This window comes from Enhydra lutris, unplaced genomic scaffold (assembly GCF_002288905.1).
Source record: "Enhydra lutris kenyoni isolate GAN:26980312 unplaced genomic scaffold, ASM228890v2 scaffoldscaffold97, whole genome shotgun sequence".
Taxonomy (NCBI): Eukaryota; Metazoa; Chordata; class Mammalia; order Carnivora; family Mustelidae; genus Enhydra; species Enhydra lutris.
The window spans coordinates 91825-152772 of NW_019154181.1; the positions used below are offsets into that span (position 1 = coordinate 91825).

Consider the following 60948-nt stretch of genomic DNA (forward strand, 5'->3'; position numbering starts at 1 on the left):
TGCGGGGCTCGATCCCAGAACCCTGGGATCACGACCCGAGCCGAAGGCAGAGGCTTTAACCCACTGAGCCACCCAGGCGCCCCTGAGCAGCACGTTTTAAGCTGGGTAGTTTGATGGAAGATTACTTTTATCGCAACAAAAGGGTGCGGGGGTGTGGGACCACTAGGGACACAGCGGGACCGTGGCAGGACCAGTGGCTGACACTGCCCACCTGCCGGCTGTGTGACCTTGGGTACATCTCTTGACCTCCCTAAACTCGAGTTTCTGGATCTGCAGGGTGGGCATGAGAGCAGTGTCCATTCTGAGACTGCTGGGAGGACTGAGAGTGTGAATGTGGGAGAGCAGCAGACGGGCCCTGGCCAAAGCTTCGCGCATTATCCTTCTTGCCTTGAACACCCAGAGCCGCCACCAGTGGGGGCCACGACGTCGGCAAGCGGTCTAAGTGACAAGCCTGGCTGCCCAGGGTGGGTGAGGCTCCGGGGTTGTGCCTGGCTGTGTCAGGGGCCACACACCCACTCCCAGTGGGCAGGAGCAGAGCCAGAGCAGGCCCCTGTCTGTGTCCGTGGCCAGCTCACGTCTCCTCCCTGGGCCTCGCCTACAGATCTGGGAGGGAGATAGGCATCAGTGTTCTAGGAAGCTTCTAGCTGTAGAATCTCCAGGGGAAAGCTATAATCTACGTGGAGAGAGACCGGAGGTTAAGGGGTGGCTGCTGGTACCCCCTGCCTGGGGTTCAGTTTCCAGGCCTGCGGCTCTCCAGCTATGGGACTCTGCTTCCCCTCAGATGGAGAGGGAGGCAGGCTCATGCGCTGGGTCCGAGGCGGTGATGAAGGGGCAGGCAAGGGTTTGGATCTCCACTCTGCCACGTTGCAGCCTCCACCCTCAGGCCCTGGTTGTCTCAGCCAGCCAGCCTCTCTGTGCCTCAGTCTCCCCATCTATGAAATTCAAACAATCATCACAGCTCTTTTGTGGGGTGTTGTGACTGAATGAGTCCATTAGAGCAGTGCCTGGCCCTGCTGTGTCTGCTTCTTACAACAACCCATTCCTCAGGTGAGGAAACAGAAGGGCTGGCTGGAATGTGGAAGGGGGCGGGGGTGGATAGCACAGACTCTAGGCCAACTGAGCTCAGCCCGGGGTCCCCCAGGAGTGGGAAGTCAGGCCAACAGGGCCAGGAGGGATGGGGGCTGAGGGAGCGAGCCGGGGAGGGAGCTGCCCTCCCACCACACAGGAAGACAGGAGAGGGGAGTGGGGAGTGGGGCAGGGGGGCCTGCGCCGAGCGCAGATTCAGCCTACCAGCCACACTTTATAAATTTTGCATCATCTGGGCTATGAATAGCTTCCTCCACAGCAAGACAGACAGTTCAAAGGGAAAAGAAGGGCTTGAGGCGGGGTGGGGGAGGGGTAAGAGGCACCCCAAATCCGTAACTCCAGTTCCGGAGACCTGGTGGATAGGAAGGTCCAGACAAGGGTGTCAGAGGATGGGCAAGGTCTCCCACCAATCCCACAGGGGTCAGGTGAGTTTCCAAGTGCAGCAGCTGAGGCCACCCACAGGTCCCCCTGGAGCCCTGGCAGCCTCTTGAAGGCTTCCAAGTCTGGGCCCAGGAGGATTCGGCAGGGGGCAGGGAGGAGGCCCAGAGCCTGAAGGGGTACCTGAGTCCACCTCGAGATTTCCCCAGCCTCCTCCAGTCCTGTGAGGCTGCAAGGCCATTTCTCAGAAAGGTGCCCCAAGGCCGGAGGAGGTCACCCTCCACCAAAGGTCACACACATTGGCCTGGGCCTGAGGTGAATTCGAGAAGTGGTCAGCGGAACTGAGAGGGAGGGATAAGTAGACCAACTAGAGGGGCACGGGCTGGGCCCCAGGCAGTGAGGGCCAGTGGGGTGCAGAGAGGGGACTTGGGGAGACCATGGCGAGGCTGAGGGTGTCATGGCGACTTCAACAGCCTCTGTGGCCAGAGAGCCCAGGTTCACATGTCAGCATCAGCCCTTCCTGGCTGGGTGGCCTTGTGTAAGACACACCCCCCCCCACACTGCTCTGTGCCTGCTTCCCCAATAATAAATGTATAATAAAACAATAGAGGGGGCGCCTGGGTGGCTCAGATGGTTAAGCGTCTGCCTTTGGCTCAGGTCATGATCCCAGGGTCCTGGGATCGAGTCCTGCATCGGGCTTCCTGCTCAGCGGGGAGCCTGCTTCTCCCTCTCCCTCTACCTGGGCTCTCCCTGCTTGTGCTCCCTCTCTCTTTCTCCCTCTCAAGTGAATAAATAAAATCTTAAAAAAAAAAAAAAAAATAGAAGAACCCGCCTCATAGCCTAGGGGTTTAAGATGTGGCCTCTGAGCCCCTCTGCATGAGTTCAAGGCCGAACCCTGCTGCTGACCAGCTGTGGAAATTTGTCTCCCAGGTCAGTTTTCCCATCTGCAGAATGGGCTGATGCTGGCCCCTTCCCTGTGCGGTTGGGAGAGCGCTGGGTGAGTGTACACAGCACTTAGAACAAGCCTGATACAGCCCAAGGGCCATGCAAGACTTCATCCACATTGTGAAGTTTTGGTCAGTGAAACAGGGAAGATCCCTCACCCACAAAGAGAAAATCACTACAGGGCAGTCTCCACTTGCCACCAGGGGGCACCCCAAAGAGTCCAAGGCACAAGTGCAGTCCCCGCCAGGTTGCTAGGAAAGGACATTCCCCTGCTGGTACCGGCCCCAGTGGGTGAGCACCAGGCACTCGGTCTTGGCTGCCCCCTCTGACATGGGGGAGGGAGGCCGACTATGTCACGTCCTCCTGGGGCTGGCGGGGCTGGGGGGAGCTCGGGCCACCTCTTTAACCCTGTGCCTGGGTGCTGGTCTGTGAACCGAAGAGAGTGGAGAAGAGCCTAGCAGGCGTGTCATTGGGCTGTAGCAAGAACGCATCCCTGACAGTTACGACTGCAGTCGTGACAGTCAGCTTTACCGAGCCCTGACCATGTGCTGGGACATACCGTTCTAAATACTTTACCTGTGTTCACTCAGTCCTCAATGTCATCCTCGGAGGCCGGTGCATCCCATTTTAGACAGGAAAACTGAGGCCTGGGGAGGTGAAGGAACTTGCTCAAGATGTGGGGCCTCATCCTTGTCTCTCCATCATCATCAGCACCTGGAGTTTTGGTCCTGTCTCTTCCACTCAAGCACCAAGAGACAAGGGTGAGACCTCGCTTCTTCTCAGGCCTCAGTTTCCCCAGCAATAACGGGCCTGAGGTAAAGAGAACAAGGTCCTCATGAGATCCCCGGCCAGCCCCTAGCTACCTGGGGAGGTGAGTCCTTGACATGCTCTGCCTCTGTTCTCTTGTCAGTAAAATGGGAGCGGAGGCCGGTCATGCCCTCCGGGCTCAGGGAGGCCCACGGCACCCGGCTCTCAGCACAGCAGCGGGCACTCGGGACGTGCTTGGGACATGACCGGCATGCTATTAGTTTTGGGTCGTGGCTATGACAAGGGGTCTCTAAGACCCCTCCTTGCCTGGAGACCCCAGACAAGAGGACAGGGGGGTTCCAGGCAGATGGGGCCCCTCGGAGTAGACAGGAGACTGTATGTCTGCCTCCTGTCTGCCAGGACCCTACCTCATGCGAGCTTTTCTCTTCCCTGCCACTAGGTCAGAGGGGACCCCAGGGAAGCAAAAATTAAGGAGCAAATTTTCCCCAAAGGGAATGGTGGCCTCACCAGTCCCTTGGTGCTCTGCTCCCCGAGAAGCAGCTGGCCCTGTGCCCTGAAGCCTGGGGTGCTCCTAGTGCGGGGCTCCTGTCCAGGACTCCGAGGGCCACCTGCTCTGGACTGATGCCTGGCTCTGCCACTTCATAGCTGTGTGACCTTGGGCCGGTCGCTGCCCCCATGTCAGAGCTGGCTTTGGAAGCCCAGGGCCGTGACACACACAGAGCCGCTGGCTGGGACCCCCTGGGCCCAACGTCCCGGCTCCTGCAGCCGGTCAGCTTCATGGGAATGAGCCCGGGCCCTGGAGCTGGATGTTCCCCAGTCCCCACCTTGACTTACTCTGTGACCTTGGGCAAACCACTTCTTCTCTCTGTGCCTTGCTTTCCTCATCCGCAAAACACATTTCATGACACTTAGCCGGGATGTTGTCAAGAGAACGAGATGAGGTCAGCCCAAGACAGCACTCAGCAGACAATGCTCGTGACTAATATTGCTGCCGCTGTCACCGTCCCCACTGTCCACTGCCCAGCAGACACCGGCAGCCCATCCAAGCCTCTCTCTGGGGTAGGCCCCAGCCTGAGCCACACAGGACCTTGGAGTTCTCCTCAGAGGGAAGCTTCCTCCCCAGGTGAAAAGGAGCAACGCATCATCGCTGCCGCCTATGCCCCTGGGCACGTGACAAACACATCAGAAAGGGAAGGAGGGTCGTGAGACAAACAGAGAGCTTAGTGGTAAAATGGGGCAGAGCAGGGGTGAGGGATCAGGTAGTTCCAAAGCAGGGCCTGCCTGGGGCCCCAGGGTGTGACTCCTGGATGCTCTCTCCCTGTCCAGACTCTACGTCCAAATCCCCAGCCTCCTGCCTCCGGCCATACCTGCATCCACACCAGCCTTGCTGGCTTACCCGGGAATGTCTCAGCCACCGAATCACTGGGTCAAACAAAGCCAGTTGGGCTGGGACAAGTGCAAAAAGCCAGGCACACTTCGATTCCGATCCCAGACCAACCTCGGCCTATGTGACCTCACTTGCTGTGGGCCTCAGCAGTAACGCAATGTCAAACAACCCAGAGGTCCCCAGAGCATCCCTGATAAATCAAAGCAAAACCAATGGCAGCTCTCGTCCCCACACCACAGGGCGCTGCGTAGCTGCCAGAAGCCATCAGAGTCCATTCCCCACGTCCCACCTCCATGATCTCATTTCTGTGTTAGGCTAAACCTTCCACTGACTTCTAGCACCTTGGATGCCCCCCACACACACACAATCTGACTATGTAGACTTCCGACAAACCAGAGGCAGCTGCAGAACAGAAACTGAGTCCGGTTTCTTTTTGTGGCTCCAGTGACACCCACCATAAGCTCCCATCTTAACTGATCGAATGCCTGACTCCTGCTTGCCGGTATAAATCGCACACATGGCTCCAAATTATTTGCAGCCACTTCTGTGGAGAGAAAGAATCCATCTCCTGTCCCTTGCATCATGGGAGCTGCAGTGCCAGTAAGGTAAGGCAGACTTGAGGCCAGACCTGGTCTTGGCCTGGGTCTCGGGAAGCCCTGCAGCTACCACGCAGGACTGGAGACCCTTCCGCCAGGAGGGCGAGGCGAGGCGGGGCCGGCCAGCTGGAGGCTGGGACCTTTTGGGGAGGAAGGCCTAGCTGTCCCAGGTGAGGTTGCATGCAGTGAGCAAACCCAGTGGAGCACAATGGAGCCCAACCCGACCTCCAATCCACAGAATTGTCAGCTAAATAAAATGATGGTTGTTCTGCACCTGTGAGTGTAAGAGGCGTTTGTCAGGGTGTCCCAGCTGGTGGGGACACTCCTCAGCCCCGCTTTATCGTGGTCTACTGGGCCACAGCTGCAGGCCTGCCCTCTGTCTGCAAAGGGACGCACTGCCCACTCTCCTCTGGAGAGGGAATCAGGGAGGCAGCAGGAGTGGATGAGAAGGCACGCCCAGGGGACAGGCGGCCACGACCGCTCCTGCCAGCCGTTTGGGTCGCATCATTAAAAGCATCATTAATAAAGATGCATTGTGGAAGATAAAGCTCGTGCCTTCTAATTGCTCCTGACAATTTTGCACCGGCTGCTCACTGACTGAGTGGGTAGCGGCCCCTGCCAGAGAGAATAAAAGAGCTAGCATCAGCCTCCTCCCTATTGACTTGGGGGCCACAAGGAGGGGGCTTCTCCTCTGGGAAGTCAGCTGTGCTCTGAATGGTGGCAGAGGGGAGGAGAGGAGAAGGACTCGGGAACAGCATGGCTCCCCACTGGCTGGCAGGGACTGCCCCACGTGCCGGCAGCCCGGGGACACGGTCAGCAGTGGCTGCACCCAGCACATCTTTGCAACTGCCCTTCCTTCTGCCTGGCACGCCCTTTCCTCTTTCCTTGCTAGAACGTGGCCAACTCGTGTGCAATCCTCAAGGCCCAGACACGTGCATTTCTGTCTGGGCCCTGTTCACCAGCCTGTGGTTTCTGGTAGGATCCACCTCTCTGTGACCCCTTGGTCCCCAGCGCTGACCTAAAACCATCAGTCCAGCACCATCTCTCCTGCCACTGTGGGAGTCTCTGGAGGGCAGAACCCGTGCTCCTTGACCACAGCTAGATTTACCTGGACCCAAATTAAAGTCGATCACCAGGAAATCAAACTCAGGCACCATCTCTCATGGCACTCATCCCCGAAAACATGTTTCTGAGGCACAGTGTCTCTTCCCACCCTCTCAAACCCCACTGTGGGTGGGAGTCACTGGTTGAGTCCAGGGGGATGGGAGTCGTAAAAACTCCTGGACCGTGGGCCCCACCTCGAACCTCAAATCCACCTCCACCGGGATGGGGCTCTGGAATGTGTACTGTAAGAAGCCTTGCCCTCTCCCCACGCCCGTGACACCCAAACGAGGCCAGGGCTGGGACTGGCTGGGCTGGAACAAGGGTGGCCTGTCTCACTCAGCCACACTCGTCTCTCTCCAGGCTTCCAGGAGACCCTGCTTGTACCTCACCTCCCTGCAGGCTGGTGCCCACGGCCCTGCCAGGATCACGGGCCCCGTGCTCGTCGCGTGCCCCACTCCTTCTCATTCCTGAAGCTCGGATCCAGTGTCACCTCCTCTGAGAGACCTCCTGCACAGCTCGGCTGCAGGCTGGAGAGCTGCCCCTACCCTCTTCCCACCCCACGTGCACGTCTGTAGGGCTGTGTCCTGATGACTATTTATGTCTTCGATGTCTGTCCACTACCCGGGGCAGGCGGGGCTCAGTGCCGTGTCCACGGTCTGTTCTCAGCAGGGCCGGAGGGGATGCGCCAAAGAGGTAAGTGAATCAGTGACGGGACGGCCGAACTGAGAAGCCCCCGAGATTGCAAGCAGGAGTGGAGGCCTCGGAGCCGAGGCTGAGACCAGTGAGATTTGGGGGGGGGGGGGGAAGCGCTCAGCGGGAGCTGGGAGCCAGGCCCGAGGGAAACAGCAGTGCCAGGAGAGTTGCTCTAGAACCAGCCTGACCTGAAGGGTCATGGTTAGGAGCTCGGGTAGTGATGCAAAACTGCCCGGGCTTGGATCTTTACCCCGTGCCATCCTGGCGTGGGAGGCATCAGACCAGGGTCTCGCCTCCCGACAGCGGCAGCCTGGGCTGTGGTTCTGGAACTGCGGCCATCTGTGGAGGGCGCTCAGCACACATCTGGCCGCACACAGGTCACAGTGGGTGTGAGTGGCGGCCACACGCAGCGGCAAGCTCGCCCCCACCCCCAGACATAGGGCTATGGCACCATTTTGGAGATGAGGAGACTGAGGCACCAAGAAGTAAAGTAACTGGTCAGACTCCCATCTCGGGCCAGAAGTGGAACCCGAGCGCTTTCCCGCCATAAGGCAGGAGGGCACTGGAGTCTGGTGGATATTCAGCTCGCAGCTCTGCCCCGCGCACACGCACTCCCACACACGCACCATGGGACCTTGGCCATGTCATACCTTCCAAGCCTCGATTTTCCATCATCAAGTCATGGCTCTCTGCCCTGCACTGACTCCCTGGGAAGGCCTGGTCAGCCAGCGGCCTCTGCCCACCACCTCGCCCATTTATCCTCCCTGATGTCATGGGGCAGCGCCGTCCTCTCTGCTCACAGCCAGCGAGGTTAAAAATACACCCAAACGATGCTTCCATCGACTTTCCCCTGAGTTATGGGCTGAGGCCTGTGGCTGCCTCTGGCTCTGACTGACTCCAGAGGCCACAGAGGAGACTGTGCACAGCCTGAGTGAGCCCGACCAGCCCATGGGGACGACCTCACCTTTTCTACCTGTGGAATGGGCTGGCGACGCCCCTCCCCGAAGGCGGCTCACGTCTGCGTGTCTCTGGATGACGCATCTGCAGTTGGCTCCTCCGGTCCTGTCTGGTCCACCAGGCAAAGGCAAGTTACGAAGTGTGACTCGGGACAGGATAAAGGACGTTAGGAATTCTGCCGCTGTGTCACTTCCTCGATACTCTTCAGGGCTTCAGCCGGAGAGACCCGAAGAAGAGCTGCAACATTTAGTAGAAACAGTAAAACACAGCCAGAGGGTCCTCAGAGACGCTGGAGAGGAAATTGTGCCTTCTATAGTGCCCGGGCGGGGCTGAAGCTCTTGGAAATGTGAGGCCAGCGCGCCTGCCAACACGTGAGGTAGGTGTCCCCCTCACTCCCATCCTGAGAAAATAATCGGGAGTGTGTGAGGCCACACCAGCCTCCATAATGCCTCTACCCCGCCTCCCCCAACACACATCCCCCCTCGGTGACCCTCTCATCAGCTGCCTCCCTCCTCCCCGGATAAACCAACCCAGACCTTATTCAGCCAAGGGCAAAGTGCCCAGACTCCAGGGCTCTGCTGTCCTAATATTACGATAGCCATTTACATTTCAATTAACTGAAATTGAATTTAATAAAAATGCAGTTCCTCAGTCTCCCTAGCTGCATGCAGTTCCGGTGCTGGGGATCCACGCGTGCCTAGCGACTCCCATCTTGGACGGCAGGGCTCTCTAGAGGACGAATCGTGATTGGCCTGAACCGGCCACGGAATCCCGCTCCCTGTCGCCAGCGGTTGGGCTGTGGCTGTCACGTAACTTCTCAACAGTGAGGTGTGTGGGCAGCCTGGGCAAGATGGGCCTCCGAGTACAAAGGGAGAGACCTGGGAGGAGCAGACTCTTCAGATGGTCGCCACCCGCTTGCCTCCAGCCTTTGCAGGCTAGTGTGAAAGGCTGCGGTGGCCAAAGCCAAGGTGACCGTCTTGCAGCTCTCAGACAATAAGCCTGAGAACACAAGCCAGCACACTGACCGGGGCCAAACTGAGGGATGGAAAGACATGCGGCTCCACTGAGCTCTCGAACCAGCTGCCTCTGAACTTTCCTTTATATGAACATTCGAGCCACTGTCGTTGGGGATTCCTGTCACCTGCCACTAAACGCTTTCTGAGTGACAAAGTAGGAAATGATAGTTGCATTATATTTTCAGGCCTCTGGCTAAGTTGTTCCCTCTATGCCTCTCTTCACATCCATCATGAAGCTGGAAGTGACCACTCTCTCCTCTGATCCCACACTCATCCCTCTTTGCCAGCCCTTGGCACCAGGCACTGGCAGAGTGAGGGCAGGGTCTATAGCCGTCTTCACGGAGTGGTACCCCCTGGCCCTACAAGAGTACCTTGCAAGTAGCAGGTACTTGATTCATACGTGATGAATAAAAGAACAGATGCTTTATTTTAGCATCCCTACATGGTGAAGTTTACACTAAAGACTTGCAAAATGAAGGAGTGCATTTCTCAAAGTTCTCAGAACTCGAGAAATTCAGAGCAGGCTGCCTACCCCTACCTCACACCATACACCCAAACACATTCCTAGTAAATGATAGCCAAATGCAGAAGCAAAGAGTTGACATTTGTATTTATTTCTTTACAATTCTACGTGGAGTCCATTGACGGATGAATGGATAAATAAAATGTGGTGTATTCATACGATAGAATATTATTTCACCTTAGAAGGGAAGCAACTTCTGATGCAGCATCCTTCTGATGCTACAACATGGGTAAACCTTGAGGACTTATTATACTAAATGGAATAAGCCAGTCAGGAAAAGACAAATTATATGATTCCACTTATATAAAGCACCTAGAGTAGTCAAAGTCATAGAGACAGAAAATAGAATGGCTGTTGCCAGGGGCTGGGGGGAGGTGGGGGTGGGGAGTTGTCTAATGGGGACAGAGTTTCAGTTTTGCAGGATGAAAAGAGTTCTGGAGATCGGTTGCACAACAGTGTGAACATACCTAACTCTACAGAACTGTATACTTAAATTTTTGGTAAATTGTTCCACGATTAAAAAATGTTTAAATGACATGGAATATATACCCGAAGGGGTATATAAAATGACTGTGTCCAGTTTAAACCAGAATGCTAAGATGAACCAGTGGGAGCACTAGCCATCTGAAGAAACAGCACCTGAGACCTCTGACGCCCTGGGTGTCCCTGCCTGGTGTCACCCCGCCCTCCCCTGTAGAAGAAATGGCCCTTTAGAACGCTGTTCATTTCCTTGCTTCCTCTTATGGTTTTGCTTAAACAAGTTTGCTCAATTTTAACGCTACATAAATGAAACAAAAAAGCAAATGCTCTATCTCTTCTGTCACTTCCTCTTCTCCCCGAATATTTTTGGGGTGAGGATTTTTACTGTTACGATTTGTTAAGCTTGCATATGTGTCACAGACTCTTTGGTACGCCTCATAAATTTCACAGTTACAAAATACAAACACAAAGCGCTAAATGTAAAGATTGAAGTTCTTTAAAAAATAAAGAAATCTAGGTGACTATTTTTGTCATCTTCAGATGAGGAAGGCCTTTCCAAGCATAACACCAAAGACAGAAATCACAAAAGAATCAGCTGATATGTTGGATGACAAAACAGTTTAAAACGTCTGTGGATAAGAACGCCCCGAGCAGAGTTACAAAGGCAAAACACAAACTGTGAACACTTATTAACAATACGGAAGACACAGAAAAGACCAATATCCCCATCGTATGAAGGGGTCTTTCCGATTACATAAGAAAGGACTGAACACGCTCCCGCAACGCTGGTCCAAATAGTGAGCGGGTTGTTGAGCGGGCGACATATGGCAGTATGTACCCAAAGTCTGAAGACGAGTGTGTACCCTTTACCCTGGAGTAGCCGCTGTAGGAGTTTCACCGGAGGGAACAGGCAGAGACGTACAGTACAATTCATGTACGAGATGTCCTTCACAATCATTTCTACAATCAGGAGAAAATGCAAGTGACCTAAATGTCAAACAACAGGGAATGGTTTGAACGATCAAAACCACTGAAGTCCTGTCTCGGAAAAATGTCTCCCTTCAGCAGGGCGATACCAGTTGAGATAAAAAGCAGGTTATACTCTGATAGACGGATGACTGGAACGCAAAATGGGACACCCAAGTGGGAACACAGTGGACGGTGTCTTCTATCCAACACGGAAATTATACTCTTAGACATTTACCCAAGAGAAATGAAAACATGACCACAAAAGCTTGGGTACACGTGTTCATGAGTTTTATTTTCAACAGTCAAAAACTGGAACTAACCCAAATGTCCATCACGTGATGCGCAGATAAATGCAGTGTACCCATACAATGGAGTACTGGTGCACAGTAACGAGGAACAGACTTTTGGCTGAATCTCAGAGACATCACGTTAAATGAATGAGTCAAGACACCAAAGGCTAGCTACGGTATAATTGCATCTCTACGGCAGACTGGGACAGGCACATCTATACTGACGGAAAACAAATCGGTGTTTGTCAGGAGCTGGGGGTGAGCATGGAGGTCAATTGCAAATTAGTAAGAGCAAATTGGGGGGATGAAGGAAGTGTCCTACATCTTGATTGTGGTGGTGGTTTATCAAACTCATCAAAATGTCACTTAAGGGGTGCCTGGGTGGCTCAGTGGGTTAAGCCGCTGCCTTCGGCTCAGGTCATGATCCCAGGTCCTGGGTTCAAGCTCCACATCGGGCTTTCTGCTCAGCAGGGAGCCTGCTTCCTCCTCTCTCTCTGCCTGCCTCTCTGCCTACTTGTGATTTCTCTCTGTCAAATAAATAAATAAAATATTTTTTAAAAATGTCACTTAAAATTGGTGGATTTTATTGTCTATAAACTATTATATTTAGAGACAAATATTTTATTGTCTATAAGTTATACCTCAACAAAGCTGATGTTTACCGGTTTTTCTGAATGTGTTGTTAATAACATGGTTGGTAGGGTTTCAGTTTTGTGTAAAAAAATAGTACGCTTCTCCTAGTCTCAGGAGAGACTAAGATACGCTGTGGTAAGAGCTCCCCACAATCGTAACCAAACTGAGGTTTGTCTCATTCTCCCATCCCAGTGTCCCATACATTGGAGGACTATGCAAGGCGGGTCTCCTCCACATGGTGCACCCAGCATCCAGCCAGCCGCCATCTTGTGGCTCCATCATCGGGACACGTGACTTCCACAATTACTATCAACAGGGGAAAGAGGTAGAAAGAGAGCTGCAGTTCTTACCTGTGTCACCCTGAAATTAACCCAGATCACATCTGCTAGTAGTCTGAGGCCAGACCAGTCACATGATCCCACCACAATGGCAAGGAAGACTGGAAATGTGGATCTTCAGTGAGTGCTATTTGTTTCTGCCCTAATATTCCAATTACCCCTTTTTCTCTCCTCCCTACACAGAACACACACCCCTTCCTTAAGGGAAAACACCAATGTCCCGCCCCACCATTGCCTCCAGCGGACACCGTAGGATCTGTGGGCAGCATGCACTTGTCATCCTCTGTGTGGGGCTCCTCTTTGTCCAGAGCCTTTTGAACTAAAACCACAAGTCATATACCCCTTTCCACATATACCCAGTATCCTCCCAGTGCAATAGGGATCAGATAATTAAAATAAGCATTCCCATTTGGAGTTCATCAAGGCATTTCAAAATTCATCTAGAATTTCTAAGAAAAAAAACTTTGAGAATTTCAGAAAGCATGACAACCTTGAGAACCTGCCAGGCACACTGTGCAGCCCCTACCTTGAGGGTGAGAAGATTCTCGACTTAAGCCCTGAGTCCTCTCTCTGACAAAATCTCCATGTCCAGGTTCCTCCACAGCCCCTCACTGTACCTTTTGGGGCTCTTTGTCCCCCCACCCCCCTCACTCTACTTGATCTTCCTTCTTGGCCATATCTGGAGTGAGCTTTCTCACTTTCTTGTCTGCTTCCTTTCTCCTAGAAGGGGTGAAAACTCAAACGTTATTTCATTCCATCTGAAGTGTCAGATCATCAAAGGCTTTTGTAGGCCAGGCCTGGGATTTCATTGGAATTATATTCCCTTTAAAAGCCTAGCAGGTGGGGCACACCTGGGTGGGTGACTCAGTTGGTTAAGCATCTGAATCTTGATTTCGGCTCAGGTCATGATCCCAAGGTCCTGGGACCAAGCCCACATCGGGATCCATGCTGGGCACGGAGCCTGCTTGAGACTCTCTCTCTTCCCCTCCCCTCCCTCGCTTGTGCATATGTGTGCACGCACGTTCTCTCTCCTCCTCTAAAAACTTATTTCTTGGGGCACCTGGGTGGCTCAGTTGGTTAAGCATCTGCCTTCAGCTCAGGTTATGATTTTAGGGTCCTGGGATCGAGCCCCATATTGTGTTCCCTATACAGTGGGGACCCTGCTTTTCTCTGTGTGTGTGCCTTCCGTGCCCCCTGCTTGTGCTCTCTCTGTCTCTGTCTGGCAAATGAATAAACAATCTCTTTTTTTTAAAAAATTAATTCTTAAAATTAATTAATTAATTAAAACCCGAGCAGGCATCTGCTCTATCTGCCCCAGGTGTGTTCTATGTGCTGAACTTCTTGACAAGAAATAATTCTCACCTATATGCCTTTGCTTTATCACCTCTGGCCTTATTTCTCTCAGTGGGATGGTTGACTCTCTCAGACACAAGAGGTGGGAAGGCCACGTCCTACTGTAATATTGCCCCTCAGTCGCCTTAAGCAAAGGAGAGGTGTTGCGGGTTTTCGGGTCCAAAGCCTTTAAACACCACCTCTGGTTATTGGGCCTGGAGAAGCACCCAGAGTGTTACATCAGCCCGACTCTGTCCTGAACTTCAGATTTATCCTGATTCCTGTCCATTCCTCTTGAGCTGATCTCTTCCTCGTAATCCTTGCCAAATGCAGCCAACAATAGCAAAGAAACGTTACCTGCATCTTCTGTTCCAACCTCTTCCCCTAGAACCATAAATCCAGGAGTTCCTTGTCCGTTCCAAATTGTCATTGGAGACAGGTTTGTGAAATACTTAACACAGATCTCCATCTTTCCAGTCTCCCATATCAGACTCCTTACTCACTGCCCCCCCCACCAGAGCCCCCTCTTTCAGGCCTTTGCAATGGCGGCATTTCTCCCTCATATCACTTTCTGTGTGAGTCAGAATAGGAGAGGCTGTGTTAATAACCCCCAAAAGTCCAATGGCTTACCACTATAAAGGTTACTGTTTGCTCAGGTTTGGTCTGATATGGACGGGTGGGGGAATCCGGGATTCAGGGGTCCAGCCCCTTCCATCTTCGCTGAAGCTGTGTCTTCCAAGATGACCACAGCAGTGAATGAAAGAGACAGAAGGGCATGAATGAATGAAAGAGACAGAAAGAGACGGTCTTGGCTGCTTCAGCCTGGAAGTGATCAGAAGTGACCCATGCCTTGTGGAAGCTGGGAGGACTCACCACGCACTCCCTAGAGCATGTGAGCACAAGTGGCCACAGAAAGATCTGAAGGGAGCAGAGCAGGCCCTGTGAACTCCCAGTACTGATAAGCTAAAAGTCCCTTTCAGGGTAGGACCACACCGAGAAGGATCTGCTGAAAGGAGAAGGCACATTGGGCATAACAGCGACAATAGGAACCACAAAATAGAAGCAAGAAAAAGAGAGAGAGAGAGAGAGAGAGAGAGAGAGTGTGTGTGTGTGTGTGTGTGTGTGAAAGAGAGAGAGAGAGAGAGAAAGGGGAAAGAGAAGGTCTACATAGAGGGGAAGAGGGGTTACAAGACCTTTTTTTTTTTTTTTAACATTTCATAGACACAACGGAAGAGGGAACTCTAGAGCTACGAAGCTTAAAAACAGATTCTGACTCCTCCCTCTTCTGGAAAGTTCAGAAAACTCCTTTCATATAAAAATGAAAATCAGAAAAAGATTGTCATTTAATTCCATACAAAGTTACCTTCGTGAAAATGGAATAACGGGCAATGTCATCACGGGTAATGAGGGCACCCCTAAAATGTGTGCCCATAGAACACACACTCGAGAACATAAAAAACATATCCTAACATTTAAAATGAGTCAACAGAAATTTTCAAAGGAATAAAAGACACAAAAGAATAACAAATAACAAATCAAAATGGAAAGACCGCAGAAAAGATGTGCTAGGACTGAGGGGAAAATTACAAATAAAAGGAAGCCCTCATTAGAGAATGAAGCCCAAATTGAGAAGAATATGAGAGCAAAGAAGCACACCAGATTCACCTAAGGAAGATAAGTTGTGGGGCGTCAGGAAAAAGGGGAGCGATAACTAGGATTCAAGAAAAAGTATGTATGCATAGAATAGGCAGAGAGAGCTAACATATGTATAATAGAAGTCGCTGAAGAAAGTAATCAAAGCTGAACTCAAAGTCCACACACTATAATTTAAAAAACAAAAACAAAAGAACAAACCAACAACAACAATAAAATCCTTTTCCTAAAATAACTACCTTAAAACAACGCTGGATACCTAGGAAGATTGGCCCAGAGTATCCACAGAGAGACATATTGTACGGATGCCTTTGGGAATCCAGGCAAGGAAGACACAGTCACTTATCAGGAAGTTCAGGTCATCAGACTGACCTCCATCAACACTTCCTGCCAGAAGCAACTAGAAGGCTTATTTACAAGGAGGGGACCACAGCATGAGCCAAGGAAGGTAGATCCAGGTAAACTGATTCCCAAATATAAAGGTTAGAAATGGTCACTAACAAGCAAGGACCCAAGCCTACTGCTCCTGTGGACACCTTCTGAGAACGCTCCCAGGAAAGAAGCTCAGACAACTGAAATGACCAGACAGACACGAACAAAAGTCAGGCGAGTGGTACACAGACAGACCACGTGGTTCCTTGGACAGCGAAGACCAAAAAAAATGGTTCTAAGAGCTCCAGGATGGTCTGAAGCAATACAGCCAGCAGATATTTGAGGGAGCACGAGAAGAGCGCGTAAAAGCTGGCATGAGCTCGCCGACTGTCCTGCAGTTCATGCCAGCCTGTACAAAGTAGTAATTCAGATCAGATGCTGTGGGAGGAGGATCAGAACAGATTTCAATATCGCTCGTAGTGGAGAACCAAGAGACAAAATAAAGGGGACGGAAAGTATTTCGTACCGAGCTGAGTAATAAAGGTAACAACGGGAGCAGATATGGGAACTTTCCTAAGGACCAAAAAGATAAAACCAAAGAGAGGCAGAAAATAAAAATCATACTGAAATACAATTTGTTTAAAAAAAAAAAAAACCTCACATAGGTCTAAATGTATCATAAAACAATATGACAGAACTGAGGCTAAATGTATTGACTATATGGTCTTAGCTCACCTATTAATAGAACAAAGGGTTTTAGGTTGGCTAAGAAAGGAAACTCCAATACTATGCTCGAAATCTCTCTGGAGTGCTGACCAGAACATGTTGTCTAGTGAGGGCCTATGAGCTGGGGGAGAGTGTGGAACGCGCCATTGATCTAATCCAGAGGACTATACGCACAGATAGGAGCCAGCTTATGTGAGAGAGACAAAAGGAAGAGTGTTCCAATTATCCGTTGTTCCATTACCACCCCTACATTAGGCCTAGACAGTCATTTTATTAGTACATGATTTCATGGGTCAGGAATTGAGGGCGGGTGGGCTGGGTGGCTCGTGTTTTTCTCCCTGGGGCTGGTGCAGCTCTCTCACTGGCATCCGGTTGGAGGTGAGCTGGTTGGGAAGATCCAGGATGCCTTTGCCCACGTGACTGGGGTTTGGTGGGGCAGCTGGGAGGTTGAGTATGGCGGGGACTGTGGGTTGCTGGGCTACACATGGCCTCTCCAGCCAAGGGTCTGGGAGCAGCAAGGGATCCAAGCAACAGCGTGTTGAGTGAGTTGGGTATAGACTCTGTGGTCTTGTACAACCCAGCTCAGAAGGTCCTGAACATCACTTGTCCCCCACTCTGCTGGGGTCTGAAGCAGTCGCAAGTCACACAGAGCCAAGGAGGAACACAGAGACCACACCTCTCAATGGCATGGATGTCCCAAAATTTCTGGCCATGTTTTCCAACTGCCACTGAGGATAAACCATATATTGTTTTAATGACGACCTACAGGGGAGAAACCCTCAGTAAGGGTCATTATCACAATCTCTTGAAACATATGAAGGATCTTTGAATTCATGAGCTCATAATTATGTTTTTAATCCCTACTGGACCACCATTAGAAGACCAGAGTGATTAACTATGGCAGGGAATATGCAAGCATGGGAATACTCTACCTTTCCTTTATAAACCATACCACAAGGGAGTCAAATAGTAGAGGAAGCTGAGTTTCTCTCCATAGTAACATAGAAATAAATGAAGTAGTCACAACAGAGTGAGAGCTCACCAGTTAGCAACCACTAATCCTTTAGCAATCCGTCACTGACCGTCAGCAGCTGCTCACACCCCAGAGCCAGTGGGACGCAATGCCTCCTGCGAGAGGAACACAGAGCTCTCTACCAAGAGTTCTTGCCAAAATAAATCCAACCTGAGTCTGACCGAGTGTCCAGACCCAGCTCCCAATCTGCAGGAAGTACACAAACCATGGGACACTCTGCAGGCCTTTCAATCCAGGTTCTTCGACAAATGAATTACCAGGAAAAACACATGGCAGGGCAAGCTGGGGATGAAACAGACTTGGGAGATCCATCAGCCCGTGTGACGTGGGGACCTCATTCAGATCCTGATTCAACCAGGTTTTGATGCATTTTGATATGTCTGAGACGATTCTAAGTTTGAACAGAGACCGGACATGTGCTGATATTAACCAATGATTGTTGCAGGTGAGGTATTAAATAATGATATTAAGACTATTATTTAGGGACTAATTGTTCATAAGGACACTCTGGAATATTTAGGGATGAAATTATATGATGTCTGAGATGAATGGGGTGACTGCCCCAATAATTTGGGAGGTAAAGAGGTACAACGTTAGAGACAAGACCGGCGTGCACTAAGCACTCTTGAAACTGGGTGCTCAGTACCTGGTTACTCATTACTTGCTCTAATTTTATCTATGTTTGAACTTTTCATAATAAAAGGCTCTGTGTGGGGGAGCCTGGGTAGCTGTTGGTGAAGCGTCTGCCTTTGGCTCAGGTCATGATCCTGGGGTCCTGGGATCGGGCTCCTGCTCAGCAGTGAGCCTGCTTCTCCCTCTCCTTCTGCTAGTGCTCTCTCGCTCTCTCTCAAATAAATAAATAAAATCTTTTTAAAAAATAGAAGGCTTACATGTGCAAATTTTTGTACCATAAAAAATTTTATATAGAAAAAAAGGCTGGAAAGATATACATCAAAATGCTACCTGTATACGGAAACTCACACAGTGTTCTGTGTCAAGTATGTCTCAATAGAAATAAATTCTAAAAAATACGAATCATAAATTGTTCTGGCAGACAGGATTATAGGCAAGTTTTCTTTTTAAATTGTTCAATAGCTTCTAAAATGTGTACAATGAACACACAGCACTTCAAAAATCCGGGAAAGGAAAATTAAACCAAAGCAGCACACCCTTCCCAGGGGGCGAAGCTTTCTCTCGGGCTCCGCAGGTGTGCGGGTAACTTGGCAGAACCGGGCCAGGAAGCCATTTGGCTGCACACACCGGGGCCCTTACAGGCAAATGTGCTTCCCTTTGCCCCACTTCTCTTCTGGGAATCGTGCCCAGGGAAATCATCTAAACTCTGAACTGCCAACCAAGCTGCTGGCTCAAGGATGTCCACGCCGGCGTTAGTCTCTTGGAGCGGACTCTTGGAGTCAGAAGCCACATCCAACGACAAGGGATTGTCTCAGGAAAGGACAGTACATCATGACGATGGAATGCTAGGAAGCCCTCAAAATGGTGATTATTGGTCTGAAAGCCTCGGACTGAATGCTGAGTGATCCAAGGATGCACGTGGGTAAGTCTGTCGCGATTCTAGTTTTGCAAACATTCATGGAAAATGAATAGAACCCAACGATCAGCCTCACAGAACAGCCCATCATATTTTATTTTAAATGCCTTTGCTCCTGATAAGGGAGACTTGGTTTTCTCGGAGCTCCTCTGGAAGCCCTCCGGAGGCCGACGGCTCCCTTAGACCCAACTTGTTCCAGTACCCTGTGTCTCTCACACTATCAGTCTAGCTTTGTCTCTTGCAACCAATCCCACTGCCTATCTGGTGAGACTTTCGTGGACACCGTTTCCTTTCCCTCCATCAGCAACCCCCCACCCCAGGCTCCCATGTGTGTCATAGCATAACTGAAAAGTGGAGAAGCTTGAGGGTTTCCTCACTACTGGCAGCTCCCCTCTGGCCACTTCTTGTCTCTTCCTCCACAACTCCTGACCCTAGGAGGCCCTGGTGCATCGCACATCTCCAGAAAACCTCAAAGCATCCTACAGCCCACCCCCCAGGGCCATGCCGCCTTCCCTGACAGGTCCCGTTCGCACATCCACACAGTCCTCAGCATATTTTCTTCAAGGCCATTCTCATGAAAGATGAATGTTGTGCCAGCTTCAAAGTACTATTTGTGCCCTTATTTGTGGTGGGACTTGATAGATTTCCCCCATCTCTACTCCCCCTCCTTCTACAGTCATAGATCCCTGGGGGTCTAGGTAGGGCCCTGGTTGCCTGTACAAAAACTACATTTCCCAGCATCCCTTGCAACTACAGATGACCATGTGACTGAAATATGGCCAATGAGATGTGAATCAATGCTGTACCGTTTCCAGGTTATGCCCTTCCAGGGAAGGGATTTGCCACCTCTTCATCTCTTCCCCATCCCTGCCACCCAGAACGTGGGCTTGGAGCACAGTTACCATCCTGGGTCATAAGGACAAAGGCAGCAAACACCACTGGAAGAGCAGAGCAACAAGATGGAAGGAACCCAGGCCCTGACACCATGAAGCCGCTTCTGTTGCCACAGTTCACTGTCCCTCGAGCTATTATAGGAGAGGAAGGTAATCATCTGTCTGGTTTCAAGCACCATCAGTTTGGTTTTGCTGCTGTTGTTGTTAATAAGCAGCCAAACCTGGATCCTACCTGATACACTTGCTCTATTACATGCCCCCAAGACAACCAGGCCAGCAAGCTTTCTTATGACAGCTTCTCCCGGAAACGGAGTCCGAGACAAGGACTCAGCGGCAGGTGCTCCATGAAGGAAGTGTTCCGAGAAGCTGGGAATAAGGGAAGCAGGAGCAAGCAGGAGAAGCCCAGCAAGGGTGCATTTCCGTCCTGGCCAGAGCCTGATCCCAGGGAGCTTGGGAGTGCCCATTATACCTCTCAGCCTGCACTGCCTTCAGGGGCTGGGCTTTCCTGCTGCCGGAATTGGCTGAGGCGACCCAGGGAGGAGGGCATCGACTCTCTCATACTTCCCCTTCACCGTACGGGTTGAAGAAGGCCCATGGGCCATTCTCTGAAACAGGCTGGAGATGTGAGTGGTCAGCCAGAGAGCCCAGAGCCCAGACCCCGCAGAGGGGATCGGGTATATGGTTCCCATAAGGAGGTCTGCAGGCTCTGGTCAGACGCCAACAGTGTGCTCCATGCGTGGGGAGGTGAAGCCTTCCAGAACCTCTGTGATTCCCACCCCGTCGACCTCTTCCCCCAGCCTCCTCACACAGTGGCCCCAGCGGAGATGAACGCCAACAACCCCAAAGATACTCCCCTGGGACCCCTCGCCGGGAGTGCCAGTAGACGACAGGAGCCATATAATTCAGTTGCCCAGGAAACCATGCCAGCATTTTTCCCAGAAAAAGCAGCAGGTGCCAGCATGTGGGCCTCAGAATGTGGCGAATCTGAGAGGGGCAGCGACTCGCCCGAGGCCGCCCAGCTGAAGTGCAGGGACTGAGGTGGGTGGGTGAAGGGAGGAGCAATGCTACAGAAAAGCCCAAAGCTGTGAGAACCTGGAGAAGTAGACTCCAGGCTCTGTGGGGAGCCACGAGAGCTTCTGGGGGCAGGATGGCCTCACAGCGGGTAGGGACAATGCCTGGAAGGACTTGGGGTTTCATTCACTGAGCACTTCTATGGACTAAAGCCCCGGCCTCTGTTAGCTTCTGCGTCCCTCAGGGTACTTCACAGGGGCACCCTCTCTCCTTAGGTCCACCCAGTAGCGAACATGGAGCAAGGAATTCCTTGGGAGCAAGGATTCCCAAGGAATCCTGGGAAATAGCCACAGGGAAATGAGACCCAAGCCAGAAGGAGCCACTACGGGGTGTGTTCTCACCACAGTGCCCCCGGGGGCTCCTGGAGCTCTGTCCAGCTGGGGAGGCCCAAGATAGCACTAGCCCGTATCGTGCCCTGGGCAGAGCTGCGGAGCCGGGGCAAGGGCAGGCACAACAGCCGTGGCTGCAGGCAGGTGACCGCCTCATCCCATGGAGATGCGAGGGGCTGCTCTTGGCCACGCTGCTGGGAGGCACTGCCACCCAGGTCCCTGTGACCCAAGCTGCAGGATCTTCCCACTCTTTCCAGCTCTTTCTCCCTCTAAAAATAGTGCTTGCCAATGTTTGGAGAACTGTGTGCTTTCTTTATTCTTACAACTTCAAGAATTGAATGACACGGAGCTTTTTATTTAGACATTGGCATTATATTTACTGGGCTCCATTAACCCAGTCTGGGGGGAAGGGAGGTCCTCAAACGCCTGAGAGGGGAAGAGCAGGCAAGTGGCGGCCAGATCCCATCCTGAATGAGAGCTGGACCCTCCCAGGCCTTGGACCCAGGCTACCTGGCTTGGGATCCCAAGCCCACCTTTCACCCACCGTGTGATCTTGGACAAATTGCCTAGCATCTTCTGTGCCTCGGTGTCATCCACTATAGAATGGGAAAGGCAACAGAACCCACTTCCAAGAGCTGTTGTGAAAATTCAATGCGATAACCTGCGCACAGTGCATGGAACAGTGTGTGGCAGAGGGTAAGTGGTCACTAACTGCCAGGTCAGCCTCTGCTTCAAGGGAGTGAAGTCTGGCACTGTAAGAAAGTGTGGACATGGACACGCCACCCAGTGTGATTGGGTTTGGGTAGAGGGAAGCAAGGGGCTATAGGAACCCCGAGAAATGAGTGACAAATACAGGAAAACCACACAAAGGCAGAGCTGGAGGAAATGGGTTTTGATGGATGAATAGGAGTTCACAGGCTGAAGAGGTAAGGCGTAGTGAGTATCTGCATCTGGGTGGGCTGGCCGTCCGGCATCCAAACCTCTTCTGAACAGGAGCAGCTCCTGTAGAGCGTCTCAGGCCAGCAGTGTCCTGTGTCCTCCTGCAGAGTCTGAAAGGACCAGATTTTGGTTTGGTCATTAGACCACCCCTGCCTGGGACTTGGAAGCTTAATATTGGATAAGGGTCACCGCAGAGTCCCAACCAGGCTGGCGTGGAGGCCCGGGCCCCTGTATCTTCTCCCTTCCACTCAGTAAGCCCTAAGACTGAGGTAAATCCCCCCTTTACCTCGGGTGAACAATCACATTTCTGTTGCTTGCAACCAAGAATTCTGAAGGGAATTTCCGGCAGAAAGCCCAAAATGAGCAGGAAATGCAAGGGAGGGCCTGCTCCAGTGATCCTGGCCCTTGCTCCCCAACCAAAAGGCCCAGCACTGAAGCCTGCCCCTCCTCCGCGCTTTCCTCTTCAACACACAGAGATCATACAAGGAGGCAGGCTGCCTTTCTGCTCCATCACACAACCAACAACACAGCCCTGAGAAGTGGTGATTTGCTGAAAGTTGTCCATAGACGGGAGGGACCAAGGAGGCTCTGACATCAGGTCAGACACCTGGCCAGGCTCTGCACTGCTGCACTCAGGAGGCCCCCGGAAGCCCAGAAGGGAGGTCTGTCCCCATTCACCATCGCAGCCTGTGAAATGTTCCAGACCCAGGACAGAGGATGAGACCAAGGCTTAAAACGCAGCCCCAGCTCTGCCATCCTGGCGGGACTACAGGGAGTGAAGTTAGGGTTTTAAGGCAACTATGAGAAGGAGAATGAATCTGGAGCCCAAGGAACACAGTGCCTGGTGCTCAGCATTCCGTGGCTGGACCTGGAACAGCACAAGAGGGGCGGCTAAGAGCAGGAACCAGAGGGACCAGAGGGACTGAGCACCCACTGTGCGCTAGGCCTGTAATGGGCCTCCAGGGCCTCACGGAAACCATGTCAGCAAGAATAGTGGCCAGAGAAGGACACTGAGTCTCAGAGAGGTACTGTGACATGTTCAAGGCCACACAGCCTGGGGTGACAGAGTCAAGGGAGGACTGTATGACCCAAGAGTGGGGATGGAGGGTAGATAAACCTTCAGGGAGGTCGGGGCATGGAGCAGGGCTTGGATATCAAAAGGCATTACATAGCAGAGATGATGACATCTCAGAAATGTGTTAATATTGTTCTCAGTGTAAGTCTGACCGCATCTCTCCTCTGCTTAAAACCCTCCAGCGACTCCCAGTATGCTGTGAAAATGAAATCTGGAGTCTTTGACATGTCCTACAGGACCCCACACGATCTGCCCCCAACCCTTGATTCTCTTCAGTGGCACCAAGTCCCCTCCCATCTCAGGACCTTTGCACAAGCTGTTCCTGGCATGTTCTCTCCACTCCTCACCTACTTCTTTCCTCCTCCTCCTGCTGGTCCCCTTACATGGAGTCTTCAGAGGCTGTGGGTTCTCCCATGGCCAGGACCCATAAGGGTCCCACTCCCACCTGTCCCCTTTTCTGTCATAACACTGAGTGTGGTTTATAGTACTCTTAGCCATACATTTGGCAAAAGTTGGCTCTTGGGGGAGTAAAAAAGAGTCTCGATAGTACAATAATCTGTGACCCCCCACATGACAAAGTCGTATTCCTTAGTACCGTATCTCTCGTTCAGGAGAAAGTAAATTTAAATAATTAACCTTATGAATCAAACTACTTAATTATAATTAAGTTTAATGAACATAAATGATGTAGTTAATTAATTTATTGTGGTGTTTCTCCTCAGGGAGCAATAATGGAAAAGAAGTGGGAAGTGCTGCTTTAAGCATCTGTGAGTTCTCTCCTTCCCGCTCCGGTGCCCTCGCTGAGCTCACTGAGGGCGGGTCTCAGTCAGCCTCGGCCCCACTGGAGCTCCAGCTCTGGAAGTCTCCCTGGCATACAGTGGGCGCTCAGATAATACCTTCCGTGGCCAAGCCCCACAGTGAGCAATCCAGATAAGGCTCTGCCGTGGAGAGTACCCGCTCGGTGTCCTTTGCCTCCCCCCCGGCAATGGGGAGCCACGGAAAGGAAGGACTTCCTGGGCTGGTGCACCCCAAGCATCTTCCCACCCCAGTCTCGCGGCAAGGCTGGCCCAGGACAAGAATAGAGCAGCCCACAGCTTCAGCGAGCCTGGAGGGGGTGGAGGCAGCTAAACCTGGCTTGGCAGGTGGCTCACTCGGGGTAGGGCAAAGCTTGGGCTGGGGGTGGGGGACAGGGCAGGACGCCCGGGTTTCTGGGTTCACCCAGCTCTGCTTCACTGTCTGTGGGGGGCTGCGGGCAGGGCCAGACCCCCCCTGGGCCTTTGTAACCTCCAGGAGACCCCGAGTCCCCAGGCATGAGGATGCACGAGCCATGATAAACATAGCACAGCAGATGTATATATAGACCCTCCCACCTGGTTTCCAAAAGGGTTCCGAATGGCTTTCACAAGAGGCAAAGAAATGAACACTTACAGCGTGCCAGGGTTTACACATGAGGCCCTCACGTCACAGGCCTCAGGGAGTAGAACCAGGACAAGGAGAAACTCTGATCCCTCCAGGAAGTCTAAAAGAGAATGAGTTCCCCATCGGGGGAGGTGTCCAAGCAGAGGCCACAGACTCCGGGTGGGAGGGCTTGGCGGGGAAGGGATCAGTCCATCCCTGGAGGGCCGGGCCAGATGCTAGGTCCCTGCCAGGAGAGGAAAGACAGCCGCCCTGCGGGCTCAGTCACCACCCCTGCCACAGGCAGCTGTGGAGCGGGCCCAAGATAAAGCCGGGGGCTGGGAGCCACTTGCCAGCCACCCCCTCCCCGCCCTCCCCTGGGGCCAGAGTTACCCAAACAGGCTTCAGAACTGGAGCGGGGGAGTAAGCCTTAATCACGGTTCTCGGTTCTCGGTTCTCGGGAGGGCTGTGCTCAAGTCCGCAGCATGGCAGGGAGCCCTGCCCTCAGAGCCCCAGCCAGGCGGTGGACGGCTGATGCGCGGGACACGCCCACGGAGCGGAGCGCGGCGCCCAGCTTTGGTGCCGCTCGCTGTGTGGCCTTGAGCTGTTTGCTCCCATTTTTGGAGGTGCACCGACGCACCCAGTGCATTGAAAGGTTACCTTGCTCCTGGGGAGCCCTCCCAGGACTGACGCCCTAAAATGAATAGAACCGCAGCACCTCCCCCAGCCGCCGCCCAAACCTTGGCGCAGTTCTGACGGCGCTGGGCTCCCGGGCCCGCTGCCTTGGTTCTAGGTTCAGCCTTGAAGTCAGACGGCACCTTCCCTGCACCTGTCACCTCCTGTCAGTGCCAGAGCCCCCTCCATTCCGGGTACCCGCATGAGAGCTCCTGGTGCAGTGGGAAGAAAATATGCTAGGGTGAGGGATAGAGTGACGGGGAGCCTGGGAGGCCTCTGTCATGAGGCTGCATGTAAACAGAGACATCTGAGCCAGCCAGGAGGACATCTTGGGAGAGTGTTCTGGGCAGAGACAACAGCCAGTGCAGAGGCCCTGAGGTGGGTCTAGGCTTAGCGTGGTTGAGCACTGTGTGTCTGAAGCGCGGATAAGAAGTAGGAGAGTGGTGAGATGGCCAGCCAGCTGGTGTGGGCGCTGTGGGCCATCAGGAGGCTTGGACGAGTGGAGGTGGGATCCACAGCGTGGTTCTGAGGAGACAAGGGACTGGGCTAATATTTAACAAGAGAGACTACCTTCCCTGGCCTTTCCCTGGCCTCTGGAGGGGAAGTGGCCTCATCTTCCCTCTAAGACTGCCTTCCCACTCCTGACCAGGCCTGAATGCTGCCTGATGAGGATGCTCTCACTACTGTCATTCCAACAGAAAGTCCACGTGCCTCTGCCATCCATCTATTGGTCCAGAGAGACTCCTTAGCCCCAGGGATAGGCACCCCCACCCCACCACCCAGAATGTGCTGCCTGGAGAGGAATGGAGACATCCAGCCCTGGCAAAGGGCCTCTGACCTCTACCTCACAGCCTGGGGACAGGGAAGAGGAGACCTGGCCACTTTCAGTGAGGAGCGAAGACTTCACAGAGGTCATAGGTTATATGAACTGTCAACGGCCTGGGGCCTGAGCATGTCTTTTGTAAATGTCAAATTATCTGCACACTGGCACCCCCACTTGGATGCCTGGACACCCTTTGTAAAATCTGAAGGGTTCTATAAATAGTAAAGGAACCTGTAAACAACCTCTGTTTGAACTACGTGCAGAGGAATCTGCCTGCAAACCCTAAAGTGCTTCCTAATGGGGCCAGCACTTGATAAACTATAAACTACTTGGGAAACTACAAAGCGCTTTATAATTCAGTACAGGGCTCTGCAAACGTAAATTACTTTGCACACTGTGCTGTAAAGAGCCCCGAGCTTTGCAAAGTGCAAAGTCCTTTGTAAACTGTGTTGCTCTTTGTAAACTGGAGAGCGATCTGCCAGCTCGCGGTGGGGGGGGGGGGGGGGGGCTGTGCACCCATGAGGTTCCATAGATGAGTCAGGCCTCTGTCCTGTCACTCTGCATCAGCCCGAGCTCCCAACTCGGCCCGTGCACACAGGGAGAGGACTGGCTGAGCACAGGCGGGCCTAGGATGCAGAGACCGAGAACTGGGTGGAGAGGTTCGGAGCCCCAGCGTGGGCCCCCCGCCGGCCCCAACCCACCCGGTCGGTCGCTCCGCTCTAAAACATCGAGTGCGGGTGAGGGGTGGGGAGCAGAGTGGGTGGGCAGGGAGCTCGGAGGCTGGGCGGGGCTCCGCGGACACGAGGTCAAAGTCGGGGCTCTGCCGCCTCCTGGTGGCGGCAGGAGGAACGACTGGGGCCACGCCCCTGGGACTCGGGTCCTGCCCGTCCTGTGCACGCACACATACATACACGAGCGCGCACGCGCCTGCGAGCCGATCCGCGCACGCGCATACGTCCACGCGCGCACCTACACACAAGGCTTCGGAATTCATTCACGCCCTCATCCTTCCCTTCGTGTATTCATTCATTCGCGTTTTCATTCAACGAACGTTGACTGAATGCTTGCTAGATGTCAGCATGGGGACACAACAGTGGCAGATCTACCCAGATAACGCTGATAAAGATGAGCTAGCCCGGCTGGACCAGATGGGGGAGGGCTCTCTGAGGCAGGGACACCGCAGACCCACAAGGCGGTGGGGGTGCGGGTGGACACAGCGGACCCGGAACGCAACCACAGGAAGATGGGGAGAGGCACGCCAGGCAGAGCCCATAGTCCGGGCAGAGGCCAGAGGTGAGAAGCTGCCTTCATGAGGGACGGAGGGAGGGGCACAAAGTGCCTCGAAATGATTAAGTGCTGTGCTGGGGAAGGGTTAATAGGCAGAAGCCTGTCCCAGACTGAGGACCAACTTGGGGTAAAAAACAGACTTCACTTCTGGCTGAACTGAGGCTGAGAGGAGTGTGCACAGAGATGGACCCCAAAGGGATCAGTGCCTCCTTCTGGGAACATGACCCAATTTCCCATGGAGGACTAGGGAGGCCCTGCTCTCAGACCTCAAGATGTAGTAGGCTGACTCCCCAGTTTGATCCTCCTGGCCTGTGACTGGCAAGATGAGCATGTGACCCCTTCCTAGCTCAGAGAGTCAGCCCCGAGACTTCTGCTGCAGCTCTAAGCTGGTGGGAGCCACTGGCTGCTGACTTGTCCCCATGAGGGAAGTGTGAAACCGAGACAGAGGACACAAAGCTAAGCTGGACACAAGTTCTTCAGGATATTAGCCAGACTCCTGGATCGAACTATGCCTGAAGCCAGTCCTTACATGAGCAAAAAAAATTCCCTTCTGCTTCCATCTGTTGGAGGAGGGTGTCAGCCCTAGCCCAGGCCTCACAGATCATAGGATCATAGAGTCACTCTGGACCCTGGCAAGGAACCTTCCTTGAGCTCCCCCATGACTCTCCTCAAAGCTCTCCCAGGGGACCCAGGCCTCAGTTTCTTCACCTTCCAAGGTGTGTGGCTTTGAGCAAGTTACTTCAGCTTTCTGGCCTGTTTTCTCTTCTGTAAAGTGGAGATGACAACATAACCGGAGACAATTACTTAACAGCCTGGATGAGGCGGCTGTGGTGAGGCTGGGGGCCAGTGCTTGGCACGTGCTCATCCCTCTGTGCACCGGGCAGTGCAATCTTTACTGGCGCTGCGCAGGCAGTCCTCCAGTGGGCTGGGCCTGTGTCTGCCACTCTGCCCAGTGACCAGCACCGGGCCTGCAGCCTCAGCTGGGAGCTGCAGTGCCCTCACGTGTGCGAGGGTCTGTTCAGGGCAGGGCCTGAGGGGTTCAGCAGCAGCCCCCCCCCAACCCCTGCCTCCCCTGATCATGCTGCTCTGGCCTTGGTCCAGGGGTAAGAGCACGTCCTACAGGCCACAGACCTTCACCAAGGAGTGGGGCTCGCCGCTCTGACACACAGTCTCACACAATCTTTGTCCCAGTTTTTTTTTTTTTTTTTTAAATTAAAACAACAATCAGGTAACTGCCCCAACCCATCTGGGATAAGACCCTGGGCCCCAGTCTTTCTTTAAAAAAATATTTTTTTTTTTTTCTTTTTTTTTTTTTTTTTTTTTTAAACAACACCAAAAGCAAATCCACAGCCCCTGTTGAGCCGGTCCCCAAGGAGAGTGAGCTGGACAGCTCCCCAGCACCTCTCTGAGCAGAGACCTTGGGCCCATCCCCCTAGACCCCAGACTGAACAGAGAGGGGGTCTCCACCTGCTGGTACCTAGGGGGTGGGAGAAAAGTGATCGGCTCCACACCATGCAAGAAAAAAAAAAAAAAGCCAAACCCACAAAGCAAAAGAAAAAAAAAAAAATCAAGAGGATAAATTAAAAAAAAAAGTGAAACAAACCCCCCCTCCCTAGGCAGTGGCCAGGGGCTGGGTTGAGCCCATGTGCCCTTAGAGGCCCCATTTGCCAGTGCTGGGCTGAAGGTTCACATGACTCTGTCGTCTCACTCATGGGGGCGCAGGAGGATTCACGTGGCTCATCCCCCGACCGTGTCCCCCGACACCGCTGCCAGGACAGAGGTGTGGCCACCCTAGGCCAAAGTGTGCAAAGTCCATTCAGTCAAGAGATAAAAAAAAAATATATACAACTTGGGTGGCATCCAGGGCTGGGCCCAGGCAGTCTCCCATACTCAGGCACTGGCTGCCCTCTCTGCAAGGGGCAGTAGGGTCTCGCGGAAGCCATCTAGGCCCGTCCAAGTTCAGGATCTTAGGGGCTGGTGACTTGGGGTCCATGGAGCTTCAGGGGCAGAGGCACTGGTGGGGCCCACATGGGCCTGGCTGAAGGCCCCGTGCTCTGGTTCTTTGGCACTTGGGGCCAATGGCTTACTGCCAAGTCCGGCAAGAGCAGCCCCCTTGATTCTTCCCCCAAGCACCCAAGGCTGTGGTGGCAGTAGTTCATGGGTGTGGGCAAGCAGTGCCCCAGCGGAGGGGGTGTGGGGCGCTGGAGGGCCAGAGGGAATCCACGGCCCCGCCCCTTACGAGTCCTCCCCCAGGATCTCCTTCACGAAGGCAGCAATGTCCGTCTTCTTGGTTTTGTGCAATGTGAAGAACGGGTGCTCCTGGCGGGACAAGAGAAGCCAGTCACCATGGGTAAGAGCTCGGAGGCCAGGCAGAGATGCCCCCGCCTCCCCAAAGCACCCCTGGCTCCCGTGCGCTCCGCCTGCCCAGGGCCCCTGTCTCTCTTCTTGGCGATCTCCTATGCCTCCTTCTAGAACCTCCCTCTCCAGGAAGCCCTCCTAGCTAAGACACAGCGGGTTGGCTTCCTCCCCCTGCCCTCCTGCAGCCACCCTCCTGCCACACTGAACTCCCTCCACCCCACCCCTACCAGGCCTCAGGCCAAGTGGAATGCCCTTCCCATCAGCACCGAAGTCCTTATTCATTCTTCCAAGCCCACTTCAAATAGCACCTCCTCTGTGAGGCCTTCTCCAATAGCCTTCGGAGGAAATGGCTTCCCTCCCCCTACCATCTCCCACCCCAGCCCTCAGCACCAGCTGTCAGAGCACCGCTGGAGCCCCTCCAAGGGGCCTGGTGTGGAGGAGGGGGAGGGAGCCGGGGTATGTCTGAGCACACCCTGAGACACAACTGAGTAGCTGAATGATTCAGGACAGAGGCGTGGGCTCTGTGCACAGGAAGGCCCTCTCCGCAGAGCCCCACCACGTGGCCGCTCACACCCCGCACTCACCATCAGCTCCAAGTAGCTCATGCGCTCCGCAGGGTTCTTCCTCAAGCTAGGAGAGAACGGGGCAGGCTGAAGCCAGACTGGCACGGAGGAGGGAGGTCCAGGCCAGCCAAGCCAGGGTGGGCTCACCCCTAAGTGGGCAGTGAGGACACACATGTCCTCCTGGGGCCCTGGGAGGAAGGAATGGGACTGTTCTGGGGGGCTCCGGAGGATGGAGTGGGATCTGGGGGTACACACTACAGAGACTTAGACCAAGTTGCTTTGCCTCTTGGGATATTTGTTTTCTTATCTCCAGAGTGATCCAGAGAATTCTCAACGATCCAGTACCAAATGACAGTGAAACAGAGTCGTTAACAATCACAGAACAGACATGGTATCCTTCATCAGGAGGGAAACCTCATCCCGGCTCCAGGGACCAGGGACACCCAGGTGTGAAGGGGCAAGGTGACCAGTGACCTCTGCCTGCCAAGCTCATTTGTCTGCAGTCTTTCTTATTTTCCCATAACAGAAAATAAAGGATACAAATTTTCCTCTGAGTATCTCTTTGCCCACAATACAAAGATATGTCCATATGTTCTTTCACTTCTGAATACCTTGTGGTCTTTCAGATCTCTTTCAAAATCCAAAGACCATCATTTGCCAGCTCCTCCTTGTGCTCTCTTTCTGCCCTGCATATTTTGATGCTATGTCATGTGGGCATTTATTTGCTCAAGGAGAAAGGGACCAGGCACGGGGCGACAAAGCTGGAGTCGGGCCAAGGCAGGGCTTGGGAGGCTGCAGACTCACCACTGTGCAGTGAAGTCCACAAACTCGGGAGAGAAACGGTCAGCTGGGAGCTGGGGAGACGGCTCTTCCACCACCTGCTTCAGCTGCTGGAAAGGAGTCCCCCAGGATTCGTACGGAAAGCGGAGGATGGCCATCTCGATCTGCGGGGAGGTAGGAGCGTGGGTCAGAGGCGCGCACACCTGGCCCCTGGAGGCAGGCCGTGCGGGGAACCTGCCTGGCCTGGCCTGCCGCCCAAAGCTGGGCCACAGGAGGGTTGAGGGGCAGACGCATGACATCAGAACAAAGATCAAAGCTGGGGGAACAGCGGTAGTCGGTTCCTCTGACCCAGTCGGCACAGACTACGGCTCACGAAGCAAATCAAGCCCAGGGTGGTGACTGCTGGGACTGTCATCGGGCTTTGAAACCACCTGAATTCAGAAGGCTTTATGTAAAAACCCAAGTTCCAGCTCATCTGGAAGAATCAGAGGCGCTGCAGCCCTGGGACACCTTCCCACAAGGCAGCGGTCGGTGAAGGCACGTGGGGTAGGCACTGGCCTCCCCGCTCGCCACAGGCCACCCCCCGACAGCCTTCACGGGGTCTTAAGGATCTGCTGCCCTTTATTTGGGCAGTTGTTGCTATGAGAGAGCAGGCAAATGGGAAATGAAATTATCCTCCCCAGCCTGTCTCTCCCCGAAGCTGTAGACGGAGAGGCCCGCGTTTGGTCAGCTCTGGCCACAGCCCCCGGGGGCCCATCAGCAACTGAAGTTTGCAGCTGCTCCTTTCCCTTCTCCCCACACCCCTATCCACATAGCATCGTCCTGCAGGACCCCTCTGCAAGGCCTCCTCCTCCGGGAAGACGTCCCCCTCCCTGCCGACCTCCTGAACACACAGCCACCACCGAGGCCTGGTCAGTCCTACTGAACCTGGAGCTCCCTGCAGGTGACACACAGGCCACCTGGCCTCTGTACCCGCGCCAGGCCCCTCGCCACATGCCTCGCCTGCAGTTGGCGGGAAGTCATTTGTGGAAAAGACCAGCTATCTTGAGACAAACTCTGGGTTCTGATTTTGACTGCCGAATGAAAAAAAAAAAAAATCAGGTCAGCCCAGGCCCCCGCCTGGAATAGCACAGAGACTTCTCACTGACAGGCCATAATCACCATAATGAACACAAGAGACCTCAGCTCAAACAAATGCTTCGTGTTGGCGACTGCCGCCTGAACAGCTCACTAATTATTGTGCTAAGAAAGGGCCTTCCCATTAGGCTAAAGGCCCCTTTCCAGCCAAGACATAAACACACCCCACAGATGGAGGGTCTGCAAACCGCAGCGGGCAGGATTGTGAGCTGGTGTGTACTTTCACAGGACTAATTCAGGGTGCTTTTTCCTAGAATGTTCACCGATGCCAAGTAGCAGAAGTGAGGGTCCTGTGTGGTTTTCCACAGAAGGATCCAGTGGTCTGCCAGAGTTACAATTAGAAAAACAGAAAACTCTCCAGACTCTTCACCTCCTAACCCTTTCCCCCAACCCCCTGTAATTTTTTCTAGAGTTCAAAATATGCAAAACAAAACAAAACAGCCTCTGGGCACAAAATGCATGGTATGGTGTGATTACTAACAGAGTATTAAGAGGCAGTCAAAACAGCACCAGGGATTGGCCTGCTGCAGGGCGGCTGACCCTCACCGTGACCATGACCGTGAGGGCCACACTCCATGATACCCCATTCACTGTTCACCTGCTCAGCACCTGTTATGGCCAAGAGACTTCCCAATCTCATCCCACGTCTGTATGTTCCGTGGCTGTGCCCACGTGCCCACAGACGGCTACCCAGGGCGGGCTCCGAGGCCTGGAGGGACCCCCCTATGGGGCAGGCCCGGCACCCAGGGTTTCGCCGGTCCCTCCCTCGGGGTCAGCCAGGGACTTTGAAAGGAAAGAGAAATCCGGAAACCAATGAAACAGCCCCCATTAGACACTGGCTGGGGAGATGGGGGCAGATGGTGTGGGGTCTCTCAAGGGGATGCCCACAGGGGGTCCTCACAACCCCGGGAAACATGAGTGATGTCGTGCTAAGGGAAAAAACCCAAATAAAAATCAGAGAAAACATCTAGAAGGAAATGCGCGATGTTGGCAGTGGACAGCAGGGAGAAGGGGCTATGTCTCTTTGATGATTTTTTCACTTTTGATCTTTTTTTTTTGGTCTTTTTTGTTTTGTTTTTTATTTTTCATCTTTTTTTTAATCTGTCATCTTTTTTTACTTTTTGTCTGTTTTTTGGTTTTGTTTTTACTGTTTTTAGATGGCGTTTCTACGACTTTCTTAACTTCTGGGGGCAAACCTAACCTGTACTGGAGCAGCTGGGTGCCTAAGCTGCCAGCGCAGCTTCTCCCATGTGTGCAAGCTAGTCCCCTCTCCAGACACAGATGCTATTTCCCCTTGACCCTGGCCTGGCCTGGGACGCTCTGAGCAAGAGAATGAGGCAAAAGGGACACGGTGCCCATCCTGGGACGGGCAGGACAGAGTCTCTCTCTCGTGGAAGCCGGCCACCACAGAAGACATCAGCTACCCTGGAACCCAGCAAGCAGATGGCAGGAGGCAGTCACATAGTGGCCCTACGTCTGTTAAGCCTTCCCGGAACTTCCAGCCCAGCCCCGACCCCAGCCAGAGCCAGGTGGCATGGAAGCACTGCCCAGCTAGTCCAGCCCACGCTGTAGAATCCTGGGAAACAATGAACCATCGTCAGTTTCTGGCACTAGGTTCTGGAGCACTTAGTGACGCAGCCCTTGCTACCTGAAATATGCGCTTAGCACACCTTGCCCGACTTCCACTAACACCTGAGACCCTCACTGGGATGTGGTGGGTCCCCAGTCATGACGGACAGACAGATGGATGGGAGGAAGGGATGGAGGGGTACAAGGGTGTGTATGTGTCAAGCGGTCATGAGTGGGGGGGTCTCTAACATCCAACCAGCCCTCTGTCGTCTAGAAATCCAGCCAGAATTTGCTCTGATTTTTTAACTGAGGAGTTGGGAGACTCTTATCTGCAGGTAGACCATGTACCTCTAGCCTTCGAACATTCCTCCCGGCTTCAAAAAGAAAACCATTTACTTGCAAAAGGATTGAGTTCGCAGTATTAAGAAAAATGGAAGGTATCTCCCAATTCCGAGTCTCTGACAATATGATTTTGCTTTGGGTCCTTTCCCAGTCAGTACGTACAGACACTGCTTACAGGGTTACAGTCACACAATGAGGAGGGCAGTGAGGATAATGAAACCCATTATCAGTAAGATCCCAAACATCTACGTTGACCCTAAACTGCCACACCCTTCTCTGACCTCCTCTTGAGTCTGACTCTAGGCACCACCCCCCACCTCAGGGCCTTTACCCCCAAAGTCCTGCAGGGCCCTCCCCTACTGCTTCAGAAGCTTGTGCTGCTCTCCTGCCACCCCTGAGTCTCTCCCCTCCACACCCCTTCCCACTAGGTGTGGTACTGGTTTGGTTTTGGATTACTGATTGTGCCCCGCTGCCAACACCGGAGGCCCAGGGGGCCTGGGACAGGGAGGATGATGACCATGGAAACAACCACGCTGTGGACACTTCCCATTAGCGCCAATGGTTGGGATGGGGATGGAGGCCGATGACGCCCCAGCCAGCTCAGTGCACACTGAGGCCACTATGACAGCAACGTTTTCCCAGGTACCTGGGTGGGGGGAACCTGCATTCTGGTCTCCACATGGGTACCAGAATAGGCTTTCTATATTGGTATCTAAATAAACCTTGACCCAGACCTGAGCCAAGCCCTGACTCAGGCAGAAACAGGCGTTCACTGGGCAGTTCTAGAAAGAACAAGAGGCAAAATGGCCCAACCCTCCTCCTGGACCTCAGATGTAGCCAACCCAGCTGAGCTAAGGGCTGGGGACTCACCCTCACCCCTCCTACCCCCACAGCCCCAGGACTGAAAACCCACCCACCCCATCCCACCACACGCAAAGAAATGCACCAGAACCTCATAAGCAACAAACTTTTTGCTGTGAGAAAACACAATTTTCTTAAGAATTTTGCCATTTTGCTTTTTAAATCATTTGCTCACTTAATTCGGAATTGGCTGTGATTTCTCAACAAGCGCCACAAGCTCTGGGGAAAGTCTGATAGGCAGGTTACCACAAGCTGTCGCAAACTTTCATGAAGGACACTGCTCCCCACTGGGAAGGGCTAACATCACTGCAGATATGCCCCTAGATATACGATAATTTTTGATGGCATGTTCTCTTCTCAGATTGTGAAGCCAACCCTTTTTTTCCAGGCCTAAACTATTGGATGGGCCCACCAAAAGCTCCCGGACTGCCTTGGCACCCCCAGCCTCCCCCCCAAAGCCCAGCAAAGGTGGGGCCCAGCTGCAAGCACTTACCATGGTGATGCCGAGGCTCCAGACATCGGACTTGACATTGTAGCCCTTCTGGTTCAGCTCTGGATTGATTCTCTCAGGCTGTAAGGGACCAGTGAGGCCTGAACACCCACCTCACGGTGAGGGGCCGGAGAAGGGGACACCCAAGGCTCCCTCAGCTAGGTCCTCCCTCCCCCACCCCAACCAGAAGGGTCAGTGCTAATCCTTCCCTCCCACCCCCCACAGAGCAGGGGAGAAAACTGAGGCCAGCGAGGGCTAGGGTCTTACGACAAAGGCCCAAACCTTATGCCTCACAGCCACCCCTGCCCCGGGAAGGGGGGACACCCTCAGGACTGTGGGAGGGGCTGGCACCTACACAAATCCCACAGGTCACTGAAACTTATCTAAATGGGCATCTGGGACACCGCTAATACCAGGGGTAAAGCGGGGCTGCTGGCCAGGCTGGGTAACAGATCACCCCTGCTGTGGCAGGAAATGCAGGGCCTCAGGAAGGCCCTGTCCCCAAGGGACAGAGGACACGACCCAACCCTGATCTTGCAGGCACCTCCCTCCTGAACCTCTAGGGGGAGCACTCACGGCCATGTAGGGTTTGCAGCCGGCGTCCAGCGTCTTGGCCACAGAATCCACCAAGTAGCCACTAATCCCAAAGTCACACATCTTCACGTGACCCTCCTTGTTGATGAGGACATTGGACGGCTTCACATCTGCCAGGGATAGAACACCCCTTTTTCATCTTCTGGGGTTGTGGGGCACTGCCAGAGGCCAACAGGCTCCTCCAACGCCCCAAGCACCCACAGGGCAGATGATACCAGGGCCCAGGAAATGGATGAGGGACGAGGCTCCAAGAGGTGCTGTTCCAGCCCAAGGCCACAAAGATGGGAGCAGCACAGCCAGAACATGCCCTGGCCACCAGTGACAAGGGGGGAAGAAAGTGAGTTTCTACCAGGACCTCATTTTTGCACCCACCGTCAGCACTCAGGACACAATGTCCAAAGGGGGCACCTGGCCTGTTTCCTGGCAGACCTCCAGCTCCGGGGTGCTCCCATGCTGGGGCTCTGGCGGGGGATGGTGCCACTGACCAGTGCCACTGAGAACCCAGAAGCCAGCCAGCATCCACGCTGAGAGGACGGGAGGTTCAACCAGGAGGTACAGGGTGGAAGCATAAACACAGGACAGGGGTCCATGCTGAGTAGGATACAGGCCACACAGCAGGGAATCTTCCAGCAAAAGCACACACAGCACACATGCAACCTCCATGCTTTCCTACAGGGACATGCAGAAGCACAGAAATGCACAGGAAAAGGACCAGCAGGTTCCACACTGAGCTGCCAACAGTAGTTGGGGGTGTGGGGGGCAGGGGCTGGGGGAGCCACCAAGGAGTCAAAGCGGGCTTTGAGAGAAGCGGGACATCCGGGTAAGTAAACTACTCAGAATGAAAAAGAAGGAACTACGACCTACACAACCCCGCTGAGCCTCACAAACATTAGGCTGAGTGCCAGAGGCTGGAGAAAGGCCACGTGAATCTATTTACATGAAGTTCAAGAACAAGTAAAACCCATGTACTGTGGGGGAAAACCAGATGAGGCAAAGGGGGGATGTAGGGGCAGGGACTGACCAAGAAAGGCCCAGAGAACTTTCTGGAGCGGGGTAGAAGGTACAAACATCCCGCATCTTGAAAAGGGCCAGGTTATGTGGACGTAAATTCTGAACAGACTCATCAGATGTTAACTACGGATCTGTGCATTTCACGATATGTCAATGCTATGTCAAAACAAATCCCGTCAGTGTTCCCAGGACCGAAGTCCAATTCTTGCTCTGAGCACCAGCAAACCTAAGGGCCTGGAGGAGTGGAGAAGGGGCGTGCAGCTGGGCCCAGTGTGGTGGGACCAGAAGACAATGGCTTGGAGAAGTGACAGTGGCCTGGACTGGGAAGCAGGCTCAATCGGGACCCCAAAGGGCACCTCGCTACCTATCACCTCAGGCAGCTCATCTGCAGAAAGGGGAGAGGTCCCCACTCCTTGCAGGACTGGGCGAGCCCGTGCCTCTGAGCAGTCCGCAGGCGCCCCCCCCTCCGTACCCCCGGTGGGGCAGTGGCAGAGACTGACCTCTGTGGATCACAGACAGCTTGCTGTGCAGATGCTCCAGCGCCCTCACGATCTGGGGGCAGGAGGAGGAAAGACAAGGCTGTTGTTACTCCCGTTTCTGTCAACCACGACACAGCAGTAAGACCCCCTACTCATGTCCACCTGTCTCCCTCTGCCACAGATGCACCCCAGCCCTCCCCCGCCTGCTGTCCCAGGCTCTCGCCCGCGTCCCAGCTTTGACCCTGGTGTCGTGGCCATCCCGGTGCAGGCATACCTGGCCTCCTGCTTTTCTCCCTCCCACCCGAGTGGGCCAGGGTCTCAGGCCCAAGCCTTTACCAGGGAAATGATGTACCCGAGATCTTGTAGAGTCCCAGGCTTATGAGCCCTCCAAGGGGCTGTCACTACCCCTAGCAGGCTCTTCGGTAAACCCCAGCCCTTCCGCGGCATCCCTGGTTCCTCTCCTTCAGCAGAGCCAGAGGCCCGTGTGCTTGAGCCATTCCCCTCCGGAACACGGAGTGGGGAACCCTTGACGATTACCCCAAAGACCCTGACTCGATACTCTGGCACGGTGTGTTTTCAATGCTCCACGTGCAGTGAGGACTCAGAGGCACCACTATAACTGATTCCGTTTCCTTTTTCCCTTTGGCTGCCAGGCGCTCAAGCCCAGCATGGCAACTTTGCTCCAGACACACCTGACCTCAAGCTGCGGATGCTAAGCTTCCCCCCGGTTTAGCTTGTACTTCTGTGAGCTGTCTCAGGGCATTTCTGGCATAAGGAAGTTTTAAGTACTAAGTCTTTTTTTAAAAAATGGTGTAGAAAGCTCTGGACTGGGCACACAAAAACTAGAAGCCCGGGCGCTTAGGTGGCTCAGTTGGTTGAGCGAGTGCCTTCAGCTCAAGTCATGATCCTGGAGTCCCGGGATCAAGTCCCGCATCGGGCTCCCTGCTCAGCATGGGGTCTGCTTCTCCCTCGACCTTCCCCCTCTCATGCGTGCTCTCTCTCATTTTCTCTCTCTCTCTCAAATATATAAATAAAATATTAAAAAAAAAAAAAAACAACTAGAAACCTAAGATCTGCCAAATCTGTGTGGTTCTGGGAGCCCCAGGCTCTGGGGTTCCCTTAGCAAGAAGGCTCTGGGAGAACTGGGTCCCTTGAGGGCAGTTACCCAGGTTCAGGGCCCCACTGGGGACCCAGCTCTGCCCAAGCTCTCACCATGAGGCTGGCTTTGTGCCTGCTGGCACAGGGCTGGGGCCCCTGATTATGGACCAGAATCCCCCAACCCCTCCCAAGACCCAGGTCACTTACAGACACAGCAATTTCCCCCAGAATGTCCTCTGGAATGGTCATGTTTTTTTCGAGCACCTTCCGGTAGAACTTGTCCAGGGATGTGTCCATGAGCTCCATGCAGATCCACACATCTCCCTGTGGAAGGACAGTTGGAGGTGAGCCCGGGTCAGCGTGAGGTGGTGCCGGTATCTGGACACCCTGAGCTAGGGCCATGTCAGCAACGGGTCTGACCCTCTGGCGCTGCTCAGGCCTCCCCAAAGACACACCTGCCTGCTCCCAGCTCTTCCTATTCTGCAATCTTTCAACTTCTGCTTCTCCACCTTCCCTGCCTGTCTATCCTAGTGGGTGGTATGCCAGCCAGCCTCACCAGCTCTGCTGCCTCTGGTCTCCTCCCTCTGATCCTGAAGTCCATGGCAGTTTCCAGAAAGAAGTAACTAAAACACAAACTCAATTGTGTCCCTCCGCATGGGGGCTCTTAGGCCCAGCTGCAGCTCAGCTCCATGCTCCAGCCCTGCAGACCCACCTGACCTCAGCCGCTACGGCCCCCAACATGCACAGGTCATCCTAGCTCTAGCCTTGAAGGATGCTTCCCTTCTTCTCCTGCAAAGCCCAGCCTCCCCCACTGCCAGCTCCGCCACAAACACTTATCCTTCAGGACAGTCTTCTATGAAGGCTGGGTACAGCATCTCCGTGGGGTACCTGTAGGCCCACGTGCCTCCCTGCCAACTCTGACCCAGCATGCAGTGAGGTGCAGGTGTGTGTCTTGCCCCCTGCCCCCCCACCCCGCAGCAAGGGGACCGGCAGCCTGCCCTGGCATACAACAGGCGCTTAGCACATGAGCCAAGGGTGAGGAGGCGCTGGCCCGGCATACTTGGGGACCTGCTAGATGCTCAAGGAGCATCCAGCAGAAGGCCGTCCTTCAGTTGCAGCAAGCCACACTCCCTGGCATCACCCCCGATTGCTCTCTCATCCTACAACCAGTGCTGCCCACAGACCAAGAACCAGACCCTCGCACGCCTCCTTGGCTGCCCCTGCTCAGAACCCCACCGTGCCAGCTGGACGCCAGGGAAGCGAGCAGGTGTCCCCCGAGACCGACTGAGTACCCGGCCCTGGGTCACATCATTGTATCTTCACGCGACCTTGGGAGGTGGATACGATCACTGGCCTCATTTCATAGACGAGAAAACCGGGGCAGGAAGCAGGGGCACCAGGCAGCCTGGGTCCTGGGAAAAAGCTCTCAAGAACCCTGCATGTGTGGTCTCACTCCCTCGGTGCCCAGCACCTGGCGCACGGCGGCGCTCGGCAAACGTTTGCTGGGGGCCCCGACTGAGCAACAGCAGACAGCGGGGCAGCCAGACTAAGGGGGGCAGGTGTGCAGAGGGAAGGTGGGGTGGGGCAGCCTGTGCTCCTCCCTGCAGCCCAGCCCCCACCTCCCACCCTCCCACCCACGCAGCAGGGCCGCACCTCTCTGAAGAGGGCCCCGTAGAAGGTGACGGTGTAGAAGCAGTCAACTGTACGCATGCTGATGTCCAAGTCCATGAGCAGACGCTTCTGCTCCTGGGAGTTCACGGTGGCCCGGATCCGCTGCAGAACAGAGGGCTACGGTCAGGGGCCATGCGGCAGAGGGCGACCACCCCTATCCCTCGCAGGAGGACTAGGAGATCCAAGGGGTACCCACGGGCCGTACCACAGGCTCAGCCCCCATGCCTCCTCCAGCAAGTGTCCCAAGTGTCCCCAAGCTCCAGGGCTGTGTGGGGCGGGGCGAGGAGGAGCCCTTGTGTACCTTGACAGCCATGATGGTGCCACTCTGGGCGTGCCGCACCTTCTCCACCACCCCATAGGCTCCGCGGCCCAGCTCTGAGATGGTCACCAGGTCATCGGCCTCCACCTCGAAGTTCTTGGGGGACAGAAAAAAGAGAGGCCACAAATCAGGACAGCGCAGGGGCAGCAGAGAGGAAACAGTCAGTCAGTTAGATCTGAGCTCAAATCTTATACCAACCACCCTCTGCTGTGTGACCTGGGCCAAGTCACACCACCTCTCAGACTCACACTGCTCTCCGTAAAATGGGCACAGCCCAGCGTTCAAGACTATCACATGGCATAAATACAACCACCTACAAAACGCCCCCAGTTGGCACAGGGAGCTCCAGAGAGGCCCTGTCCCTCTTGCCCCCAACTCCATTCGGCGGTTGGGACAGAATCATTCATTTACCCAGTATTTGTGGAGTCCCCACTACGTGCGCGTTCCTGTTTCAGGCACTAGAGACAGACAGAACAGAACGAGGCTCTTGCTTTCACAGCGGGCAGTATGGCCCCGGGCCTCCTACTCTCCCTCATGCCCTCTGCTGTCCGGCAGACAAGAAAGCTGGACACCGCCCACTGACAAGTGTCAGGAAGGAATGAGCCTGGGAGGGGCGGTCAGCCACGGAAAGGCCTCCACAGTGGGTCTCTGCCTGTGGGGGAAGCACAGTCCCCCAGCCAGGATCCCAATCGCTGGGGAGCAAGCCATCAGCAGGTACGTGTGCAAGGCAAGTTCCCAGGTGCTGCTTCTGAGGCTAGAGCCAGGAGTCCCCATGTTTGATGCACCATTCCCACAGGTGACGTGGGCACTGGTAGCCCCAGGACCCAAACTCTGAGATCAGGAAACTTCATGCCAGCTCTGGCTCTCCAGCCCCATGAGGCAGGCCAACTCTCCCCATTCCAGGTGAGAGGGTCTAAGGGTGGGCAGCCCAGGGCCACACAGCCAACGTCTGGGGAGTGAGGTTCCTCTCCAAAGCCCAGCTCTTCCCACCGCCCACAGTCTCCTCCCAGTGCCCTACAAGGTCAGCTTGGGCCCACTTATCAGATGAAAACGCTGAGGTTCCAACCCATGAAGGCCCCGCCCCAGGTGTGCAGCCGGCACCTACCCTATCTCCGATGGTGATGAAGGTCCGGGAGTCAAGGTTCCGGGGGGGTCTGTGGGGGGAAAAGCAGGACCCTGTGAGCCTCAGAAAGCAGCATATCCTTGCCCGAGAGAAGCAAACCAGCCTGGCCTAGGAGCCCAAGACGCGTGCTGTCCCCGGGAGGCAGCTTGCGGGCAGTGGTGTTGCTCACGGCACCCAGTCTGTCATCAAGCACCCACGGTGTCACATACAAGGCGTGGTCACACAGACATGGCCAGAGCTCACCCTTCCATCTCCAAGATGGGCGAGAAGGGGACGCAGAATGGACGTGTGACACCTGTGAGCCCCCGTGGCCATGCCCCCTAGGGCCCAGTTCATAGGAGGTGCTCTCTGGGACACGCCATCCCCTGCCTGCTCCTCTCCTTTCGACCCCCTCTGGGAAGCCTCTCCAGGTTGAGCCAGGGGAGAAACTGAGATAGACTCACGTGGGGTTGGGCACGAGTGGCTTGGACATGCAGGATATCCGTAAGTCCTTCTTCCTTTTGGCTTTCCCTAAAACGAAGAGGTGAGGCACCTGGTCAACGCTCAGTCTGTCAACATCCCCTGGGGACAGAGATGACTCAGGCCCCCTGCCCTCAGGGGCCCCGAGCACAGTTACAGATGCTGAGGGTCAGTCAGTGCGGGCAATGATCTGAGGGGGCTGGTGTCTCTGGGCACAGGGACATCTCCGGCTCCAGCCCCACAGGGCCTCCCGGAAGCTGGCCTCAGGCAGTCACCCGACAGCCGCCCAAGATGTCTCCAGAGCACACCTCCAAGGGAGGTCACTCCATCGCAGATCTGCCCCCATGGGGCACACATCAGGCTACCACTGGGCACCCCCCGAGGGAGTAGGGCCACGTCCCAGCAGCCAAAGTGCTCACCAGGGCCTGTGCTCCCACCACCCCCTGCAGAAGCCCTGTGTCCCAAGCGCCTGGTAAGGGCTGAACTGTGCCCCTAGAAACCCCACGTGCTGAAGTCCTAAGCCCCGGTACCTCAGGGTGTTACCCTGTTTGGAGATGGGTTCTTTACAGAGACGATCAAGTTAAAAATGAGGTCATGAGGATGGGCTCTAGCCCAGCAGGACTGGTGGCTTTAGAAAAGGAGAAAGCTGGACACAGAGACAGATACGCACAGACGGAGGAGAATGTGAGGAGACACAGGGGAAGATGGCCATCTGCAAGCCAGGGAGTCCCTAAGGAATCCAGAAGCTAGGAGAAAGGCCTGGAACGGGTCCCTCCGTCACAGCCTCAGAGGGAACCAGCCCACTAGCACCTTGAGGGAACTTCTGGCCTCTGGGACCATCAGGCAGGAAGTGCCTGGGAGCCCCCAGCCCGAGGTGCTAGCAAACTGACCCAGCTCCTGCTCCCACTTGTGGCGCTAACCTAGCTGGGGGGCCTCGGAGGCAGACAGAGCTCCTCTCAGGTCCCAGCTCTGCTGCTGGCCCCTCTTCTGAGCTTCCCTTTCCCCATCTGTCACCGGGACCACAGAGGCCCCACTCAGGGGCGGCTGGGAAGTCTGGACCAGATGCGGGCTGGGGAGCTGCTGACCAAAGCGTGCTGCCTAATGCTCGCCCCCCTCCCCACCCCCCCCGGCAAAGTTCTCACCTTTGCCACCCCTTCCAGGAACACCGCGGGAAGGCACTTCCCTCCCCAGGGCACCAGCCAGTCTCCTAAGGATGGGAGAGGGGCTGCGCCTCTCTGAGACCACATGCCCACGGCTCCTAGGCTGGCTGAGAGCGGCGGCCAGGAGCCCAGCGTGCGGCAGTGCTAGCGGAGAGTGCGCATTCCAGAGTACTGGACACAGCGGCGCTGGGCACAGCAGAGGGAGCTTCCATGGGGGCTGCCCTCCGGAGAGGCCACCATGGCACCTCACAGGCAGGAGAGCAAGAGTGGGACATATCCAGGCCCACGGGGGAAGACCGAGGCCGCCTTGAGTCCATGGCCCCCGCTCCTAGCCACTGGGACTGGAGCTCCACTGTCCAGAGGAGGAACTGACTTTCCCAGGTCACTGAGAATGCAGGTGGCAGAGGTGGGACTTGACCCTGAGTCCCCAAAGCCACAGAGACCACTTGCCAACTCCTGTGGGAGTGTCCTTCCCACCTCCCAGGCAGAGCCCTGCTATGTGCTCTGCCCTCCCCGCCTACCTCACACACCGCCCCTGATGAAGCACCAGCCACCCGGGGAAGTGGGAGCTGCCCGGGGCCCCGCACCACCGGCCATGAGCGTGCACAGCACACTGTGGGACACGAGCCCTGGAAGCCACCTCTGAACTGGGTTCAGATCCAGCTTCCACCACATCCCACTGCGTGGCCTCAGTGCCCTGTGTGTCCCTGGCCTGGAGGCCGGCATACGTGGACCCAGCAGCCAGGAAGGGCCTGACACCACTGTCAGGGGATGGGATAGGGTTGTTATTGCTGCTGGGGAGATGAGGCCTGGCCCCAGCTGTCCTCAGAGCTAGATGACTTGCCACAGAACAGAAGAGCCCTGGTGGGAAGAGAGTCCCGGATCTGCATCGGGGTGTGTGGGCTGAGCACTGGGGCTGGTGTAGGCAGGCACCTCCTCCCCACGGAAGCCGCCCAAGGCCCCAGATGCTTGCTCTGAGGGAGGTCTGCCTAGCCCTTGGCAGCCAAAGGGCCTGACCCAGGTGGCCCCGTGCCCACTGCTAAGTCAGGGCCGCGACGGCACCATCCTCGACCCCAGAGCCAGTGGGAGCCCTGCTCTCCCCACGCTGGCCCCAGCTCTTGGAGTACCTATGTCACCGAATCATGCACTTTCTCTGTCCCAAATTCAAATCCCACCTTTGCCTCTTAGAGGCCGGGTGCCCTTCGGCAAGTCCCCGTTCTTCTCTGAGCCCCCGTATCCTCAACCAGTCAAAGACAAATGATCACTACCTACGTGGTAGTGATCTTTAGAGAACTTAGAACAGCACCCTGCTGGCATCAGCACGACTTGCCCCCAAGCCCAGGCCTGTCCGGGAACAACCCAGGGGCCGCACGAAACAAGTTTCTACACATAATACCCACTGGGTGCCACCATCACTCGCCCAGCGCCAGGGCAGACCAGCTGCCTAATCATGAGCTCCCGTGTGAGGCATGTGGCCATCGTTTGGATTTTTAAAGAGTTACTTATTTGAAAGAGAGAGAGCGCGCGCACACAAGGCGGGGACGAGCAGAGTGAGAGAGAGAGAGAGAATCCCAAGCACTACTGAGCGCAGAGCCGACCCGGGGCTCAATCTCACAACCCCAAGATCGTGACCTGAGCTGAAAGCAAGAGTCAAACGCTTAACCGACCACACCACTCAGGTGCCCTCGTGTGAGGTGTTTTCATCCCATTTTACAGATGAGACAACGTGGCCAGCTGTCAGGGGCCGAGTGGGTCTCTCTCTCGTCCAGCAACGGCCTGCTGGCCACACAAATGGCCCTTCCCATCTATTCCAGATGTTCCAACAACCCTGGAGGGAGGAGTTCTTAGCCTTACGTTACTGGAGGGAACTAAGATGCTGCATGGTGACTCAGGGGGAGCTGCTCCCAGATCTGGTGACTCGGAGACCACACTGGGCCAGGCCAGCCATTCCCAGCACCCTCTCCTGCTGGGAGCTTCTCCCTGTAGGAGGAGGGACCGGCCTCCTGGACTCCCCACAGAGAGCTCTGTGACATCTGCTGAACAGAGACCCAGACGCTTCCCTGGGTTTCCCAGGGCCCAGCACATCCTACATGGCAAGGGGAAAACAGAAAAGGCAAGGTATCCAGGCCTGTGGCTTCCTAAGGCCACATCCGTGCTGCCGCTGGGTCAGACTAAGTCATCACTGACCCCTGGCAGCAGGGGCAGGGGCCCTGGGCTGCAGGCCCCAAGGCCTGAGGAGGCCACTGGCCAGGCCAGCATTGCTAATGCTACATGTGACATGCAGCAGCCTGAGAGAGGCCAGCTCTGACCCCTGCTGAGACCTGGCATCGTACCCTTCTCTTGGCACCTCAAGTCCTCTATCCTCGAAGCAGGGCTCCGATAAGCGCATGCCGCCCTACAGGGTGGGCTCATCTACTAGGTGCTCAGCACAGGCCTGGGGCACAGCAGGTCACTACAGTTATCACGAGCCTCTGCACAAAGCTAGAAAAAAGCCACCCTATGTAATGAGAATTATGGGGAGCTTTTACTCTTCACTTGAAGCTTTTTGTAACCAGAAAGCAAAATATTTTATGCTAAAAAATAAACAATCCAGGAGTGCCTGGGTGGCTCAGTCGTTAAGCGTCTGCCTTTGGCTCAGGTCATGATCCCAGGGTCCTGGGATGGAGCCCCACATCGGGCTCCCTGCTCAGCAGGCAGCCTGCTTCTCCCTCTCCCTGTGCTGCTCCCACTGCATGTGCGGTCATGTGATCTCTCTCCTTCTCTCTGTCAAATAAATAAATAAAACCCTGAAAAAAAAAAAAAAAAAAGAACAATCCACTAGGGGGTCTCCTGGGGCTCAAAGCACATCCCCCCGCACTACCTGCTCTTGGCCTTCCCTAACCTTTCTCTGGTCCTAACCTGCACACCCATCTCCCACCCTGGGATCTGCAAATGTCATGAGATGGGCCCCTTTTCACCAGGCCTCAGTTTCCCTAGTAGTCAAGAGAGCCTCTATGCGCCAGGTGGATGAAAGAGGAACAGGGCCCTCAGTACATGAGAGCTCCCACATGCCTCACCTTCTGGGCTTGGGGCAGGACACAGGCTGCTCCAAGCACATGGGCTGGGTGGGAAGAAGGAGTAGGGTCCTGGCCTTCTCACCTATCTGCCCGCCAGGGACATGGGCTCTGTGCAGCAGCTCCCCAGCTGTCAGAGGGAGTGGGTGAGGCCATCTTGGAGACAGCTCAGAAACAGGCCACGGGCCACCAGCCACCGCCACTGTCTGCCATTCACGTCAGTGCCGGGCCCAGATGGCCAGGCGGCCCAGGGCTGCCCAGGTGTGGGCCCGATATGACGACCGTCACCACAACAAACAGAGGTTCACAGGCAGCCACCAGCAAACCACAACAAGCTTGCCAGCCTCAGCCTGCGGGGCCTCTGGCACCAGTGGGCACAGTGCCAGGCTTCTGTGTGTCCTTGGCCCTCTCCAGCCTCTCAACACCACCACAGGCAGAGAATAAGGAATTCAGCTACTGACCGACAGGACAAGACCACAAAGAGAGGCACCCCGGACTCCCACAACTCCTACCTCTGCCTGGCCCTGCTCTCATCTCCTCCTACTCACCATTCCTTAAATGAGCCGCCTTTTCTTCCATCACAATGCCTTTGCACATTCTGTTCCCTCTGCCTAGAGCGCTCTTCCCTGCAGCTCTGCCCCTGCTGGTATATGATCCTCACCTTTCGCCTAGTCAGAGCAGCTTTCCTGATCACTCCAGCTAAGCTCCCTTGTCCCTGCCTCTCACTGTGTCCCACTGGCTTCGCTCCTGTCACGTCTCACAAGTCATGGTTCTATAGTCACTACTTCAGGGGCAGCTAGGAAAACGCTTATGGGCACTGACTCGAGTCAGGCAGCCTGGGTTCAAATTGCAGCTCTGCCTCTTCCTAGCTGTATGCCCTCAAGCAAGTGCTTTAACTTCTCTAGGCGTCAGAGATCAACTGTGCAATGGGGATAACGGACCCACAGTGAGCCTCGGGTTACCAGGCGTGTCCTCCGAAGTTATCAGGACCACGCTGCGATGGTGCCTGACAGGCGAAGATTAGACGGAGCCATCTGGAAACCTGCAGGACCCCAAGTAACACTAGGCCCTCAGCCCCAGACAGTCGCTCTGTACAGGAAAGTGTTTTCTTGTACCTGTGGTACCAAGGGGATCAGAGAAGAGGTGTGGCTTGACCACGGTGACACAGTGAATGTCTGGCAGGGAGCAGACACAAAGGTCTGTGTAGCTCCAAAGACCAAACATCAACAGCAAGCCTGAGAGAGGGTCTCCCCACCCCCTGCGTCACCCCTGCCCTGAGGCCTCGGGGAGAGGGGAAACAGACTGGACAGTACCACCCGCTCTCAGGGTCCGTCCACGGTAGGAGGGGGAGAGGTGGAGCGTCCCTCACCATGGACGCTGTGGGGGCCTCCACACACACAGGGAGCCCCCCACATGTCGTCATGTTGGGTCGCATTGACAAAAGCAACACCGACTGCTCCCAATTTATTACCCCCCCACACACCTTTGGGGTATTTTGGGTGCTTCCTGAGCTGTCCACTGGAGAAGTCCTAGGCCCTGAGTGCCTGGGCAAGCCCTGCAGATGTGGGAGGCCAGATGGCCCCAGGCCGCCATGCTCCCTCCCAGCCCCTGCCACACTTGGATCGTCACCTCTATCCTATGCAGGTCCCTCAGAGAACGATCAACTGGGCCAACCTACTCCTGCCACTAAGGCAGCTAACACACAGGTTACATGAGGGGGCTCTCATGAGCCAAAGCCCACACCTCCACTTGACCGCAGTGATCTCCACTCACTGCAGACCTCACACCAGCCCCTGCTACTGCTCTGTGCGCAAGTCCAGGGGAAGCGCTCAGGGCACCCAATTCACAGACAGTAAGTACCATTGAGGCTCGGAGATGGTGAGCCGAACGGCAGGGCCGGGTGCTCAGGCCCACATGTCTGAGGCTAGAGTCTCCACACCGTGGCACCCCTCCCACAGGAGGCCCTTGGGGAACTTTCAGGGGCCACCGCCACCAAGTGTTGGCGGGGAGCAAGGACAGACCTGGCTCCCCCAGGCAGGGGGCCAGCTGGATACCTAGCACTGTGGCGCCCTCTCCTCAAGGTCCTAGAGCAGATGAAGGGTTCTGTCACTTACTGAACACCATACATGTGGCACCTGCCAAGGGCGCTGTGGGCTCCACCCCACAGGTGAGCGACAGGTTACAGGTGGGGGCCCCTCAACGCCCTGGCCCTGCCCTCTCTCCGGCTGAGTGCTGGACCCCGGGCAGGCCCTGGCATCTGAGACCGTTGGCAACCCCTTCCCTCCACCTCTCAGGGCCTTTGTCATCCACAGAGCAGGTGGGGAAGACTCTGCGCCTGCCCCCCTCCCAGAGCCTGCCCCTTTGGCAATGAGCAGCCGGGCCCCTGCCCCCCCCACCCCACCGTTAGGCTCCAACCACAGACAAGCGGCAAGGACTGTTGGCAGTGCCGCTGGCACCCAGGAGGCCCGGGCCAGAGATGCTGCTCCACAGCTCCCAGCGCTCCCCCAGCCCCAACAGCCGAGAATGCGCCAGCCCAAGACAGCAACTGCGCCAGGGCCGAACCCGGGGCTGATGGGAGAGCCAGGACCACAGGCAACAGCAACTAACAGACAAAGCCAGTATGTGTATTGTTTATAAGCCAGGGACGGGGACCTTTCTGAGGTGGGATTTGAGCTGAGGCTGACATACAGTGGGCGAGGAGGAGGAAAGTTCTAGCGCCAAGAGGGTCAGGCGCAGGGGAGAAGCACACAGGGCGGGGGGGGGGGGGGCTGGAGGGTGTAGGGAGGGAGGACCACTCTTAGCTGGGGTGCAGGACCCCGAGGGCACAGAGTCTGGCCCTGCGGGGCCAGTGCTTGTGTGAGCTCACAGGGCCACCAACGTGAAAGGGAACTCGGCCCTATCGAAGCACCCACCAACCCAGGAAGCCCACCTGGGGGAACTCCCGCCCCAGAGAGAGAACACAGCGCCACCAACATCTGTGAGCACCTGTCATGTGTCTGGCCAGTGCTAGGCCTCGGATCCTGTCTCCGTGGACCCCTGCAGTAGCCCCAGGCGGCGGGGACCAACAGGCTTTCCACTCTCCAGAGGACGGCACTGAGGCGGGGTTTGTAAAATGAAGAGACGGGCCCAGGGAACCGGCAAGGGTCCAGCAGACCCCTGGGCAGGATGACGTGCTGAGCGCTCTCCATGCAGGAGGTGGCGTGCAGATTTCAAGAGAGTGAGAACATCGGTCTCTTCACAGAGGAGTCCAAGGAGCAACAGACCACCTTCCTGCACCTTTGAGATTTTCCTAACCACATGCAGTGTCAGCTGGTTCCATGGAAGGAATTTAAATGCAAGAACAAGGAAGAAAGAAGCCCTGTGGAAACTTGTGCCTGGGGCCGCTACAGGTCTGGGCCTCGGGCTCCTCCTCCCCATGAAACAGGAGCCAGGCTCGCTGGCGTCCCTCCTGGGGGCGCTCAGCAGGATTTGCTCAGCCCTGGATGGTGCCCCAGAGGCCAGCCACTGCAGACTTGGGGGCCATGGACCTGGAGACTTGCACAGGGTCCCATGCCGCCACTCAAACACAGACCCCAACCTCCCAGGCCCCCTGATCCTGCTCCACATACCTCATCTGCAGCCACGAGACCATTTGCCACACCACAGTGGTAGAGGCCAATAGGCAGTGAGTGCAGAAGGACAGGCTGTGACACCAGGAGACCTGAGCTGCTGAGCTGCTGTGTGACCACCGGCTAGCACACCTCCTCCCTGAGCCTGTTTCCTCCCAGATGCCCTGGGGAGTTCAATGGCCTTGATCTCCAGGACAGGTGAGCCCGAGTCAGGGGTTGTTAAGACAGACCTCAGACAGACCTGTGTGACCTTGGGCAAGTCACTCCCCGCTCGAGGCCAGTATACTTGTCAGACTTAGAGCTGACAATACCCCATGTTGCTGGGTAACCACAACAGCTGAATGAGACATTGCGCATGAAGTGTCTGGCACAAAATGGGTCCGGATCAGTGGCCACCCTGGCCGCAAGGCCTTCCATTGCCAAGGTGGGCCCCAGACTGCCAAGTGAACCCCCAGACTGGAGATCCAGGGCTTCAAGAGCCTATGACTAGGGAGGGACATTCCCAGAGCGACATCTGACCTTTCCAGGGCCTCGGGGAGATGGGACACTCCTCTTGCTCGGGCTAGTGGGCTGAGCTCTCACAGGTCTCCACTTGGGGTCACTGGGAGGTCACCCAGGCCACCAGGAGGCACTGCTGGGCCCCACGCTCCTGCAAAATGGTAAAAGCCCCTTTCCTTAACAAAGGCCATTCTTGCTTTTATCATCATTTGCATCAAAACAAAATCTTATGAAACCTGGGATCGATGTGTAGAAGACTTAAAATGTATTGCTGATGGTAAAAAGGCCAGTATGTAGCTCAGGTTCCAATTCAGCATTAAATGAGCACGCAAGGCGTCCCTGAACTGGGGAGATCTCATCACTCCCCACTCTCAACAGCAGAGGTGTTTCATTCCCTCCGTTCAGATGAGAACACTCGCCCAGGAGGTCACAGAGGGAGGTGGCACAGAGCTGGGCCTCGAAGCAGCCCCTCCCACCCGGAAGTGTGCACAGGCTCACCCAGCAAGGGTCCCCCCACACCCCCTGGGGTCTGCCCCAGGTAGATGGACCAGAGCACGCTGTGCCACTAGTATGGAGGCAGGAGGTGAAGTGGAAGACCAAGACACAGACACTGAAGGACAGGGAGGGCAGGGAACATCCCCCCCGCCCCACACCCACAGCGGTCTCGGGCAAGCCTCCAACCACCAGCCCCTACTTAGTGGTGCACAGAAACGTTCCTCAGCTCTCCACATCTCCCCTAACACCCAAGGCCCCTCACAGGTCACCTCCCACCCAACTGGCTTGCACGATCCTGAGGACGCACCACGGAAGCTGGTGGCAATAGCACAGTGACACAGAGGAGCAAAGTCAAGAGCTGTTACACAGGCTGAGCCCCGCACAGTCCACCAGGGAGTTTCAGACCCACCTGAAGCAACAAGGACAGCTGTCCACACTCAGCCACACTAGCTCTGGGCCGGCCCCACACTCAGCACTTGTATACACCAGTGCACAGAGGCCTTGCCGCGACCCTGCCGTTTAGGTTTTATGATCGTCCCCATGATACAGACTGAGGCCCCACAGCTCCTGAGTGCGGGAGATGGCCATGAACCCAGCCGGCTGGCTGCAGCCTCTCCCGGCCACCACGGCAGTGCAGGCCCCCTTCTGAAGGATGGTGAGCTTCACTATGCCCCTCGTATATTAGAACTCAATTTCAAAAAACAATAAAGAAGTGATTAATACAGGGGTGCCTGGGTGGCTCAGTTGGTGAAGCCTCTGCCTTCGGCTCAGGTCATGGTCCCAGGGTCCTGGGATCGAATCCCACATCGGCCTCTCTGCTCAGCAGGGAGTCAGCCTCTTCCTCTCCCTTTGCTCCTTCCCTGTGCTTGTGCTTTCTCACTCTCCTCACTCCCCCTATCTCAAATAAAATCTTAAAAAAAAAGTTTAATACAAAAGTCAGGGCAGTTGTTAGGGAGGCACAATTCTGGGAGGGGCTTTGGGGTACAGTAATGTCCGATTTCTTTAGCTAGGTATTGGGTACACAGATTTCATTTTATTTTTACTCATTAAAATACAGAGGTACATTTTATATATGCTTTTGGGGTCTGTGATATACTTCAATTGAAAAGTTTAAAAGGAATGGAAGACCCCACCTGCCAGGTTGGGGTCCAGCCCGGAGGCGTCAACAGGGTCAATGCTGAGCCGCCCAGGAGCAGGGCACCAGTTGGGAGAAGGGCAGAGAAGCCAGGACAGCCCCTGGAATGCCAGCTCAGCCGTGACACCCCAGAAAGGGACCCTTAGGGCAGGGAGAGGGTGACAAGGACCTCTCAGGAGGGAAAGGGGGACAAAAGCCCTTCAGGGTGAGACTGTTGACCCTCTCCCAAGTTGGACACAGCTCCCAGGCTTGCTGTCTGTGAGCTGCAGGCGACCTACCAGGCTGCCACTGCCCAGCCCTGTAAGTTCTTCATGCCTTTTATATGAAGCTTTTTGGGGTTTCCATGCTCAGTGCTAGGGAGGGCATGGACAGAAGCAGCCGGGCAAGCAAGCCTGACTCATGCGGGCCATGTGGAGAAGGATGGTCCCCAGAGGGCTGTAAGCCCCAACCTCAGGAGCTGAGCTCAAGGCAGGCCTGCCTCATCGCCCCATCTGGCCGGGGTAGGGCTCTTTGCACGGCGTCTTCTGCGCCACCCCCCAGAGTACTTCCTCTGGGACAAACAGGGACACACAGCACCCCTCCTGAGACCCTGACAATACTCTGCAGGGCCGCCAAGGCCCTGCACCCAGCCTGGCCCCAGGGCCCAACTGCTCCCTCTCACACTGACCCCCATCCATGGACACACCTGGCCTTGGATCTGGATTCCAAGGCCTCTTCCTGTTCCTTACGCAGAGCTCTTTGAGAGTCAGGGTGCTCCTCGCTCACCCCAATATCCCCACAGCCAGCACCGTACCTGGCACGTGAAGTTCTACCAACTGAGGGGCTGGCCTGTCCTCCTGATTCCCCACCCCACACTTCCCTGTGCTCAGGAGAGCAGATCTGCAAAGAGGCCTGCCCCAGTCCCCTCTGTTCACCACAGGCCCTCCCCAGGAAGGCCCAAGAGGCAATGGGAGGCCCCAGCTCCAGCTGTGGACCAGTGGGGAAAGAGCCTGGTACCTTGTAGCTGGCATTACAGGACCCTGCAGCCAGCATCAGAGTCCTCATGTCACAGGACTTACGAGCCTATCTCCAGAGTCCAGGGTTCTATTTACTCACCCATCGCCAAATACCAGCCATGACCATAACAATAAGAACATAATAACAGATGCCACACATTAGACAGACACTGTCTCCAATCTCTACCACCATCCTGCAAGGGAGGAGTGTTCACTCCCACGTTACAGAAAAGGAGACCGAAGGTCAGAGAGGGCACAAGAGGAAGTCAGGAAGCGGTGAAGTGAGTCAAAATTTGAACACAGGCCTGTCTACTCCCTGAGCCCAAGCTCTGCACCTCCTTCCTGTCTAGCTGAGGTTCTTTGGGGACTGAGGCCAGTCTAGCCGGCCCACTACCTAACACTTAGCAAGACTGGAAGGAGGCTGTCTGCATCCATCCTTGTGGCTGCCAGCCAGATAGGCAGGAAAAGTCCCTATTCCCAGTCTGCAGATGAGGAAGCTGAGGCCTCTCATGTGATAGGTGGGCCATGCCCAGGGCACTGCAGTCATTCACGGGGCGCAGTGAATGTAACTTTGCCAACATCACACAGCAAAAGAGCCTGCCCTGACATTGGACCACGGTCACCTCTCCACCCCAGGAGCTCAGGCCGACCTCATACCACCTCTCCTCCCCAGCCTCCCAGAGCCCCCAGCAGACCAGAGGATTCCCTGGGCAAGGTCGGTGCATGGCCACCGCCACCTGCTTGTGTTCTGTGAGCAAGAGGAAGCAGGGCTCTTGCCTAACAGAGGAAGTTCCTGGGCGGGGCGGGAGTAGAGCCGGGAGGGCCTGCCCAAAGGTCCCAACCTAGTCTGAGGTCCAGGAAGGGGCCACCTCTGATGCCCATCTGAGGACTCGATGCTGACCTGCAAGGCTGGGGCTCACAGCCCCCCTCCCAACCCACCAGCCAGCAGTCATCGCCCCTTTAAGCAGCAGCCAGTTGGGCTGGCATGCCCGGAGGGTGAGTCAGCACCCAGTGCCCGCTGACTCACCCACCGGAAGCCTCCCGCTGCCCCAGCCTTCTCCCCACACAGGCAACTGAGAACTTTGCTCCTTTCAGGCCTGGAGCCATGGGCTGGCTGATAGAGAGTTTCCTGTGCGTCACACCAGGGGTGGGGGAAGTCCCCAAGGTGTCACCCTCCAGTCTTTCCGACAGCAGGAACGGGACTAGACAGGGGGTTGAGGGGGGGACAGTGGCCACGGCAGGCAGGGCCAGGACACAGACAGTGCTCTGGACACAGACTGGGCAGCCTGGAGCCATGCGAAGATCAACCATGACGCGCCTGCATGGGCGGCACTCACAGTGCAGTGCGAGCGGTGACAGGATGCATACGATACCCCCAAGGACCCATGTGGCTTGAAGCAGCAAACCCAAACCACGCCAAGCAAATGTGCCCCTGACCACTGGCCCCAGCGCCAGCTGCCGTTAGCCTCTGACTCCAGCCAAAGATGGCATGTGGGCAAGGAGGCTGGGGGAAACCTGCAGGGCTGAGGGACCTGGGGCCTCATGGACTCATGGAAAACTCCCCAGGCCTGTGGTATGGAGCACAGAGCAGGACACCAGCTGCGAGGCAGGAAGCTCAAAGCTGAAGCTCAAAGGTAAATCTCCTTAAGGTCAAGTACCAACCACGCCCTGTTTTGTTCAGATTCCTGGGAGAAGGTGGAGAAGAGCACAATGCTGGAAGGCCCTGTGCCCAGGATGGGGAGGGCCCTGCTGAGAATCCCAGCTCTGTGGATTCAGTCTAGCCACTCCCCCTGTCTGGCCCCAGTTTTTCATCTGTCAGATGGGTCAGGCTGAGTGAATATAAAATGTCCCAACTGTAAAGGGCTGTGCACACAAGAGGCATCACCTCCAGCTCAGGCCCTGCTCCAGGTCAGGCTAGCCCTGGAGAGGACCCAGATGCAAGGCATAACAGAGCATCCCAACAGCTAGGATGATGGGGTGCGGGTAGGGTGGGTCCCACCAGCTCAGCACAGAATGGAACATAAAGGAACACTGGGGAGACCTTTGGAGATATACAGTCCTGGACAGAGCTCTAGGGCACCTGTCACAACTGTATGAGCCCTAGGCAAGGCACTAACACCTCCGAGCCTCAATTTCCACATCTATAAATGGGGCTGGGAGGAATGAATGGGAGAGAACATGGAACATGAAAAAAAGCTTGATAAGTGACAAGTCTCAGGATTTGGGTGAGAGGGTATTATGGCTCCTCACCATATCCTTCCACAGACCCCCAAACAGGCAGACGAGGTCCCTGAACCTTGCAGAGGCTCCTGAACCTCCATCTAACCCACCAGCACCATCTATTACCTGGACCTACAAACTGGAAATTCACCTTGGTTCTCTCTCTGCAGAGAGGCTCAGAGAGGGCAACACCAGGACTCAAGTCACACACAGCACATGGGAATCAAACAGTGCCTCCCCAAATTCCCTTTTCCCTTCACACCTAGGACCCCTCTCCCTTCACAACTCTACAACTCCAACTTTTATTGGGGTGAGGTACTGCCTGCCTGGAAAAGCTGAAAGAGCATTCGAAGACAAACATCGCTTCCATCCTCTTCCTTCTGCCCGTGAAAACACTGTGGCCCAGGGAAGCTGAGGGACCTTCCCTAAGTCCCACAGCACTGACCAAGCCAGGCACAGACCCCACGCTAGAGAAAAGAAGTGTCTGATTTCCTGGTTCTCCAGAATGGAGAAGCATATGATTTCCCAGCTCCCAAGCTCCACGAGGTCTGTGCAGTGTAAGTCCCTCCCCAGCCACCTCCCCCCTTGAGTGCCTCCTGAGTTACTCACAGTGGTTGGGTAATGGTCAGGGATCCGGCCTCCCACTTATGTAAGACGTAATTACCCTGCCCACCGGGCCGGCCAGGCTCTGGCCCCCAGCCACCGCAGCTGCTGGCCGCAGGGGCAGAGATGGACCCACACCCTCCCCAGGACCCCACAGGCCCTCCTGGTGCCTGGGTCCCTCCAGAGAAAGAGAGGTAGGATCAGCCCCTGAGCAGAGGCCCACTGAGTGACATCTGTTACCTTTCTCCACCTCACTATGCAGCTGCAACCCAGACAGAGGCAAGGCCTTGACCCCACATGCTGAGGCCTTCCCAACAAGGAAAACGGTAACAAGGTGTGGGCAACTGTGCCTGCCTCAGCACCTACTGTGTGCCAGGCGCTCTGCTGCGCTCCTCCCCTCCTCAACCAAGCTCTTCAGGATTTGCTGCCTCGTATCATACCCAGAAAACCACACAAGGTATGTGTGATTACTCCCATTTTACAGACAAGGAAACTGAGGTCCAGAGATACTCCTGCTGCCAGCGTGAGGCAGCAGCAGGTTTGGAGAGCAAGGAGGCAGCCCATTCATTACAGCTATGTCCGGTCTGGAAATCTCACACAGCCTAGCCTGCTGAGGCTTGAACATGCCAAAAACATCCTTTCCTCTTCCGTGCGCGCCCGCGCGCGCGCACACGCGCGCACACACACACACACACACACACAAAATCCCCCTTTCACCCTCCAAGTTTCACCCCCCCACCCCCGCCCCGCATGACAAATCCTTCTGTCTTGCCGCCGCAGCCGCCACCTCACAAAAATTTCCAGGAAGGCCGGCTACTTGGAGAAGACAAGAGTGAGCCCATTGCACAGCCAGCACCCTGGCCTAGCGGCTGGCCCAGAACCCAGAGGCAGCAGGGACAAGCCCGGTACGGATCAACCCTGGAGATACAGGGGAGCAAAAGGCGGTGAGCTCTCCAAGTGCAGAGAGAAGCTTGCAAGTCAAGACAAGGAGCTGATGGAGAGGGGGGCCGTGTGTTAGGGTGGGGTGGGAGGCCAAGAGAGGTTCCTGGGGGACCAGGCTGCAGGGCCGCAGGCCCGCCAGGGAAGGAGCAATGAGGGGCCTACAAGGATGGACAGAGTTGGGGGAGAGGAGCGAGTTCTTAGCTGGAGTATAGCCAGGGCACCCACATGGAGGGGAGGAGGGGGTTACAGTGAGATTCCCCAGCAGGGCAGCACTGCTGGGGCCCAGATGGGGAGTCCTTTAAATCCCAGAGTGAATACAGCCCTGGGACCAGGGAGGGAAGTGGGGGCGGGGTGCAGATAAGAGTGAATCCCACCTGGATCCAACTGAGGGACCCAGGTTGGGAGAGTTCCTGTTCTAGGGGCAGTTAAGGCCTAAATGAGGAGGTCAGAGTGAGGTTTCTGATCTGGAGCGGGGTCATCACAACGAGATCCTAGCCTGAATGCGGGCCCGAGAGCAGTTCCAAGGCCTAAACTGGGGTCCAGGTGAGGTCTAAGCTGAGACGGAGACCCGAATAGGGAAGGATTCTGGACCGGAATGCTGCCTCCGTCCGGGACGGGCTGGAATGGGATCACACAGACCGAAGTCGGGGTCCGCAGTCCGGGCCCGAAGGGGCGCGGGGCGGTGGGGGGTGGGGGATCAAGCTGCGCTCCCTATCAGGAGTTCCTACCTTTGGTCTGGGGCATGCTGGCGGGCTGACTGGAGGCGGGCGATTCCATGGTAAAGGCGGGTCCAGGGGCGGCGGCAGAACTAATCTAGAGGTCGGCGGGCTCTACCCGGGCGGAGAGCGCTCATGGCTGCGGGCAGGGGGCCCGGGCGCGGCGGCGGAGCTGAGGCGGCGGCGGCGGCGGCGGCGGCGGCAAAGACGCGTTCAGGACGGGCGGTGCCGGAGCCAGACTGGGCAGCGCCGCGGGGGCCCCGGCCGGACGGCGCCGACGTAAGCCCCGCCCCTGCACGCCGACTGGCCCGTCGTCTCCGGGGCCCGTCCCCTGCCTATCAAACACCGACCTGCCCTGCCTGTCAAGCACAAGCCTCGCCCCTGCTGGCCCCAAATCCGGCTTCTCCCCTGTCTGTCAAGCCCCGCCTTCCACCCGGGAAACCCGGGCCCACTCCGGCTCGGTCCCCTCCAGGCCAGAGCCGGGTCCCTCCCGCCGCCTGTCCAGACGCAAGCCCCTCCCACTGCCCGGGACTCGCGGAGCCCTCCTCGCGCCTGTCAGGCACTAGGCCCCGCCCCCGCGCTCTCCCAGCCCCGCGGCGCCCACCCCCTCCAATGTGCTCTGTGCGCGGGCCTGGAGTGCGTAACCTGGGAAAACCCCAAGTATCCTGGGGTGGCGGGAGCGGGAAGGCGGGGTCGCGTGAGGGGTTACAGTGCGCCCCCGGGCCGAGACCTGGGTTCAGATCTCTACGTGGCTGCTTTCCAGAAGCGGTGACCTTGGGCAAGTCTGGTGACCCCTGAGCCTCAGTTTTCGCCTCTGTGAAAAAACGACCGTGACAGCCCTGCCTCCCGGCGCTGTGCAAGAGGTCGGGACCCGGGCTTTAGCAGATGGTCCATCCTGCCTGACCAAACGTTGTACAAGCCTTAAGCACAATGCCCGGCGTGCGCACATTGGTTCCCTGCTCTGCAACATCCACTGAACTCCCGCCACCGTGTGTAGGGCACCGGGAACCGGTGGGTCACTGGTGGTGAGCTTTGTGGCTCCTAGTAAGACGTCAGGAAACGTGGCTGTTCGTGGTGGTGGGTGTCTTTACTGCCTCTCCTTCCCCACACGGTGAAACTGAGTCTTGGAGGGTGTAAGGTGGACCGTTGGTTATCTTCTCCTCTGCTCTTGGGACCTCCATCTGTGTATATAGACTGTCTAAAGTATATAATGGCCACATAGGCCAGTCCTCTCTTCTGCTCCCACGTGGAGCTAGGGGGATTTTAGGAGCCACTGACCAATCTGGCCCCGAGATCAGGTGACTCAGATGGAAAGCTGCGGGCTAGGGAGGGCTAGGGAGGGCGGGAAGGGCCTGGCAAAGGTCAAGGGGTCAACCCTTCGCCTCTGGGCAGGCATGAGTGTGCGGTCTGCCAGGGACCTCACATGAGGGAAGCAGATTCCACCTCCTGCTAGAAATGCTTGGAGCGGGGTGCTGACCTCTGCTTGCCCATTTGTAAAAAGGGGTGATCCCTGCAGGGCCCCACCCACGCAATGATGGAGAGGGCCTGATGAGATAAGAAAGGGGGATATGTTATTTATATTATCATTTTTCTCTTCCTGCGTCTCTGGCTCACCCTTTCCAGGCAGTGGGTGGAAAGTCATGATCTATGGACTCAGACAGGTATGGGTTCAAATGCCAGCTCTGCCACTTACTAGAAGTCATGGAGCAGCTCCATGCCTCAGTTTATTGACCTGTCCCATGGGGACAGCGAGGCCTCTCTGAAATTAGCTCGTGAGCTCGGGCTTGGGAGTCCCTAGCTTAGGGCCTGGCACTTCCCAAATGCCCAGGGAGTATTTGCAAATACCCTGCAGGCCACCTCCTCCAGGAAGCCATCTCAGCCTTACCACTCCTGGGTGGGTGGAGTGCTCTGTTCCCGATGGGGCATGTGACCATGGGCTAGTCATTTCACCTCAGGACCTGCTGCTTATCTATCTGTAAAATGGGCACCCAGCAGCAGCTACCTCCCAACCAGGAATGTAATCCTGGTCCTGCAGGTTTTCTAGGCTCAGACTCCTGCCATCCGCTTGGACTTCCACGCTTCCACACGCCCCCTCGCCCTCTCCATTCCTTGCTATGTTTGAGGGTCTCAGTGCTGTCCCTTGAACAGTGTCAATACCCATCCTGCCTCGGGCCCTCCACCCTCACTGTTTCCTCTGCCTGGAACCCCTTTCCTCCCAGGATTCCTGTGGCGGTTCCCTTCCAGCCTGCAGGCCTCCACTTAAATGAACTCCTCTAAAAGGCCTTCCTGGTCATGTCCCCAAATCAGTTTTAATTCTCTGCCCAGAACTCATGCCACTGATGCCTTTCCTATCTGTTCTGTTTTTTTATCCAGCTCTCCCTCTACACCGTCAGTCCTTCCCAGGCAGGAATCTTGCCAGCTCAGTCCCTGCTGCAGTCCTGATACACAGCCCGGGGCCTGGTGCATAGTAGGTGCCTCGTAAATATGTGAGGAATAAACAAAGGAAGCATGAAAAGCATGCCACAGACATCGATGGAGTGACTCTAGTCTCGTGCCAGCCTCCCAGGCACCCCCGTGACTCAGACAAGGCCCTTCAGTTGGAGGAGTTGACGGTTAGGTAGGGAGCCTGACAGACAGCCCAAGAATCACAAAACTCCATGTGGGGTGCTATAAATAGCTTCATGAGCAAGAGCCTCAAGAAGGAACCAGACACCACCTGCATGAGCTCAGGGAAGGCTCCTCAGAGGAAGTGACTTTGAGACTGGCCCTTGAAGAATCAGTAGGAGCTGGTCAGTAGAAAAGCAGAGAGGGTCTCCCTGCAAAGGGCTGGAGGTGCGAAAGGGGACCCCGTGAGGGCCAGGCTGAGATGCAAGGCTGCCTTGCTGCCCGGGAAGGAAGCCCCACCCCGGAGCCTCTCTTTCTCCTCCGAGCGAGGTGCGGCAGCGTCTGCTGGCCACCTTCTGCCTCTCTGGAGCACGGGACAGCTGAGCAACTCCATCATCTCTCAGAAACCGGAAGGGGAGTTTGATGGGGTCCCCACAGCTTGCCCGGACTCTGAGAAGGAACGTCCATTAACACCCCTCTCTGTAGACTCGGGGAAACTGAGACAAAAGGAGGAAGAGGGTGTGGTCAAAGTTTGGATGTGGGTGTGAGCCGAGGTGGGAGGGAGCCGGGGTGACAGAGGACTGGAAAGAGAGGATGGTCAGGACCCAGGATTGGGGAAGCTCATTCATTCATTCATTCATTCAACAACTATTTGTCGAGCACTTACTGTGTGCCTGGCACCGAGAGTGCAAGACTGAACAAGACAGACACAACACCCTCAGGGAAATGATGGTCTGGTGGGCAAGCCAG

At 55.5% G+C, this 60948-nt stretch overlaps 1 protein-coding gene across 1 annotated transcript; it reads right to left on the bottom strand.

Moving 5' to 3' along the window:
* Positions 1–28895: 28895 nt before the first annotated feature.
* LOC111139240 (mitogen-activated protein kinase kinase 3) lies at positions 28896–57778 on the bottom strand. The gene is made up of 12 exons (XM_022491453.1): positions 57607–57778; positions 42154–42220; positions 41693–41741; positions 40570–40683; positions 40251–40370; positions 38805–38921; positions 37521–37572; positions 35992–36119; positions 35419–35496; positions 31041–31180; positions 30258–30303; positions 28896–29634 (listed from the first exon to the last, which is right to left on the bottom strand). Exons 1-12 carry the CDS (start codon positions 57653–57655, stop codon positions 29551–29553), a joined length of 1044 nt encoding a protein of 347 aa, XP_022347161.1. The 5' UTR covers positions 57656–57778; the 3' UTR covers positions 28896–29550.
* Between the last annotated feature and the right edge of the window lie 3170 nt (positions 57779–60948).

Coding starts and splice junctions, on each gene's coding strand:
- LOC111139240 (XM_022491453.1), bottom strand. CDS start 57,655: ATGGAATCGCCCGCCTCCAGTCAGCCCGCCAGCATGCCCCAGACCAAA. Junction 42,221..57,606: donor CAGCATGCCCCAGACCAAAG/GTAGGAACTCCT, acceptor TCTTCGTTTTAG/GGAAAGCCAAAAGGAAGAAG. Junction 40,371..40,569: donor GCACCATCATGGCTGTCAAG/GTACACAAGGGC, acceptor TCTGTTCTGCAG/CGGATCCGGGCCACCGTGAA.